Source organism: Papaver somniferum, chromosome 2 (assembly GCF_003573695.1).
Source record: "Papaver somniferum cultivar HN1 chromosome 2, ASM357369v1, whole genome shotgun sequence".
Taxonomy (NCBI): domain Eukaryota; kingdom Viridiplantae; phylum Streptophyta; class Magnoliopsida; order Ranunculales; family Papaveraceae; genus Papaver; species Papaver somniferum.
In genome coordinates this window covers 126,133,310-126,204,900 of record NC_039359.1, presented here as the reverse complement: position 1 = coordinate 126,204,900, position 71,591 = coordinate 126,133,310, and the positions used below count along the sequence as shown (strand labels likewise).

The 71,591-nt window shown below is 36.3% G+C and overlaps 8 protein-coding genes, 1 long non-coding RNA gene and 1 pseudogene across 9 annotated transcripts; 7 read left to right on the top strand and 3 right to left on the bottom strand.

Moving 5' to 3' along the window:
- Positions 1 to 10,597: 10,597 nt before the first annotated feature.
- On the top strand, positions 10,598 to 12,372 carry LOC113349060 (60S ribosomal protein L37-3-like). The gene is made up of 4 exons (XM_026592982.1): positions 10,598 to 10,672; positions 10,786 to 10,921; positions 11,015 to 11,116; positions 11,999 to 12,372. Exons 1-4 carry the CDS (start codon positions 10,670 to 10,672, stop codon positions 12,043 to 12,045), a joined length of 288 nt encoding a protein of 95 aa, XP_026448767.1. The 5' UTR covers positions 10,598 to 10,669; the 3' UTR covers positions 12,046 to 12,372.
- An 873-nt stretch (positions 12,373 to 13,245) lies between these two features.
- On the bottom strand, positions 13,246 to 17,659 carry LOC113349059 (GTP-binding protein At2g22870-like). Its single transcript, XM_026592981.1, has 4 exons — positions 16,914 to 17,659; positions 14,323 to 14,392; positions 13,909 to 14,071; positions 13,246 to 13,795 (listed from the first exon to the last, which is right to left on the bottom strand). Exons 1-4 carry the CDS (start codon positions 17,404 to 17,406, stop codon positions 13,625 to 13,627), a joined length of 897 nt encoding a protein of 298 aa, XP_026448766.1. The 5' UTR covers positions 17,407 to 17,659; the 3' UTR covers positions 13,246 to 13,624.
- A 198-nt stretch (positions 17,660 to 17,857) lies between these two features.
- Positions 17,858 to 23,599, bottom strand: LOC113349058 (annotated as a pseudogene).
- Positions 23,600 to 29,269: 5,670 nt separating this feature from the next.
- LOC113351905 (F-box protein At3g07870-like) lies at positions 29,270 to 30,501 on the top strand. Its single transcript, XM_026595812.1, has 2 exons — positions 29,270 to 30,127; positions 30,229 to 30,501. Exons 1-2 carry the CDS (start codon positions 29,270 to 29,272, stop codon positions 30,499 to 30,501), a joined length of 1,131 nt encoding a protein of 376 aa, XP_026451597.1.
- Positions 30,502 to 37,451: 6,950 nt separating this feature from the next.
- LOC113351904 (putative F-box protein At3g16210) lies at positions 37,452 to 38,006 on the top strand. Its single transcript, XM_026595811.1, has one exon. It carries the CDS (start codon positions 37,452 to 37,454, stop codon positions 38,004 to 38,006), a length of 555 nt encoding a protein of 184 aa, XP_026451596.1.
- Positions 38,007 to 45,011: 7,005 nt separating this feature from the next.
- On the top strand, positions 45,012 to 46,259 carry LOC113351903 (F-box protein At3g07870-like). Its single transcript, XM_026595810.1, has one exon. The coding sequence runs from the start codon at positions 45,012 to 45,014 to the stop codon at positions 46,257 to 46,259; it is 1,248 nt and encodes a 415-aa protein (XP_026451595.1).
- A 2,888-nt stretch (positions 46,260 to 49,147) lies between these two features.
- Positions 49,148 to 49,927, bottom strand: LOC113351902 (uncharacterized mitochondrial protein AtMg00310-like). Its single transcript, XM_026595809.1, has one exon. It carries the CDS (start codon positions 49,925 to 49,927, stop codon positions 49,148 to 49,150), a length of 780 nt encoding a protein of 259 aa, XP_026451594.1.
- An 11,332-nt stretch (positions 49,928 to 61,259) lies between these two features.
- LOC113351901 (uncharacterized mitochondrial protein AtMg00310-like) lies at positions 61,260 to 61,847 on the top strand. Its single transcript, XM_026595808.1, has one exon. It carries the CDS (start codon positions 61,260 to 61,262, stop codon positions 61,845 to 61,847), a length of 588 nt encoding a protein of 195 aa, XP_026451593.1.
- A 2,381-nt stretch (positions 61,848 to 64,228) lies between these two features.
- On the top strand, positions 64,229 to 64,981 carry LOC113351900 (F-box protein At3g07870-like). The gene has a single exon (XM_026595807.1). It carries the CDS (start codon positions 64,229 to 64,231, stop codon positions 64,979 to 64,981), a length of 753 nt encoding a protein of 250 aa, XP_026451592.1.
- Positions 64,982 to 65,239: 258 nt separating this feature from the next.
- Positions 65,240 to 67,278, top strand: LOC113349057. The gene is made up of 3 exons (XR_003359916.1): positions 65,240 to 65,361; positions 65,545 to 65,636; positions 66,607 to 67,278. It is a non-coding gene; the product is annotated as an uncharacterized LOC113349057 (long non-coding RNA).
- Positions 67,279 to 71,591: the final 4,313 nt, after the last annotated feature.

Here is a 71,591-nt window from a genome sequence, read left to right as displayed (position 1 = left end):
AGTGTCTTATGATGAGCATTAAACAACCAAGTTGATTATTTTTGATTAGCTATGTTTTTGTTCCGTGAGGTACTTTATGTCGAGCATTTTCAACTAATTTAATCATCTTGTTTGGTTATTTAGTTATGACTCCATAATTCTTCTTATGTTTGAGCGTTCATGACTGGGTTGTTTGTTTAACTTAGTCATTGCTCCATAGACTCTCTTATGTGAATATGACCAATTAAATTGATTACTTTGTGATTAGTTTTATTGTGTATTTCGATTAGATTAATTATGGGTTTTCTTGTGATTAATCTAATTGAGCGCTCTTAAGTCTCCATAAGTTTACTTGTGTTGAGCATTTTTGGTTAAATCAATCATGAACTTCTTGTGGTTAATTTAATATTTTGGATTCAAATTGATACTTGTATGTGATTTGTTATGTCCAAAGAAATCCTTCCTTTCTCTTTCAAAATTAAGGTCGCTCTTGTTGTTCCCTTGGGAATGACATATTATGGGGGAGAGTACTTTTTGAACTTGCGCTTAATTGCCAAATCTTTGTGGGGAGTGCAGCTGTGGAATATTATAGGGGTTATTTTGTATCTTTATAAACTCCTTGATGAATGCATTTAGATTCGGATTTATGATTGCATCTAAATAAGATGATGTGTGTTATTTCTTTTGATCAAGAAATGTCTCTTTCGGAAATTTCATTAGGATCCCGTTCTTGTACCTTTACCAATTTTATTGACAAAAACGGGGAGAATTATTATGTAGTTCACACTACAAATACATATGGTCTTCGAGTCATTATGTAAGGGGGAGTGGTTTCCATGTGAGATGGATTATTGACTAAGGGGAAGTTATACATATCACCATAGTATTGTTGTTGAAGTTGTGATACAATTGAACTTTGACGCTGTATAATGATACTATGACACTGTATAACAATGATTGAGAACTATTGTTTTCTTGTTGTTATAGCTACGGATTTTCAACAACGATGATGCTAAACTTACAACCTTTGGGATCATTGGAGTACTTGGAAGTGACGAAGATTTTGAGTAATGTTGAAGATTAGGCATGTGGAATAGGAGATACAAAAGTTAATTTATTTATTTTTTGTACTCCATATGCATTAATAGTTTTGCCACTAAAATTGACAAAGGGGGAGATTGTTAGAGCATTGCTCGGTCGAACTCGCATGCGGTTGCTATCTCAAGCATGTTTGTCAATATTAGTGATCAAAACTATAAGTCTTCATTTCTAGCCTACATAGCTAAAGGTCTCGGACTAGGATAGAAAGTGTAGTTGAGCTCAAGACTCCATGGAAATAATCATACAAGATGAAGGACTACTCAAGGAACTGGTGGATCTTCATCGGCTAAAAGGTATGTGGAGACTTGAACTTATCTGTCACTCAAAAGTCTATCTATTCTATCTCATACTCTTGAGACAAAGTCGTTTTGATATATAGACTTTCATTATGCACATTTTCTATTTCGAGCCGAGTTTAGCTTTCGCTTTAGCCGAATTCATCTTTACCTAGTGACGAAAGTCATGTTATGTTTCAATCACTTTGAAAATTTCTATGACGAAATGTGTTCTGTGAATAACGGCTATATCCGTCCTCTGAGAATTTTTCAATGATTGAAATGAGAGTTTAGATTACATAACCATTGGTAGGATATAAGCATTGTTGTGGGAACACATATATGTATAAGTCCTTATTCCTTGAACCAAAGTTTGCGAACTTTGTTGATCAAGAGAAATGGAAGTGGCGTGAGCCAAGTCCGCGAACTGGCGGAAGTTCTCGACCCGAGAATTTCTGCTGGAGTTTGTGAACTCCTTCCATGAGCTTAAGTCCGCGAACCCATCCCGCAAACTTGAGCAGGTTATATCTAAAACCGGTTGTTCTTTGAACTCATGTTTATTTAAACTAAGGAATGCTTTTGCAAACCGTGGATATAAAGTTCATGAATCGATTCGAGTGAATCAAATCGTTTTTGCTTCGATTGTGTCTTGTGTAGTTACATAAGATCTAAGCAATTGAACAACTCTCTAACTAGTTAATTTGAGTCATTTGAACTAGTTATGGTGAAGAAGAATATGGTTGATATGAAAGTAATCATATGGATAACCATTTGGTTGACTTGTTGAACCAACAAATGTTAATGTTTGGGTACGATTCGTAAACCAAAAATTGGACATTTCATTTGTGTGTGACAAGCTAAGTTTTCGATCTAATGGTTGAGAAATATTAGCTTGAATCAAATCAGGTTTTCATCTAAAGGTGAATATTGAATGCTTTGTTACTAAGCTAACATTGATTGCAAACCCTGATTTGAAAGTGTATATAAGGGAGAGCTCTAGCAACTGGGAAACCTAATCCCCACACATTCTGTGTGATACTGGTTGTGCTAAGCTAGAGTCGATTCTCCTTTAACCTTTGGTTTATTCTTCTAAACCGGGTTAACCACTTAAAGACTTCATTGGGATTGTGAAGACAGACCGATACTACTTTTATCGTAGTTGTGCGATCTGATCTTGTTGTTTCTATCGTTATGAGTACAGTTGAAATAATTAGCTCGATATTTTGTATCTACGATAGGCAAGATAGAAAAAAAAGTCACAAACAAACTTCGTCTCAACGTTTGTGATTAGGAAATATCTTTTTTCGCTGCGTCGATTAAGATTATTGTGAGGTGATTGATAATACTAAGCTGTTCTTCGGGAATATAAGTATGGTATTATTGATTGGTTCCTGTTCACCTTGATTTATCAAAAGATGGAACAAAACTCGTAGGTATATTTGTGGGAGACGGACTTATCTATTATCGTAGACTTTTCTGTGTGATACATATTTTTTTATTAAAGTCTCCGACTTTGGGTCGTAGCAACTCTCAGTTGTGGGTGAGATCAGCTAAGGGAATCAAGTGTGCAGTATCCTGCTGGGATCAGAGGCGTAGGAGCATAACTGTACCTTGGATCAGTGTGAGATTGATTGGGGTTCAACTACAGTCCAGACCGAAGTTAATGTGGAGTAGGCTAGTGTCTGTAGCGGCTTAATACAGTGTGTGTTCAATCTGGACTAGGTCCCGGGGTTATTCCGCATTTGCGGTTTCCTCGTTAACAAAATTTCTGGTGTCTGTGTTATTTCAATTTCCGCATTATATTGTTTTATCTTTATAATTGAAATAATATAGGTTGTGCGTTAGATCATCAATTAGAGTAATCCAACCTTTGGTTGTTGATTGTCATTGATCGATCCTCGGATATTGGTCTTTGGTACCATCCGAGTTATTCCTTGTATTTGATTAGAACTCGCAGTTCCTGCTTGAGTAAATCAAATCAAGAGAGAGATATAAATTCGTTGATATACTTTTAATTGATTGAGTCTTGTTGATTCTCTTAAAAGTATTTTCGAGTTTGTCCATACAGATTGCTAAGTGAAATATTGGGTGGTGTTGTTAGACCCCCGCTTTTTCACTTAGTATATTTCACAAGATGAAAAACGAGTATTTTAATATCTTATATATCATTAGAAATATTTTTAAATGACTTGCACAACAAGTATAAAGATGATTATCGATTTCTTTACATTTTTTAGAATTGTTTAAAAAATTTAACAACACTATTTATTATAACAATATAAATATTCATATAAAAAAATAAAAAATATCAAGTATTTTGGGACAAAAGTAAAAAGAAAAGTATCAATCGTGTAGTAATAGAGGGAGTATAAGCGTGGGAAACATATGTGTACCATTAATCATCTCGTATATATATGTATATATTGATCTAGGAGTGTCTGAAAATTTGCTCATGTAACTAGTCATGTGAGACCGACTAGATAGGCCTGTGTGTTCCCACATTTAAACTTAATAGCAAATGTTGAAAATTTGTTTGTTAACAAAGTAGAGTGGGAATGACTTGACAACTCTTCCTGGGTTTTTAATCCCGGGTTTCCTTCTCAATTTTTTCTAGCATTTTTGGTTGCATTACTCTGTAATCTTTTACTTTCTTTTCATTTTTTCCTTATCGACTTTGGTGACTTCGACATGGCACATGGGTTATATCTATAGTTTTGTGACGGAGTTTGATTAATTCATGCTTGACAGTTGTTCGATAGATGAGGTTTTGGAGAGTAGTATCTTTAAGTTTGTAGTACAACTATTCCTATTCACATATGTTGAATGTGCGTATGGTTGGTTTCAGCTTTTGATGTTAGTAAAAAAATGATGTAATCAATAATGTCTGAGAAAGGACTTAACATGCATGTATTACCAAGGGTTTTTTGATGCATCAATCCTTCATCATGCATGATAGAACTCCCTTGAAACTCCATATAAGGGGATTTTAGTTTACATGATCTGTTTTTTTTTGCTTATGACTTTGCTTTAGACTGGTTTATGCTTCAGTATGTTGCATAGGTTATTACCTGAAATTCGACGTCGTTTATTTCGAGCTATATGTTGCATGTTTTGTTTGATTTGTATGTCATTGATTGACTGATTCAGTATGTTATGTATGATTAACATAAATGAGACGACGAGGAGAACCTAGTTTGGACAATTTAGTAGACTACCAAATTGTCAGCACAATACCGCGTTCATAGTCATTGATCTTGAAAATCCAGCAACTTTTAAGTTGGCAAACGATGATATACCCCTACTTGTATGATGGGATCCTCCTAAACATAGTACTCAAACTGTTATCAACACCGACGCAAGTGGGCGTGATAATCCCAAATATGGTATGGGAGTCGTAGATAGAACGAGTTCAGGTAAACTTATTATTAATATTTCAGGTTATGGTTGCGTGTTGTATCAGTTAGTGGATGACCCTGAGTTTACCGGAGCTAGAAGAGCGTATCTCACGATTCTCTGTATAGAGTTGTTTGGTGTCAAACTGATTTTGGCAAAAATTAATGGAGACGGGTTTCCATATCTCGTGATAAGATCTGATAGCCGAGTGGCAATAACCTACCTTATATGCTTATATTAATAACTGTGTTTTTAGTATCTCTGAAAGTCATTTACTGTAATGTATTATTCTATGTTTTATTTTGGATTTTATAATTCAAATCATAAGATTCAAATCCTGGCCTATTTTTTTTTTTCAAACCTTAGATATATTATGTTATTCTTTTGTAAATGTGAACATTTGGATTCTGATCCAATGTGATGCTTTCATGTATACAAAGACATAACTAAGGTATTGATATCCTTACTAAACATGGAACAAATCTTTTCGATGGATCATTTCAGGATAAGGTCAAGTAGTCCAGTTTTATATATTGATTTATCAATGCATCTAATTCATTTTGTATGTTAATTTGCTAACCTTTTCAGCTCATAACAATTCACACTCATGGCTACCAGAATTGAAATAATGACAAAGAGGCATGTATCTTAAAGTCTCATGAAATAAATGAACTAAGAGTAAAAATAATGGTTATTTTCCTAGGAAAAATTGAAAATATGTGACGAGTGCGTCTCTTCAGAAAAATCTTTCTCATATAGAATTGGTATTGTTTTTTTTTTCTTTTTTCTTCTGCATATTTCTATAAGTTAACCATATATTTATTTGATATGTTATATGTACCAATTATAAAAGTCGCACAAGAATAATGAAATTTCCCTGAGTTACCTCCACTAGAGCTCTTTAAATTCCATATTTGTCATACTTGCTTTGTTTCCGATAGATTGGCTAATTTTGGTTATTATTTCGTTTTTTCTTTTGATATTTTTTTTATTTGTTTGCTATTAAAAGCTCTACTCTTATTACTATGTCCAATCTTGAAATAACAGTACAATTGGATTTGTTCTTGGCGTTCATTATCTAGGTTGACAACTCTGGCCTTTCATTTTGGCCCATTTGGTGGGAACGATGCTTGTGAGCTTCGAGAAAAATCCCATGGATGCTCCATTTTCTTGAGTGATAAAAATGTCATCTAAGTTCCAATATAAAACATAAGTCAATCCCAAAAGACAGAAACAAGATTAATCCCAAAATTCAGAAACAAAATTAATTTGTTGCACAAAAATACTTTTTTGTTCCTAAAAATTATTGTGAAATTGTGTTTCTAAACTGAATCTCGTGTTTTCCAGTTAATAAAGTCGGAAAATATCTTTTGAAATGGCATGGAAAACTTGTAACCTGTTTGGACACACACCCACAAATAACTTTGCGACTTCTGGATGTCAAAAAGTAAGAAGTTAGTTTGGGTATAAACTTTCAGAACGAAATCTAGGAAAAAAAGTCTACTTTTTGCAAAATCCTTTTTTTCTTTTTCTTTTATAATATCCAAACGCGCTGTTAATTAACTAAAAAAGGGTGTTTGGTTGCATTTTTAGAAGTTGCTTTTCAACTTTTAGAAGAGAAAAAATCATAAGTCAGATTGGCAACAAAATTGAGATTGACTTCTAGAAACAATAAAGCAAATTTTTTGTGAAGCAGCAAATTTTTCCGCCAGAAGCAAAAGTCAATCCTATAAGTCGTTTGGATGCACATCCAAAAGTTACTTTTTGACTTATAGAAGTCAAAAATAAAGAAATTAGGCACGAAAAGACTTACCAAAGTAAAAAAAAGTTTAACTTTTTATAAAGCAAAACAGTTTTGCTTCTTTTGACTTCTGCTTCTGATATCAAACGCGCTAAGAAGACAAAAAAATTTCTTCCAAAAATCATTTTGGAACTGTGTTCCCAAACGAACTTATAATTTAAACAAGTCTAAATGTAACTTTAATAGCGCGTTTTGATATACAGTCATAAGTTAATTTTTGACTTGTTAGTTTGAATATAGAATTTTAAAATGATTTCTATAAACAAAAAAGTTAACTTTTTGTGAAGCAAAATGGTTTTGCTCCTGACTTCCGAAGTAGAATTATATCCAAGCGCGCTATAAGTTATCCAGAGATCCCAAACGTCCATGGATTTTGATAACCACTTCCACTAGAACCGATTTAATTTTTCTAAACCTATCCCATTCCGGGCCCCTTCTTTCCAACCAGGCTGATACACAATATAAATTCACAACTTAACTTGAGAAAACCCTAATACAGCCTCTGCGCCCCAAAACAAAGAGCTTCAAGTTTCTAGGAATGGTGGATATCTTATCTCTATTTTTTTTTGTAAATTTTTATGTCAGCCGACCGGGTGCAATCCCGTAGACTTTTGTGAATTTGTATGTCAGCTGACCGGCCTCCGGGGACCATATCTCATAGCTAGCCTGGTGCCCGGAACACGTTACTAGAATCTTTGTTGTACAACCGATCATGATATTCAAGACAAAATGATATTATACTTTGTGAAGTTAATAAAGTGACAACCTACACATGCGACTAGGTGAAATGCATATTTCAAGGCACAAATATTTATACTATAAATTTAATTAAGATGCTTGATGCTTTTTCAATCTTACGTGTATACAAAAGGCAAAGAGAAAGATGTTATAAAGCAACATGTGAAGTCCATCAACATAAAATATATTTGCGATTTACAAAAGACAAACTATTAGCATAAACAAACGGGCATACAAGTTAGATGATATATGCGTGTCTCATGAAAGTCAAATATCAATACACAAATAGGCGCCCTCTCGGACACTTCTTTGTTTAATATCAATACATGGGATGGGCGCGTGTACTCAAAATGGCGAAAATAGTCTTTCATGATAGTAAACATATAAATATAAGATAACACGATCATCCCTGACGGCTACATGTTCCTATTATCCTTAACTAAGGTCAAAACAAATGCGATTACGTATACACATAAACATTTGAAAAATGTTGGATAACACATTATGGCGCATTATTCTAACTCCATGCAGAAGGTAGTATGTTTGGCTATCTACTAGATGTTTATGGGGATTAATTTTAAACAAAAATTTCGTACCCATTTAAAAACATTTTTTTTGTATGTACCTATTTAGGCTAACATGATGGATGATTTACCGAAATATCTATCATGTAGGATCAAAAAGGTAAAGGAAGTGGTATTAAACAATTGAAGAGATCTATGTAAAAAATATTTATGCTTCTCATCTTATCCAAAACAAGCGAGTGGGTATATCATGATTTTAACTGACTTGTGTTATTCATGGCAGCATACAAGTAGGCTAACTAATTTTAAGTTATAAAGTAAAACTATCTAAGCATGTTGAATCCATGTATACTAGTAGATCTCATAAAATTTGTCCGAGATCCAAGGAGTTACAGTCACCCAGACATATTCATGAATAGTTAAAACATCACAAATCAGTTGATAGCGGGTAAAGATATTTGTTTAGTTGAGAAGTACCATAAGGTTCATTCCATGAGAGTCGATTCAGTGATTTAACGTACCAACAACTTATTTTAAACGAAAAAGCCTTTGTCAAACCTCGAAATTTTTTTTTCTAAAAGATTATTGGGGTAGTTACTATACAACTTTGTTCTTTTACTGTTTGGAAGAAGATCAAAAGGTGCTTAAGACTTTACATCGGTAAAATAACTCAAGATAGTGATTTTCCGACTTAGAATTCACGTGCATTGGCCAGACGGTTGTAGGCACAGGGATACTGAGGGAACTAAGTAACAAGGGGTAGATTACTTGGTCTCAAATATACGAAGTTGGTTTTTGTTCTTTGTATAACGGCTTAATTTTGAGAGTATTCAAAACTGGACTAGGTCCCGACGTTTTTCTGCATTATCGGTTTCCTCGTTAACAAAATTTTGTTGTGTCATTTACTTACTTCCACATTATAACTATTTTATTATAATAAAACAAATAACACTTGTACGTTAAATCCTAATCACTTGGCATTAACCCTATAGTCAATCGGTCTTGTACAGTAACTATTGTCAAGTGACTACCTAGTTGTTGTATTGTCTCTACTTTGTCCATAGACGATAACACTTGGTATCAGACTTATAGATTGAAATAAAAAATGTTGATATATTTGAGTACCCTCGTAATTTCATATGAAAAATCTCATATTGTCCGCATGGTTGGAATAAATATGTGGAGTCACTATGAAAATACGTCATTTTGTTTTAATACCAACGCGTCGACTATGTTTGGTCGGCATGTTTTGTTTCAATCCAGCATACCGAATTTTCGTCATTTGAATTTTAAAAGTGTTAATTCATTAATTTGAAGAATTAAACTAAGAAACACTGTCCAAACCCATTTTCCGAAGTGTTTTACTATCTTTATAAAATTCTCAAAACAATTCCTTTTAGAAACAACAAAATTCATAAGTTAAATCTAACCAAAACTAGATTCCATAACTTATAAGTCAAACTAACTAATCTAACTATATTAATTAAACTAAAACATGTTGATTAATGCTAATTGAACAAGGGTAATTTAGTTATTAACTACTTCCAAATGATCTTATTTTGTTTTTTCCTATATTCCCAATTAGTTTTCCTATACGCTTTTAGAATCTAAAATAAAAGACAATTCCATAAATCAGAAACAAAAATAATTTGCTTCATAAAAAGACTTTTTTGTTTCCAGAAATTTGAAATTGTGTTTCTAAACTAAATTCTGGTTTTTCAACTTAATTAAATTAAAAAATAATTTCTGAAATGACACCCAAAAATTAATCAAGTAAAAAGGGTGTTTGGATGCATTTTTAGAAATCGCTTTTCAACTTCTAGAAGCAATAAAAGTTGAGATTGACTTCTAGAAACAAAAAACTAATTTCTTTATGAAATAAAATTTTCTGCTAGAAATAAAAGTCAGTCCCAACCATTATTAGTTAAACTCGTGTTCCCAAACTAAATTCTAATTTTCGACTTAAACAAGTATAAAAGTAACTTCGCACGATGTAACCAGAGATTAGGGGTGAGCAAAAATAACCCCGCGGGTTTTACCCAAACCAGTCCGCATTTTGGTGGGTCAACTTCCAATCTGTTGAGAAGCGGATTGGACGTGGGTATATTTTTAACACTGGTCGTTTTCACAGGTTGGATGCGGCTGGAATATCACTCACCCGTTGGATACCCGACCATAAGGATAATGTTAGTATGATACATATGTTAAGGTTATTATAGAGATTGGTAAATAATATATAGTTTCTTATTGAGAAGCATTGAAGATCCTCACTGAATTGCAAATGTATCAATTTTGGATTGATCGTAGGCTTTCACATCAATAAATATTATTAGTTTGGGTGTTGGAATGACAATGTGTTACTCTTGTTATGTAAATTACTTATACTTTAGTAATCTAAGTTTTAAAACTAAATTATAATACTCATATTAGGCATTTATCCGTTTTCATTTATAATTTTTTAAGATCTGCAGATCCGTCCACATCCAATCCGCTCATCCATTCACCCATAAATATTACATCTATCATATAATGAATTGGACACGGATGAAAATCTCAAATAAAACATTTATATGAATTCGATTCTGATAATACCAAATCCGCATCCGCTCATCGGGTGCTTGTCCTCAACAGAGATCCCCTAGTACCCTCGAAAACAAGTAGGCTTTTGCCTTTTGATAACATTTTTTTTTTGTTTTTTTGGATCATGCGATACATGGGCCCAGGCCTTACTCATACCACCTAGTCGGGGTGGCCAGACCCAACCTGGAACCGATTTAGGTTTTTCATCGCAATATAAATTTACGGACTTCCTTTGCTTCGAAAACCCTAATACTACTGCGCCCAAAAAACAAGAAGAAATGGTGATTCGTTTTCTCGATTATCTCTATTCCTAACACTTACGAGTTTATAGATCGATCTTCAGATAACCCTAGTTCTTGTTTTCTAATTTGATTTGATCTGTTGATTTTGATAGGGAAAAGGAACAGGAAGTTTTGGTAAGAGGAGAAACAAGACTCACACACTCTGTGTGAGATGTGGTCGTCGCAGTTATCATCTTCAGAAGAGTAGATGTGCTGCTTGTGGTTACCCAGCTGCTCGCCTTAGAAAGTGTAAGAATCGGTTCTCAATTTCTTTGATTTTGAGTTTTTTCTGGCGTTTTTTCCTTCTTTCTGCTGATTTATTGTTTGGATGATTTTGTTTAGTTAACTGGAGTGAGAAAGCTCTACGTAGAAAGACTACTGGAAGTGGAAGGATGAGGCACCTTCGTAATGTTCCTCGTAGGTTCAAGAGTGGTTTCAGAGAAGGTAATTTTCATTTCATCTCTTGTTTGATTTTTGTGTTATTATTTTAGGGTTTGTTTGGAATACTACACATAATCCATGACTTGTTTAGTATCTGTATAAATGAAATTAGGCATTTCTTTTGCTTCCAATATGTGAAACCTTGCCAAAGACTGGTACATGTTTGTACCTTTATTAGCCACTGAGGTTTGTACCATTGTTAGCCACTGAGATTTGAGCTTCAAATGCAGAAAATCATAAGAGTTTGCTGCTTTGAGTAGCTTAGTGTTTGCAGAGTTAAATTCATGTCTCATGTGGTTGAATTTTGTGCTATCTTACCAAACAATTGGTTCATCTCCCTGTCATTTTGAACATACCATGATGCAAAGAGGTTAAATTTGTGGTAGATCAGTAGATGAAAGAAATATAAATATAAATCTTCTACTGATAGTTGATATGATAGAGAAAGAGATGATCGCTGTCTTCATCCAGATGAAGACAGCGATTCAGTATGAAATTATTAAAACTGCACTAATTTTCTTATCGGAAATGCTATCTCAACCGAGAGATTTTCTCCCGATATATATCTCGACAGAGAGAGAGACAGTGGTACACAATTTCCGTTGCACATATCCCAATGTTTAGCAGCAGATCTAGTCCATTGGCTCCCCTGTCGGGATTTTTCTCGGGAGAAAGTGCGGTGGGTCTAGCACTTCCCTTTTTTTATTGCAATCATGGGACACTATCTTAACCTCCAATATGACTGATATTGAGCTGTGGAAATGAGTAGCGAACGCAGTGATAGTTTGTAATGAAAAGGGCTCTAGTTCATATGTGTGGTTTAAGAAACTATTTTTGGCTGTTTATGTGTTGTATTGATATATATTATCCTATTGATTGATTCAGGAACTGAAGCAGCTCCAAGAAAGAAGGGTAGTTCAGCATCTGCTTAAGGTGTAGAAGAATCATGTTGTGGGCTCATTTTTGTAGTTTTTCTTTTAGTTGATTCTCAGCATCTACAATGGTTCCAAATCGGACGGTAAGGCGAGCTAAGAAATACTTCTCTTTTGAGTGTCGCTCTAGACAGTTTTCTTCATTTTGGAGGAGGAAATATACATCTTCCGTTTTTGTTACTGACAGGATCCAATTTTAATACCTTGGGATAATTTTTACGTTCAGTATGTGTTGCTCATATATTTCTTTAAGGTCTCAACTTTGTCAACCTTTTAAGCATTCACACTACCTTTATGCGGTATTGTCATATCTTGAACTTGGTTCCATTCTGTGTGTTTTTAGCTTCTGCAAAACTTATGATGCTCTGTTTTTCTTAGCTCGCCTTACCGTCCGATTTGGAACCATTGGAGACTTTTGTGCTTACAAGTAAGCTTTTGTGCTTACAAGTAAGCTTTTGTGCTTACAAATAGGATTTAAGGTAGTTCAGAGTGTGTGAATGAAAGATAATTTGGAAACTGGGAAACTGGTGATTCAAAGTGTCAGAAAGATAATTTGGAACTTTTTAGATCTCCTGAGTTTATTACATCTTTGGCTCTTATGTTATTTTGATCTAATCTGTTGGAGTAGAAATTGTGTAAAATCATTTCAAGTGTAGATTCACATTGGAGCTCAGCTTCCATATAATAATAATAATCCTGTATACAGACAGCAATGTTGAAAAATGCCTGCACAGTTTGCATCACGTGCAAGATTGCAGTTGCAGCCAATTGATAATCGAGTTTTGTGCTGTTAACGGATCAAGAGAACAAGGATTCTATTAACAGCAATGGAATACAGTGCAAACTTTTCTTTTTCTTTCTCTCTTAGGTTAGATAGAAGTAGTTCTTTAAATCTGAGAGATAAATCTGTTAGGTTAGATAGAAGTAGTTCTCATATTTCAGGCAATATGGCCGGACTAAGAACAACCGACAGCGGTTTGGATTCTTTTTGGTTTTAATATGTGCAACTTGAACACACGATTTTTTTTTTCCTCGAACTTGCGCAATAACAAGTGAAAAGAAAATGAAATTTTATTTCGCACATAGGGTGGGTTGAATTATAGAAATTTAGATCCTCAACGAGTAATTTGGAGAACAGCTTGCTGCTTCCTTTGGGTAACAGAAAATGCTTGTTAGCTGTAATTCTGGTGGCGCACTTAATTGAAAATGTAAATTCAGCAGCGCTGGTCTAAAAAATTCAATAGATGCAAAACAGATTAATTACATGACCAAGGTAAAGAAAAACGTAGACAAAATTGAGTTTGCTTACAGTTTCATATAATGTTTAAGGCAAAAAAAGGACTGAGACTTAGGATCTTGTGTTCTATTAAGGTACACTCGCATGGTTTCGTTCAAGCTGAGCCAAAGACACGGGAGTGCGCTTTTGAATTTTCGTGCAATTTTTGGTGCAATTATTTTTGTTAAACTAGAGACATAACAAGAACAAGCTGAGATTAGGTAGAGCACTCGAATCCAAATGCCACAGTTAGTTTTAGTGCTTGAGCCAGTAATTCCGAAGCTGAGCCATGTGAAGGAGCATTTAGTCTCGACCTTGGTTTGTAACACTACTAGTCATAATCCAAGGCGGTGCTGATTGGAAGTATTCACGTATCAAATCCTGAAAATCTTCAACATTTTCCTCGGCTCTCTTCCCGCCGTGCCTTTTCTTTTTTCGCTTGTCACACTTTGTGAAGATCAACGTCATTGGAATCTGAAAATGATTAAAACATTTCATGTCAGTTTAACTTAGGCACTAGATTTACAAGGAATAGGTAAGTGATAAATAGAACTGCAACACGAGGGGGAAAAAAGAAAAGAAGTTACCTGATTTTGACCTAGCCAACTAGCATATTCGAGATCAATCTTTTTTGCTGGAATGCTAGCGTCAATAAGAAGGAAAACAGATACTAGTGTTGAGCGGTTGAGGAAATAATCTTTAGTAAACTTGCTCCAATCTGTTCGAACTTCATGGGGTGCATTTGCAAATCTGTTATTAAATACGCAAATCACTGGTTATTAGAAACCATGGAAATAGTTCTTGGACAAGCACATTATAAAATAGTGAATGACCATGCGGTCTAAGAAACCACAAACCAAAGTCTGGAAATAATAATTATTATGAGATACTATCTGTCTGCAAACACATAAGTCAAGAAGTACTGTTGGCTTTCCACAATGAGATACAAGAAAAAGAAATTCTACGGCATAGGTATAGACTGTTGAGTTTCTTTTATTTACCCGTATCCAGGCAAATCCACTAAGAACCAACTGTCATTTATCCTGAAATGGTTGATGCACTGTGTCTTTCCTGCAAACAGAAAAATAGAAACCTTCACGACATGATATAACCAACTTTTTTACAGCGGAAACACATGCATCATTACAATGGTTTACTGCACTGGATGGAACATATAGGAAAAATTATCCTCTTTATTCGCAGAATGAAATGGCAAGCATCAATATCAAGTTTTTTTAGTGTTTGGTAATCGCCTTATCACACGAAATAATACAAAAGCAAGTATATTGAGGCTTTCAAATTCACAGATTATATTCTGTGGTATCAGAGCTCAATTTGATTTCGTAACAAAATCTTGACATCGGAAAGGTTTTGTTCTTTCTTTTACTTCCCCATTTATTATGATTTCCAACTAATTTTTTGAAGTTTTAATCAAAATCCTATTAGACATCCTGTTGATGTCCTTTTAAACTCTATTTGTTTCTGCGTTCAGGTTCATCTTGCATATCATTGCAAGCTCAGAAACACGATAGTTTTCTTTGTGGTACATTGTCTCTCTGGTTCAGAACACTAGCTACTTGAATAACTACGAGAAAAAATATCGAAGATAAAACCTGCCAAGCATAATCAGGACATCTAGGATGACAGAAATACAATAGCTAGAATGTAACACCACTTCAGGTGTCCACCTGGTGTTTCAGAACCCGGAAAATAGAAATCACTAGGCAAGTCCTTACCCTAAAACACGGAGAATAGCAACTCAAGGGGGAGGTAGTGTGGTTACAACGACCTCAAATTACATTCTCTATTTGGTCATCTTTTAGTAAAAAAGAAAAAAATGGTGCCCAAGAAAGAGGCCAAACAAAGAAAGAAAACAAAAACCCCAAAAAGGCAAAACGAAAAACAAGCCAATCCAATAGTCAAGGCACAAGTCCTTTTGCAGTAGTGATTGATGAGTTAAATGAGGACAATGGCTTTTGAGGTGGAGTGGAGAATTGGATCAAATTACATACGAGGACAGTGATTGGACTCGTCAAACCATCATACATTCATTTATCCCATTGTTCTAGGTGCTATAAAGACCTGGGTTGCACCAATACGCCCATTGGGTCGCCGTATCGTGTGTCCGGCCGTATGGACACAGCCACATACGGCAATACTCCAAAAATACGGCAGGATCTATTTGTTGTAACGATCACCTACTTTCAAGGGAGGTAAAACTTGGTAAAACGTGTATGTTAGCCCATATTACAGCTGTGTGGTTGTCATCGTCGGCACATATTAGCAATCGATGGTTCCAAAGATAATAAATATCTTTGACTGAGATGAAATCTGAAAAACCAGATCTATTTGTTGTGTTCCATAAAAAATCAATCTCTATTCTTCTTCTTCTTCTTCTTCACCATATTCCATCACTCAGGTTTTTTTGTATGACTTTTTTGTAAGTACCACTGCCACTGGTATACATGATCACTTCATGCTTTTTTTATAAGCTTTTTGCAAGTATAAGATCAAAACTGAAAATCTAATTGAACTTTTGTTATATATTTTGAATCGACATTGAAATTATGCCCTGTTTATATGTTTACATATCTTTAAAAATTAACGATATTTATGCCTACCGGTGTGGCGCCGTATCATGGTTTTTTAAATTTGCCGTATTGGACACACGGAAACACGGGTGTGGCGGACACCCGTGGCGGTATTGGTGCAACCCAGATAAAGACTAACTAGACTTTGAAATAGTAGGTACTGCAAAAGCCACGCGTAATAAATTTTTACTTTTTTCTTCCTAGTAGTAACTTGTTTTACTGTCAAAAGGACTGACCCTCATACTCAGCACGCCAACTGATGGAAGAACAAAAAAACCAACAATCTAGGAGAACCTAAAGTAAGTGTCATAAGGCCATTCTAACCTCTGCAACAATCAATAGGTCGAGAATGTAATGCCTAATCTGACCCCTACTAAGATGAGTGCCCTTCTTTGCAAAAGAATCTGCAAAAAAATTGACTTCTCCATAAGCATGACAGAAATGCAGGACGAGTGATCCTTCTTGTCCATTTGCCATCCATACATGGCAAAAAACTGATCCAAAATATGGTACTGAGACTAATTACAGAACTAGCTATCTTTACGAATTCTCGGTAGTCGGTACTGAACCAGGGTCCTTCACTGATAATTTAAATTTTACGGTGATCCATAAGCTCTTGGATTCTGATCCAGTAACTTTGTGCTAGCAAGAGCAGGAAGAATAAACTTCACACCCACTATTTTAAAATGATGATGGACAGGCGTAGGACATTTATCGAGGCAGGGAAATCAGATCTTAGCAACTTCCGTTACCAGAGCACAACTAAAGGAAAACACACTGAACTACAGGTAGAACTATGACTAAACATGTATAGTTTCACCAGTGAATTTGTGCACTCCCTTACGAGCTGCTTGCTTGCATATCTATTATGTTATTCATATATCCATCATAGATTACGTATAAGATGAGCTAACCTAGTGTAAGAGTTTCCAAAAATACTACTGCATTTCATCTACATATCTAATAAACAACCGAATTCTTAAAAACACATTAATACTAACCAGGTTTCTTGGATGTAAGCGCGAGCTTTTTCCGCCGCACAATCGAATTAACTAGAGATGATTTCCCAACATTTGATCTGCCAACAAGTGCAAATTCAGGAAGTCCATCAGAAGGACAATCTTCAGTTGTAACACTGCTCTTCACAAACTCAGCTTGTGATACCTGAGCATCTCTTGCATACTTACTAAGAACTATATTTGAACCTCTTAAAACCCTTTTACTCAATGACCCAGATGAAATATCAGTTTCAGGAGGAATAAAAAGCTTTTCGATAGGAATTTCAATCTGGGTTTCTTCTGGATAGACTAAATCATCAGGAATTATTATCTGGGTATCTTCTGAAATTTCTGTAGAGAAGTTAGGAATTGAGACAGATTCTGAGAAGGATAGAGAAGATTTGGATGTGCAGAAAAGAGTAAAAGTATTGGGTAGTCTTGTTCTAGAGAGGTTTAATGGAGAAATTAATCTTGTGAAGTGATTAAGAAGCATCATTTCATCAGTGAAAACGAAGTCTGTTTATCCGAATTCACTCTGTAATTGGAAATTTGGAAGTTAAGTCTAAACCCTATAGGCTGTACCAAATAAAGATGGTCGCTTTAAAAGGTTCTACCTTGAAATTTGATTCAGAAACCAACTTTTGATACAAACTTGATTTTGGGTCATTCTGCTTTACACTTTCAGAAGTAGAACCCTAAACTACACGGCGTTTCTTGATATTTTTCTGTATCACTATCCTCGGTTTTAAGAAGAAAAGGATAAAATGCCAGGACTGGACTCCCCTTTGTGTAGTCCCCAGCTTGGGGGTGAGGGATACTACTTCGAACCCCAGCAGACCTTTTATTTTTCTTTATATTTTTGTGCATAATTTGTTGCTGTAAGCGTACACTACATTGCAAGAATTGTTTGCTAGAAGGACAATCTAATAGTGAAGGATGCAACAACATGAATAACATGATTGGAATCGATTGCATTTTTTCGATTGATTATTAATGTCAATATTGATGTAGATGAAATGTACTTGTATGCTGAGTGAAATTTGCTGTATGGCTATTTCCTCTTGCAAATGCTATCAAAAATAATCTGGAAATAGCTTCGAGAATCTTTCTCATCTGGCAACTTCAGTAGCTTTGCAACTCTTTCAAATCCGTCGTCGTGGCTGCTGCTATTGAAAAGGACTCGATGATCTCTTTTTGCTGGGTCTTCGGTGTTCTCTGCCTTTTCGAACAGTTTTGGCCGGGATAATGCCCACTGCATTGCCCATACTGCTAAAGGGCGCATGTAAGTCAGTGATCTGTACTTGTCGTCAGTTGTCCATGCTTCCGGAGTTTGAAATGACCACCTATTGGTAAAACAGCAAACAAATTAGCAAGCCAGTAAATTAAGAGCATATGTAGAAGGAAGAGTTTTATATCTTACCCAAGCCCTTCTTGTGACCAAGAAGCTTCGTAAACTCCACTTGCAGTCTTAAATGCCATTTCATCAAGGCCTTCGTGAATCATAGATGCAGCTACAGCATATGTTACCCCAATCCATATTTCTTTTGACTGGATCGCTGTCATGTCAACTGTCCCATCTGGTCGCATACCATTCACGGCTCCGCGTTCCCCATCCTTGACCTTTGAAACATTGAAATCATAAACCTTCCTAAGGGCACTTTTGGCTTTGTCTTCATCAACAATTGGTGAAAGTTGGCAAGCTCGAGCGTACCTGTATAGGAAATATGGTCATTAACTTAAATCATTGAAGAAGAATGTACAAGTAAAATAACACTGAGCGTAGGCAAATTATTAGAACATAGATTTGGCAGTATCAGTATTTCCACTCTATTCCTTGGATTATTCTGGCATGAAAATTTTCCGAGACTTGATCTGGCAAGACACAAAAAGATCCCCCATAGGAAAAGTACTGGATGCTGTAAAATCTTACCATTGTCCAGCCAACTGCTCAGCTTGAATGGAAGAACTTGAGCGACCTCCACTATTGTCATAATTGAAATAAGAACCGTTCCACAATTGGTCATACACGCCTTTTGCTTTCTGAAATTTGAGCCAGAAATGTTCCTCTGAAGCCTTGTCACCAACTTCATGTGCCATGGCTGAAGCAGCTTGCAATGCCGCAACCCACAGCCCTCCAGTGTAAGCACTCACACCTTTAACTGACCATAAGTCATAAGTCTGATCAGGAAATCCCTCATTCTCAATCATTCCATCTCTATCCTTATCGAACTGGTCCATATACGCCATTGCCATATACACTGCAGGCCAAACAGCTCGTGCAAACGACTTATCACCTGTTGCAATCACATCCCTGTAGACTTGGAGAACAAATTTAGGATTTAAATCTTTCCATCTATCTGTATTGTAGATGTTGTAGCCATTTACTTCAAACCATGGATCATTCAGCCCAATATCATGTGGAACAGCACCAAGAACCTTTCTCTGTACCCACTGTCCGTGATCCATGATTTTCATTCTACCAGGATCATGCATCATAACAGCTGCAGCGAAGTCTCTTTGTATGCTGAGTTCAAGCTTGGGAAAGAGCGTGAGTAATGCAAATGACGAGTAGAAATGGACATCGTAAGTGTTCCACATGTGGTATTCTATCCCTTCAAGATAAAGGAATTGACCAATATTTTCTTCTCCTTCTTGAAGCAAAGACGGAAAGCAGAATTTGATGCAACTGGTGATTGCAGTTCCCCATATATTGATTTCATCCTTTCAAGGATATCACCTGCAATATTGTCTTGAGAATTGATGATTGGGCTATTAGCATCTGATCTAGAGCCATCAAAGGGAAACTTTCTTTCTCCATTAGTTGCTAAATTCCGCGTGGGGAGTGACCCATCTGCAATAGGAGATTAGATATCAACCTTAAAATATTCATTTTGCTCAACAAAATTTAAACACATAGGTTATAGGATCCCTGCATACCTGTCCAAATTGTTCCACCGGCGTTCAGGTAGTAAAGCTCATTGAAAAGAGTGGCAGGGTACCTGTATATCCTTGAAATGTGTAATCTTTTCGTAGACAATGAAGCTAGTATGTGAGGGGAGGGGAGTTGAGGAACTCACCATTCAGGAAGCCGCTTATCTTCAAGAATGGGTCTCTGCCATTTTTCTATCTGTGATTCCCAATGGCCATGTTCTATTCTCAAAAGATTACAAATGTAATCACGGAGTTGAAAACTTATTCCTTTGACCAAAAACAAGAATTAGGTGTAACCATTACCGAGAATAGCATCATGTGCAATATTTGATGCTGCATTCCCATGGGTGCCATAGTACTTTGTGTATCGTCTGTTCATAAGAACTTTTGTTAGCAAACAAAACTTAGCATTGTAGTGTTACTTTTACTTCTTAAAGGGGGTTTGGACACACCTGTGATACGTACTCCCACTTGGAAATTTTACTTCAGGGCATGCCCATGCTAGTGAAAATGTCACTGTACGGGTACTCTTAGATGGAACGGTCAAAGAAACTGCTAATGCAGCTCCAATAGAAGACCCTAGTTCTGAAGGCATTGATGTTTCATCCAAAGCGAGATGCTCAAAAGACCCATGCTGATACAAGTACAGAACAACAGATGTCAAACCTTAAAGATTGTAAAATGGAAGCTGAAGAAGATGGACATTTTAAGGCAATGTTTATAGGTTGCTAGCTACAAATATGTCAGGAACAACGGCATAAATGTGCTCAAAAACATTTATGCATTTTGGTGAAAGTAATAGGGTAGGACATGCAATCACTATGGCATTCACAATATGATTTGATAAAATACCTGCCAGATTTAAGTGTCTATTATGTATAACGAAGATATAACGACATATTAATTTGCAGCCAACCTCTTTAACTGCATTCCACATATCGTTCGCTGAGAGTCCCTTAGAATTCCCAGATATCACGAAGCAAGGACACTCTGAAACCTTGACATCAGCTGTTTCTTGTGCTGCTATGTCAAATGTAACAGGAGGGTGACCATTTTCAGTCCTGAAATGTACACATACCATTAGACTGTTTAATAGGTTCAAGACACTCTGATTGTTGATATGATTATGTAAGTGGTGAAGAGGTTGTCTTTACAATAATCAGAAAAATCTCCTTGTAGGCCCAAATAAATGAAAGTTACAACAAATGGGACTATGGGAGTAAAAAATAAGGAGCTTACTTGTGATGTAGAAGTACTCCACGCACTCCATTTCTCGTCCTGTTAAAAGTAATTAGCTTATTATGTTATAATCTTACGAAATCCAGTAATCCCATGTCAAAAACTGAAACAGAAAATTACAGACAATAGATGTTGAATAGTAAAATAGTCGAGAAGCATGGTTGTACGGCATCTTTGAATTGGAATGACCACCAGAAAACCCAGAGTCTCCACCCACAGAGTTCTGCATGTGTACAAAAACAGTTAGAGTAAATTGCAACTCTTCCAATGGTAAACATTCAGGCCTGTATAGCTGGCTTTAGGAAAATAGGTTTTCTGGAAGAGACACTTACAGCCCATGTAAACAGCAAACTAGTACCTGCAGCTGTGTCTCCAGAATTAAATACCTAGACGAAATGTTGAGAAATTGCTCCAGTTATTTTGAGTTAAAAAATTAGTTATCAGAAAGAGAAAATCGAGTCTCATACTCTCATACCGTGAATGTGAATGCTGCAACAGGTAAGCTACTCTCTTTGTAATTGTGAGGAATAAATGGTGAAATCTGGCGAGAAACTATCTTAAGCTCTGAATCAGGTTCGCCTATATGGAGAAAGGAAATGATAAAATGTTTCATGAACTAAAGAGAAAAAAAAATGCATATCTACGATAAATTGATTAGATTCTGTAAGTATCTGCTGAAATATGGAGAATACCATTATATACAGTCCATGCCCTTGGAAACAAAGCATGATATGTAGAATTCTTTCCATTTAAGTTCCAATCCCAAGATCCGATGCCAGAATTGGTACCATCTCTGCAATCCTTGTTATTTCGGTAAGATAAAGCTTGTTTCTATTGCATTAAAATACCAATGTAATTGAATGCTCACATTCATTCCTAACGATACAAATTATATCTTCTATTTTTGTTCAGGATCCAAGGAAAATGATGAAATAGAAAAGAGGGCTTACTTAAGCAATTCTGGGCTCCTTGGGGATAATACAGTAGAATATTTTTTACCGTTTGTACGAGATACGAAAACCTGCATTGGAAAATTGAAAATGGCAGACAACTAAGGAACTACCACACAACTTGGAAGAGCACAAGTGACAGGTACTGATTAAGTATCATCTATTCAGCTATAACAGCATACATACCATTTCTAAGTTCAACCACTCAAGAACTACACATTTTCTTAATAAGTTGTAGCGGAGTTCATTTGTATGCAGTATAGGGAATTTGTTCATACTTACAGAGAATTGGTTTGCCAAAACAGGTTTATCTACACATTTCATAGGGAACATTTGGAAGCGTTGAAACTCCCCCTTGTAACTTCTTCCAATGCTTCCTGCACTGAAGGAATGTTGATTCAGCCACACCGAAAAGAATGATCAAGCTGAAAACAATATACAGTATTTAAAAATGTTGTAGTTGATACAGACCACATCACATTTTGTCACCAAAAAGTGGTCGATTGTCAAAAGATTTGGAGGACCCAAAAAACGTGCCTCCTCAATGATGATGGTAGTAGAAGAAAATGAAAAATTGCCAATATGGAGATTGATACCTACCCAATACCACCTAGTGGAACACCGTGACAAGATGTAACAAGGCGCTTATGGCCAAAATCCATTATGGCTGACTAAACAGTTGGCACAAAAACAAGAAATTGTATTCAATACTAGTAATTTACTAGGGCGATTAAGTTACAATCAGATGAAACATCTGAGTGAAATGATTAGAGTCAAGCAAAACAAAAACATCCGAGGGATACAAGAAAAGAATCACCCGTCCTCTAGCAGATTCTTGTTTGGCATAGCGTATGAACCGAAACATGGCTGGACCCTTATGAAAACCATATACCAAATTTAGAGATAGAGATAAAAACTCATTTCCGAAAAGAACACAAATTATCATTCAAGATCGAGAGCAGACCTTCTGAATGATCTCATCAATTGTTAGCGCAAACGAGGTTAGAACATTTCCCTCACTGTCTAATTTTCGCTGCCAAGTCGTAGAGGCAGGTTGTGCAGGATCAACTTTAACCTGGAAAGAGTAAAAGTGCATCGAAGTTAATTTACTTTAAAGTATGGAGACTAAACGCAAAGAAGTTAATATAAGTGTATTCCGCAAAGCATGACGAGTAAAAAATGTTAGTAGCTTTTAAGAAATTTCTTATAAAGCTGCTTCTTATGAAGAGTAACACGATGAATTGAAATACGAGCTTTCATGAAACTACTTAATCTCAGTATGCTTAGGGAAGGAATGAACTGGCCATTTGAAATTTACCTCGTCAACATTAAAGCCAGATGAATGATATGCTTCTGCTTCATAAACAACATTCATCTCTCTTCTAGCAACCTTGTTAACTGAAACATTAGAAAACATAATGTTACTTATGTAACTAATTCATGGTTAGGAAACATATGTTTGAGTTGTTTAATTAACATCAAGCAAACCATCTCTATTTTTATAAAACAGTCTACCTTCTCTTAGTTTGATTGGAACTTGAATGCACATTTGTAAGTTGGGCTCATAGTTATTTATACCCACCTTTCACGCATAATAACTACTACTATTAGATTCCCATACCCACGAGACTATTTCCTCTGAATAGAACAAGAGCATGCCTTTAAAACGCAAATTGATCGGGATAACAAGTACTGCAGATTGTTTAAAGACATTTTAGTTTCCCCATTTTCTACTATTCCTGAACAAATCTTTCCAGATTGTCCCTTCCACGAGATGAAGCATCGAATGTGTTACTGTATTTACTGGTATTACTATATAGTGTATCCACCAACAGTTATATTCAAATTCTTTATATATCTTCTGAAATTTACTATTCTCTTGGAACACAGCATATTCCACGTTTCCAACTTGTAGATGTTCATTTTCTGAGTTAAAATTCCACTTGATTGAGTCTGAGCTGAAGAATGTGACTCATGTGAGGGAACTGACTATTGAGTTGACTGATGTCTTTGACTATATTGGACCTTATTTCATCTAAAATACTATCAATTATTAATCTTTCTAAAAACAGAAATTCAATAATTGACTTCCAGATATGACCTGAACTCAAAATATCTTATCTTATTATACCTAGAAAAATACATCTGTGATACAGAAGTAACAGAACACAGTCATTTTCTGAAGGAAATTAAAACATGTAATCATAGCACAACTAACTTCCTAATCCATAACAACTAACAAGAATTAGAGCATAACTACATATAAATGCAAAAACTTTGCCAGATGACAAGTTAAGTTGATTTGATAGCAGGATGCAAAAAATCAATACAAGAATCAACGAAAAAAGGAAGAAAGATTTGCAGAACCCTGACCTGTAGCACAAATACACTCTCCCAATATGCAAAAAGAACTTCAAATTATTGAGTTCTATCCTTCCTCCTCCTCCATGGATTTGATTTTAAATAGACTTGGAAGCTTGAAAGGTTGGACTGTTGGAGTCATGCGCCTCTTTCATCATTTATTAAATGTTTCCACTTGAGAATGATTCCTATGGTTTTTATTGAAGCAGAAAAATTATTACTTATTTAATTAGTTTGGCAGCAAAAAAAATATTATATATATTCTTTTTTTATTTTTTGTTGTCTTTATCTTCACAAGTTTTTCTTTTTTCCTTCTTTTGGCCATGGGATACAAAGGAGCAAGTGTCAAATATGAGTCAATACACTGTACACACTATCAAAAATAAGAAAGATAAAATGAAATTCACAATACTGTTTGCCATTTTGATGATGTATATTTGGTCATGGATATTTTGTATCCTTGCCTTTTACATTAACTTATTTAATTAAAATATGCATGAGCATTTTATTAATAATTTTGGCACTGGGCCATGAGGCCCATGACCATTTTCTTTCAAAAAAAAACTACTTTCTAGTGTTTATTATCCTGGCGGGATTGGGATACACTCGAACTAATTGGGGTATATCCAAATTTAAATGGACATATGCCCTTACTAAGGTGAGGTCAAAATAGAATGAAGTTACTTTAGTACCGCTGCACTAATTAACCTAACATCAAACCCTAAACTTAAAAACTAAAAACTGATTAATCTTCCTCTAATCTATCTTCTCTAATCCCTCTCCTCTTCTCCTTCCTTCATCTTATTCCATCAACCAAAATCAACCAAGATTTTCAATTTTGATATTCTACCAAAAATGGTTCGATCCAGTAGCAAGAGAGATTCAACAGGTAACATGAGAAGATCCAAATCAGAGGGTAAAGGTAAGGAAAAAGTTGGAACTAGCAAACTCGAAAATCCAATCCCTGAAAATGTTGAAAAAAACCCTCCACCGGTGAAAAGAAGACTGTAAGTGATATCTAAACTCAAACCCATGATTGTTTAGTGTTTTTTGATTGTTATATTAGGTTAGAAATGCAAAATTATGATTTTCAGGGTTTTTGGCCGGCGAGGTCGATAGTTTAAAACCATGCCGACGGTTGTTGTTTTGTAATAGCCGACATGGTATTAGGATGAATAACCTGCCGAATTTTCATAGTAGCCATGGCGACTGTTAGACAATAACCAGGGCCGACAGGGTATATTAACAAACCCTGTCGGCTTACATCTAGCCGACATTGTCTTATACTTGTACCTCGCCGACTTCAGGTCACATAAACTTGATTTTCATTAGTTGTAGCCGGCATATTTATTGAATAAGACCCTACCGGCTGTGTTTTGGTCGGCTTAGTGTATGGTTATTACCATGCCGGCTACGTATTGGTCGACAATGTATATATTCTCTACCTTGCCGCCTGTATTACCAGAACCATGTTTCAATGTCTAGAATTTTCATATCTCTTATTTGTGTATTGTTTAGGTTCCCAGAGGCAAAAATAGAAGATACCCATTGTCTTGTTAACAATGCAGAAGAGTTATTACAATTTATTGACGCAATTTATCCCAATTTAGAAGATCCTAAAGATGAAACCGAAAAGAATTGCCCTGTAAGAAAGTTACTTCTAAGGGGTAAGGAAGATCCTGAAGAATTTTTAAGGTTTATGGATAGTCCTAGCAATCCCGTCAACTATCAAGAATGCACATCATCAGAGGAGGAAGAAGAGGAGGTCGATCCAAGGACTTTTTTCAGGGCATGTGACTTTTCTGGAGTGAACCCCTATTACAATGAGGACGGTGACTACATAGATCCAGATAAGGGAAAAGCAAAAGCTGATGCTGCTGAAAAAGCTAGTGATGGTGAAGAAGCTACTGATGTGGAGGAAGATAACAACAACAAGAAGGATCCATGAAATTCTTAAACTTTATTATGTTTCACTTGGTTTAGAAACTTGGATTGTGATTTGAACTATTACCTTATGTTTTGAACTGTTAGGTTTTGGTTTTAGACTTGTTAAACTTATGTTAATTTTCAGTTTCAGTTACTTTAGAACTTAATCTTTTTTTGTGCAGTTTTAGATAGCATTAGAGTTGCAGTAAGTCGACATGGTTTGTAAGCTCGACCCTGCCGGCCATACCAGGCTTTATATGCCACAATGCTGTCAGGGAGTGGTAGTCGGCATGGTTTGAAATCTAGACCTTGCCGACGTAAATGTTAGTTGTACTTTTTAGGTACAAAGTACAAGCCATTGAATGCTCAACGACTATAAATTTCAAAATCAAGATATTAGGTGTGTTGTTATTATAAAAGCATTCTCAACTTCATCTTCAACCTTGCATAAAGAATGAAAGTTTCAAGTGCAACACAACCAAATATTTGTAGTCTTTGTACACTGAGTGGTCATTTTGCAAACAATTGTCCCTTTGAAGGAAGCAAATGCACTATTAAAGGTTGTAAGGGATTCTTATTTCTTATTTATCATATACATAACCCTTTCTCTTGTGACTTTCGTCCGACGATCCATAACACTCGCATACCATTTCAAACCGCGTAGATTTTTGTTGGGTGTTTTTCATTAGAACGCACATCTTCTCTTTCGCTTTCTCAACAATCCAATTTACCGCGTCGTCTTTTTCCTTCCATTCCAAATCATTAGCATAATGTTCGGAAGTATCGGGACCCCTAATTTTCTAGAGCTTGAGGATGATCCGTCATCGATACCAATGCAACAATATACAAAACATCAAAAGTTAGTTGATATGTATTACCAAGGTCGACATATAAAACCCTACCGATTACAAACAACCGACACGTAAGAAAGATTTAACAATGCCGACCAGACTAGAGTCGGCAAGGTTTGAAAACTTGAAAATGCCGACTTAAGCATTTTCAAGTTAGTTGATATGTATCACTCATCTCATTGTATTACCAAGGTCGTCAAGGTTGACATATCAAACCCTGCCGACTACAAACTGCCGGCACGCAAGAAAAATTTAACAGTGCCGACCAGAGTAGAGCCGGAAAGGTTTGAAAACTTGAAAATGCCGGCTTAAGCATTTTCAAGTAACTGCTCATGTGTTGTAAAACTGAAAGTCGACATGGTGTAAATTTTCTACCCTGCCGGCATGATACTGCTCATGAAAAGTCGGCACATTGTTCAAATACAAACCACGCCGGCCTTTAAGGTCGGCATGATCGACAAGCGTCGACCTTGCCGACCCTGGGAAGCAAAAGTGAAAAAAAAAATCGATCATTTGCATGGAAAAATCACAATCTTCACCACGTGGGTTGTCTACCTGATTACTTGCAGCTCCATTCTCTTCTTCTTGGTCACTGGATTCTTCGTTTGGCTCAATACATTCATCACTTCCATACCCATCATGAGTTTGAGGAAAATAAAAGTGAGAGTCATGCATGTAATCCATTTGATCATGGTCTGGTAGATCATCATACAAGTACTCATCTGTAGGAGGAAAGTTAGAAGACTCCCTCACTTCTAAATCAGGATTTGAATCACTCATATCACTCGTATCACAAATTTCTCAAAAACCCTAACTTTCCCCCCCAAAACTTCCACTACTACTTCATTCTACTTCTTTCTCTAAATTATTTCTAAAACCCAACTTATAAATCAACTAACTAATCTAGCTAATTTAACTAATCTAATCATTTTAATTAAATTAGTGCTAATCATTGTGGAGGCATTTTAACCATTTAGAAAAAACAAGGTTAAGGGGTGGCTTGGTTTTACTTCATAGTGACCACATTTTGTCTTATTGGATATACCCCAATTAGTTTGAGTATACCCCAATCAAGCCAGGTTTATTATATGGATGATGTACCAGACTTTCAAGTTGTTGCTAAAGAAGTAAAATGCAACATAGATAAACGGTGAGGTAAGGCACTATGAGAGATACCCGATGGTTCACATCACACCATTCCGAACAGTAAACACAAGAATACAATTCGATACCGACAATTTGGTGTCAGTTTGAGAATGTAATTGCAAGACATATTATGCTAGCAGTTCATCAATCACCTGTAATATAATTTACAACCGGGGTTAGGTGTGTCTTATTGTTCGCAGCATTGAACATCCGGTACCAGCAGATATATGGTGATATATATGGGATCAATATCAGGCGACACCCACCATGTCTCAAAATGATGCCAACAAACGGATGATGTTACCATGGGTGGTGTTTTGTCTACTCAAACTGTAAGAAAAATGAAAAATAAAGGTGGTATTTGACCTCACTATTGGCGTTGACTGTTATCTTGCGAATACTTGTTTTCTAGACAATGTAACTTGTGGCTGAGTGTAAAAGTTGAAAGTCTAAAGGCAACCAATTCGTAATTACTCTACCAGATTGGAATACGAAATGGTGGTTACTGGGAGGAAGTGTTTAGTCAGAGAAGGATAGAAAAATGGGGTCAATGAAATGGAATTAATGCCGAAGAATGTAGAAGAGTTTTTGTTTTTTGAGATTGGAGAACCCATTAAATTTCTCCCAAGTTCCCATACCCTCTATTGAAGACTTAAAGACCACCAACACCGTATAAGTACTTCTCTCCCGTTTAAGCTAAAAACAATCAAAGGGTTTGGGATTCTAAGGAACTAGTTGAAGTACTGGTACACAGGATGCTGTAAGCTCAATATATAGCCATTACTGTATCTTCGTTGGTACGTGCACCATTCTTCTTTTTCTTATTCGTTTCTTTGAATTATTTTTTTGTGTGATCTTAATCCATTATGTTTTTTCTTTCTTTTTTGTGTTAGCCCATCTCGGTTCGGTTTCTTGGCTTCGTCATTGAATTGGAAGTTGAAAGTTTTGGTGCAATATGGGTATGGACGATCTTCCATCAGATATTTCATTGAATATATTTTCTCGTTTAGATGTTGATTCAGTTTTAGATTGCAAACTTGTTTGCAGAACATGGCGAAATCTAGTTAAGAATCCATCCTTTGCTCGAAGTCGCCTTGCTTGCCGCAAGTTATTGTTGCAAAATTTTGACGAGAATGACACTCATCAAGATCTTTCATCTGATACATGTGAGACTTTTCAGTCGGGGTTCCTTTCGTTGGAAGAACTTGGCAACAAATCTGATGACTGCAGACTTCACTACGTTGAATATGATGTGAATTTTAAGAAGAAGTTTTACGAAATTAAAAATAAAACGATCAACATTCCTCCCATTAAGAAGACATATCTCACCATGATTGGTTCATGCAATGGGTTGATTTGTTCTACTGTGCGCCACCATCGACTGAATGACCCTATACACATATGTAACCCCGTCACCCTAGAATATGTTTATCTTCCTAGATACGTAAGTGGAGTTGGTACACATAAAATGGCGAGTGGATTTGGTTACAGTCCTTCGACTGATGAGTATAAAGTTGTTAGAATCTACAAAAAATCTGTTCATACTGCATGGTGCTTTCAGGTGTATATTCTTGGTAATGAGAGTCGTAAATGGACAGACGAAAAAGAAATCCCGAACCGGTTTGAGAATTGTTTTCGATATTCAACAGGTATTCTTGTAAATGGAGAGAGATATTGGCTGGAGCAGGCATCAAAGATTGTTGCCTTCAGCTTAGCCGATGAGGAATTCCGCGATGTAGCTTCACCACCTTTTGTAGAACGTAGTGGATATGATGATAAGAGACTTTGTGCGTTTGGAGACTGGTTATGTCTTGTTAATCGTATACCAGCCACAAGGGAGAAAAATGAACATGTCGACATATGGTTGTTAAAAAATAACAATGACATGAATGTGCAACAAAGTGGAACTTGTAGTTGGACAAGGAGTTTACTGTGTACGCCGAGACTAGAAGTCTTATTCCACTCGCTTTCACCAAGAAAGGCAAAGTTTTATTTTGGCAGGATCATAGATTTGTCTCTTGTTACGACCCAGAAACTGCCATACTTGAGAAACTTAGTAAGGATGAAAATAATGATAAAGCCGATTTGGAATCTTATCACGAAGCTCATCACATTAACAGCTTTGTTTCCCTGAAAGCACTTGGTGTCCAAAACTGTAGGAGAAGACTGAAATATATGGCGAAGTAAACTGATTGATGGCTGAAAAATGTTCTTGCTTATTTAATTATGATTTTTTTTCCTTCTTTTCTTAATGTATGTAATCGTTTCGTTTTGCTTAGTATTTCCAGTATTCTATAAAATATTTGGATGACCTAAAAAATGTGCCTCAATGATGGTAGTAAAAGAAAATGAAACATTGTTGATAAGAGCAAGTCCTACGGTGGAATTCAACCTATTCCAAGTGTGGAAAAATCATGGAATGTCAAGTCTAATGGCTTCCAAGTTGGGGTTTTCCATAAAAAATCCAAGCAAGGTTCCACCGTTTTGTGGAAGGGTTTGTGGAATCCATCTGAACGCCAATAAGAATAGTGTTAAAAAAACGCTATTAAGAATAACGTTTTTTTTTGTCCGTAGATTTAGGATGAGTTGTTGAAATATAACGGCTGAGAAAAAAACGCTATTCTTAATAACGTTTTTTAGCGCTATTAAGAATAGCGTTTTTTTAGCGCTATTAAAAATAGCGTTTTCACGATTTCAACACTACACTTGCATTTCCATCCACGGTTCCAAATGCTGAGGTGGCGTGGAAGATGGAACTCTTCCACCGTAAGACTTGCTCTAATAAGTCGCTTATGGCTAAAATCCACTATAGCTGCCTAAAAAGTTGACACAAAAATAAGAAGTAGTATTCAATGCTAGTAAATGTATTAGCATAACAAGAACATCTGAGTGATACAAGAAAAGAATCACCCGTCCTCCAACAGCTTCTTGTTTGGCATAGCGTATGAACCGAAACATAACCAAATAGATGGGCGATATTGGTAGATGGATCATCAAATGAAGAAGGAAATGGAGTTGGAATTGTTTTAATTTAGCCAAAAGGAATAAAGATGGCTTTTTCATTCATATTGGAATTTGCATCCACTAATAATGAAACAGAATATGAAGCTGATACATGCCTTCAAATTCGCAATAGAAATGAAACTAGAAAATTCCAGGATCACTAGTGTTTCGCAACTAGTTATTCGCCAAATAAAGGGAGAGTATACTGCAAATGAACCATCCTTGAAGAAATACAAGAAGCTGGTTGAAGAATTGTCAGCGAGAATCCCAAAAATAAAATGGAGGCACATTTCAAGAAAGAATAACAGACTCGCAAACGCATTTGCTTTCATCTCAAGCATGATGACAGATCCAACTGCGAGATGCATAAAAATAAAAACACTTCTGTCACCATCAATCAATAAAGAAGAAGAAGACGTGGATGTGATGATAATAGACAATGAAGAAGAAGAACAAATGAATAATATCGCAGACTGGAGAATGGAACTTCATGCATATTTGGCGAAAGGAGAAACACCAAGAAATAGATTGGAAACACACAAGTAAAAAAACCGTGCAACGAATTATGAATTAAGAGATGGGTTGCTATACCGAAAATCCTTTAACGCACCATCACTCAGATGTTTGACACGAGAGGAAGGAGAAAAAGTGCTAAAAATGTTATATAGTGGGGATGCTGGCAATCATAGCGGAGGAAGATCTTTGGCACATAGAGCAAAAATGCAAGGTTATTACTGGCCATACATGCACGAAGATGCAAAACGAATATCAAGACGTTGCGAAGATTGTCAGCGACATGGAAAGAAAATACATGCACCTGGAGGACCACTATCATCTTCAACTAGTGTGTGGCCTTTTGAAAAGTGGGGCTTAGATATTGTGGGACCATTTTTACCAGGTTATGGACAAAGAAGATATTTAATAGTCGCAACCGATTATTTCACAAAATGGACAGAAGTGAAGGCAGTACAACATATTCGCGACAAAGATATCTTTACATTCATATTCGAAAATATCATTTGCAGATTCGGAATTCCTGCACAGTTGGTATCTGATAATGGGAAACAATTTGAAGGACAAAATATAGAAATGCTGCTTAATGCATTCAAGATAAAATGTGGAAATTCTACTCCTTTGTATCCACAAGCTAATGGGCAGGTAGAAGCAACAAACAAAACAATTGCAGATATATTAAAGAAGAAATTGGAAGGACATCACAGAGCATGGTGCGAACAAGTACATAATGCAGTATGGGCTTATAGTACAACTAGAAGAGAAGCCACTGGAATGTCACCTTTTTGTTTAACATACGGAGTTGAAGCGGTGTTACCAACAGAAGTTGTTATTCCGACAACAAAAAGTGAAGCTTGGGAGAAAAATCTTAGTGCGGGCTTGATTTTAAATAAACTTGATGAATTAGAAGAAAAAAGAGAAAAAGATTTACAACATATGGAGAATTATCAGCAAAGATTAGCGCGAGAATATAATAAACGTGTCAAAATACGCGAATTTCAACCATGATATTTAGTTCTGCGAGAGACACCAATATATCAGCGAGAAAATGGTGGAAAATTAGCGAAAAAATGGGATGGACCTTACATCATTAAAGAGATAGTTGGAACAGGAGCTTATAGATTAATGGATCCAGAAGGTAGAGATGTTGGTGATAGACTAGACAGACCATGGAACAAGTTGTACTTAAAAAGATATTATCTGTAAGAAGCTTTGAGAAGTTATGGATTCTCAAAGAATAATTGCAAGACTACTCATATCAAAACAAGATCATGATGTGCGAAATTTTCGCAGAGATAATCATAAAATAATGACATAAAAGAAAGGGGCGAACCTTTATGGCGTACACCCTAGTTCGCGAATAAAATTTCGCAAGAGGAAAATGTAAGACCTAAAGTACGTCATATTAGGGGGTACCTGTTGGATGGCTCAGGGAAAGTCTACACCGCCACCGGAACCTAAGTCATGGAGATTTGGGGTCAATAAAGCCCATCCGGGAGAGGCACCTTGGATTCTCAGCTTAAGCATATGACTTGGGTTGGGCGACTAAGGTAATAAGGACTCTCCCAAGGAGTGCAGATCTGATCAAGACGCCGAGGTACACGGTTGAATCAAGAGTGTCAGGGACGTTTGAATCGTACCTTGCCATTCTTGACAAGTCTTGGATTATACTGCACTCGACGCGAAGAAAACCCCACTTAGGGTGCAGTCTCGTAACCATAAACCCTATATGTAAAAGGGATAAGAGGCTGCGAAAACAACTGGTTGTTGTTAAGACTGGATGGGAGGAGCTAACCTTGTATGGTAGAAGTACGCCTCATTGAAGGGGAAACCAGGGGGAAGATAAGGGCGGGAACCTCCATTAGGGAGCTGATAAGTGTCTTAAGACGCAAATGTCATGAGGCTTTCTATTCGCAAGAATATTAAGGCTTGTCATATTTGTGCAACAATCCTGAAGAGGCAATAACACAAAAGAAAAAGATAAGACGAGATCAATGGGTTTTCGCATGAAAGTGCGAAGACGTCCTGCAATTTTGTCGCAAGACGGCAATGTCATGGGGATTTATTTTCGCAAGAATATTTAGGCCTGTCATATTGTCGCAACATTCCTGAAGAGGTCATAATACAAAAGAAAAATTTAAGGCAAGATCAATGGGTTTTTGCATGAAAGTGCAAGGACGTCCTGCGATTTTGTCGCAATGACAAGAGGTGGCATAATAAGACCTTTAATTAGGAAGGAAAAATAAGACCACATGATAAAACAAAATATTTATAAGTATTCGTAACAGATTATTTTTTGCAAGAAAGATAATGAGAGGCAAGTATGAGAATCAATACACAAGAAGCATTATCTTTCTCATCAACAAAATATTAAAAGGAAAAGTTGATTCCAAAGTTGGTTGAAAAATATAACTCGCAAAAGTGATAAAAATAAGACAGTTCAAGAAGACAAAGCTAGATAAGAAGCTCAAGCTTCAGTATTAATTCTAGTAGAAGGAGATAACAGAAAATTTTCGCCAATATTCTCATTATCGCAAGCTTCTCCTTCATTTCGGTTCTGATATTCGCCTTGACTAGCATCTTGATTATCGCTAGCAATTACTTCTTCAGGAGAAATTTCTTTTTCATTTTGATTAACACCAGCAGGTGCTTCTTTAGAAGGAATTTCTTCTTCATCTTCCAAGAAATTATCCTCTGCACCGCTTTCGTAATCATAATCACTATCAGCACGACGAGGAAATTCATCATCATCTACTTCTAAAGGTTCAATTGATGTAGGAGGAAGAGATTTGAACAATAAAATGTCATTTACAAGGACTTCAGCCCGAAGATGAACTTGACGAAGAAGTGCTCTCTGATGATTCCTATCTTGAATATCCTTAAAATAAGCAAGATAATCAAGTCTTCTTTCTGCTCGGTCGCGAGAACCAGTAAGGGGAGAGACGAGCAATGCATTTTCTTTGTGAATTTTGGCATATTTAGCCTCCAAAACAGAAATGGAAGAATGAAGATTCTTCTCAGACTCTGTGAAAGATAGAATACAAAATTTCATTAAGATGAAGAACTCAGAAATATATGACAAGGAAAAGATAATTAAGGCGGTCAAACTATTATGACTACCTTCCTTTTGGGAAATAAGGTGTTGAATCAAGGACAGACAACTATTCTCCCAACGGTCCATTGCGTCATCAAATTTATCTCCAACTAAACCTCTAAGTCGAGATTGAAGATTTTTCTCTTTAGAAATAAGAAAGGCATTTTTCTTCGCAAGAGAAGAATAAGATTCTTCTAATTTGGAATATTGTTCTTTAAGCTGATTCACTTTACAATTAAAGCTATTCTACCTTGAATGAGTGTATCTCTTTCAGTGATAGATGACTCTGTTAATTCTTTAAGTTCATTTCTCAAAGAGCGAAGAGATTGCTCTTGGTCATCACATACTTTTTGAAGAATACTAAGTTGTTGCGAAGATATCGCCATCTTGTTTAAATAAGTTCGCTTCTCCTGAGTTAAGGTTTTATTCTCATCTGATAAAGTTTCCATCCCTAAATTAGCTTTAGTTAAAGAATAAGAAAGGCGAGATACTACATTACTTAATAAATCTTGTCTTTGAACTAATTGGGTATTTTCATTGGTAAGATTATTTATATGATCAAGAGAATATGAATAGAGGTTATCTAATTGGTTATATTGATCCATCAAGATTTCTTTATCAACACGGGCTTCTTCAACAACAGATTCAAATTGATATCTCTCCATTATTCGTTTCTGGTTTAAAGCTTAACATGCGAAAGAGGGATTTCAAGGATAATTAAATATGGGAAGGATAAAACCATTAAAAAGGCAAATTAAAGACACAGATAAGAAAATCATACCTCTCAATTCATCATTCTTCTTGCGAAGATTGTCACGATCCAGCAAAACATTCCGAAACTTTTGATTTTCGAGACGAAGAGCATTACATTCTTTTTCCAAAGCTGTCTGCGAAGCAGCTCTGTCAGAACCTAAATGCTTGCTCAGAATTTCGCAAACATTAGACTTGATAGGATCAATAGAAGACTTCTTGACATCATTCAGGACTTCAGATAAAACTTTGAATGCAATATCTATCCCTTCCACGGTTTCTTTCGAAAGAGGAAGAGACTTAGGTAGAGAACTGGTAGTGATAGAAGGTTGAGAAACATTCTCAATGGGAAGAGAAGAGGTTTCGTTCACAGAAGGATCAACAAGGGGGGTTTCAATCATTGAAAGGCCAGCTGAAGAAATGAAGTCTGAGGCATCTTTTGCGCGAATTGGAGATAAAGGTTTATCTTGCGAAGATGTCGCAGGAGATTTAGAAGAGATGAGTAAGTGGAAGGGAACAAAAGTTGGAACAGTTTTAAGGTGGCGAGATTTCTTGAGAGGTTTATTGACATCTTTATCACCCTGCGAATTATAATCCAGATAAGAAATAGAGGCAACAATATTGTTATTAGAAAAGGATAATGTTTCTTACTACCTTCTCATTCGGAGACTTTCTTTTATGCGCAACAACCTTATGCTGCAATTTGGGAATGTTAGGGTTCTGAACTGTAGATCTAGTGTTGGAGGCACTTTTGCTGAAGTAACAAGAGTATGTGAATCACATAAACAACATCAAATAAGGTAATAAACAAGATCAATTTCAACAAAACCCATAAAGAAGAAAAAATAAAACTAACCTTGATGAATCCATGGAAAACAATAGCAGGGAGATTGTTTCGAAGAAAATTACGAACGATGAAGATATGCATAAGAAATAGTATGAAGATGAAAAAGAACTTAAAAAGATTGAAAAAGAAAGAAGAAAAGTTGCAATAATGGAATTTGCAGAAGTACGACGAAGTTGCAGAGAAAATAAAAAGAAAGAAAAAGAGAGTGAGAAGGAATATATATAGAGGGAATTTCTCCTCGAGAAAATAAACACGATTAATACGGAAAGATATAAGCGGTTAAAAAGCAACAATTACAAAAGACGTGTCAAGAAATAGATGGAAGAAAGAATACGTGTGATAAATGCAGAATATGAAGAGGAGAACAGCCGCGACATTTCTCACATCATTCTCTACTTCGCAGAAAAGATATGAGAAGAGCCAAGATGTAGGATCAGAATCTCGCAACGACAATATTTCAGCGAAATTATCAACAACACAATACAACAGCGTCGCAGAACAATTTCAGGAAGAATATAATAAATGACGTCAGCTAAGATCACGAGAAAGATGTGATAGTCCTGCGAAAATTAGAGAGCTTGCGAAATTAATATTTGTAAGGTTCCAAGAATGTCGCAGATCATACCCGAAAATAAAGGACAGATTAGCTATCATCCACTATGTATTTCCCTATAAATAGTCGTTTAAGTTGTAAAGAAAGGGGAGAGATATATTTTGAGTAAAAAACAAGTAAATAGGAGAGAGAAAATCTAGAGCAGAGATCATTCTTGATTTCTTTATCTTTTCTTGTAAGAACATTCAAAGATTGATCAATAAAATTAAAAGTGTAAACCTAAAAATGAGTTGATTAATAATGAAATTATATGAGGGGTGTAGTGTAGGATTTCCTGCAACTACACCGTTGAAGAGAAAATTGGTGCACGTGATATGATGAGTGGGTTCGGTTACAGTCCATCAACTGATGAATACAAAGTTGTTAGAATCTACCACAAAGGTAATACATGTTGTTTTCAGGTGTTCATACTTGTCAATGAGAGTAATAAATGGACGGAGGAAAAAGAAATCCCCTACCCGTTTTTTCATAATGAATGTCAGTATTCGAAAGGTGTTCTTGTAAACGGAGAAATACGTTGGCTGGATTATGCATCAAAGACCGTTGCCTTCAACTTAGCCAATGAGGAATTCCACCAGATAGCTTCACCACCTCTTGTAGAAGGCAGTTCGTATTCTGATTATATGAAACTTTTTGTACTTGGAGACTGCTTATGTCTTGTTCATTATAGATACTCGGCAAGAGAGAGAACACATGTTGACATATGGTTATTAAAAAAGAACAATGACATAAGCGTGCAACAAAATGGATATTGTTCTTGGAAAAAGGAGTGTACTGTGCAAGTTGAAAGAGGAATTGATCTTATTCCACTCGCTTTTACCAAGAAAGGAAAGATCTTATTTTTCCAGGTGAAAGATTTTAGAGATGAATAAGAGGTAAATCTTTTATTAAAGTTTTTGATAAAGATTTACAGAAGGAAGAGAAAGCCTTATAAGGCTGTTACAGAGAGACTCTGTGACACTGTAGGAAACAAACCATACAGGCTGTCAAAACATTTATTAACTAAACATAAAAAGTGTGTAAACCACACACTTACAGTCAGACCATTAAGACTCAGACACAGTAAGCTTCACACAATCTGAATCTTGACATCCCCCCTCAAGCTGATACTTATGTAAGCAAAGCAGCTTGCCAGCCAAAGATAGAAACACACAATGAACTAATCCCTTTGTAAAAAGATCAGCTAACTGATTTGCAGAAGAAACATAGCTGACCTCCAGAAAACCAGAACTGACTAATTCTCTAATGAAATGGTAGTCAATCTCAATGTGTTTTGTTCTGGCATGAAACACTGGATTGGTAGCTAAACTATTTGTAAACACATTATCACAGAACAAGGTAAATGGCATATTGATAGAGACATCCATCTCAGTTAAGAGAAAAGAAAGCCATACTACCTCAGCTGCAGCAAGAGCTAGAAACTTGTATTCTGCTTCTGCTGAAGATTTGGATATAGTAGGTTGTTTCTTTGAAGACCATTACACTAAAGATGATCCTAAGAAGACACACATTCCAGAAGTAGATCTTCTTGTATCTGGACACCCTGCCCAATCTGAATCAGAGTATGCAGAGATATAACTAATATCACCAGCTGAGAGCAAAACTCCAGTCCCAATAGTACCCTTCAAGTACCTAAGTATTCTTTTCACCAGCAGTAAATGTTTATCAGCTGGAGACTGCATGAACTGTGCAACATAATTCACACTGTAACAGATGTCAGGTCTTGTCATTGTAGAGCCCCTACCATTCTTATATATTCAGTAGCATCTGACAAGAGAACACACCAGTAAATATAGACAATCTTGGACCCTTTGTAACTGGTGTTTTTGAGGGTTTACAATTCAGAAGATCATATTTCTGTAATAATTCCAGTGTGTATTTTTTTTTTTGTGTCAGCATCAGTTGTTGAGAGTTGTTCTGAAAGGTGGCTTTTATTCCCAAGAAATAATGTAAAGGGCCCAAATCTTTTACTAGGTAGATATTCATGAGAAAAGAAATTATCTGATCACCCAGTGTTGAAGAAGAACTTGTCAGAATAATATCATCAACATATAGTAAGATCACATCCATTTTTGTTACAATTTGATAAAGAAACATACAATGATCACATTCTGATTTGGAGAAACCAAATTCTATCAAGGAGCCACAAAGTCTCTCAAACCAGGCTCTAGGTGCCTGTTTGAGTCCATATAAAATTTTCTTAAGATTGCATACATAGTCTGGATGTTGAGCATCTTCAAAACCTTTAGGCTGTATCATGTAGACATCTTCATCAAGAAAACCATGTAAAAAAGCATTGCTGATGTCTAATTGCCTAATAGACCACTTTCTTGAGATTTCCAATGTAAGAATAACCCTGACAGTAGTTGCTTTCACCACAAGACTAAATGTCTCAAAAAAGTCTACTCCATCAAGCTGATTATAGCCTTTTGCTACAAGTCTAGCCTTAAACCTTTCAATACTACCATCTTCTCTCAACTTAATCTTATAGACCCATTTATTTCCAAGTACATTATAAGATGGATCATATGGTACTAAAATCCAAGTACCATTCTCAAGCAAAGCTAAGTACTCATCCTGCATTGCTTTTAACCATTCAGGATGTTTAACTGCAGTCTTGAAAGTTTTTGGTTCCACTAAATCTGATATAGAAGCTTGAAAAGCAGCATGAATATGATACTTGATCATACAATGTGAAACAAAATCAGAAGGTAGTGGTTTTGACTTTGAAATCCCAGCTTTGGATCTAGTATGAATAGTAGAAAATGGAGCAGTAGAAGGTATAAAAGTATCATTTGAAGAAGTAATAGTGTCAGAAGTAGATGATGTTGTAGAAGTTTCATTTGAAGAAGTAATAGTGTCTGAAATAGGTGATGTTGTAGAAGTATCAGCAAATGGAAAGTGATCTTCATCAAAATTAACATGAAAAGAAATATATGTCTTCTTGCTAGTCATATCATAACATTTATATCCTTTATGAATGGGACTGTAACCCAAAAACACACACTTGGCAGACTTAGGACTCAACTTATCAGCTCTATAAGGTTCTAAATTTGGGTAGCAACAACACCCAAAGACTCTAAAGAAAGAGTAATATGGTAATGTGTTGAATAAGACTTCATATGGAGATTGAAAGTGTAAAACTTTAGTAGGAAGTCTATTGATAATGTAAGTTGCAGTCAAAAAGGAGTCATACCATAAATGCTTTGGGAGAGAAGCTTGAAAGGATAAAGTATTACCCATTTCTGTAATATGTTTGTGCTTCCTTTCTGCCAAGCCATTTTGCTGATGAATATGAGGACAAGAAGCTCTTAAGACTATCCCACTTTGATCCAGAAAATCCTTGAACTGACCTTTTACTAACTCCAGAGCATTATCACATTGAAAGAATTTTATAGAAGAAGATAAAATATTCTCTGAAGTAGCTTTAAAATGTTGAAAACATGACAGACTATCAACTCTACTTTTCAAAGGATAAATCCAGTGATATCTTGAATAGTCTCCACAAACAAGATATAATACTTAAATCCTAAAGATGACACAACTGGAGCTGGACCCCAAATATCACAATGCACCAAATGTAGTGGAGAAGAAGTAGTTCTTTTGGAATCATAAAATGGTAGTTTATTATTTTTACCTTGTTGACAGGCTTCACACAAACAACCAGTGGCAGTCAGAGCTGGAAGAGAAGCAATACTTGCAATCTTTTTGAGAACCAAATCAGATGTATGACCCAATCTATTGTGCTAGATAGAAGTAGTTGATGATATTGTACTTGCAGTTAAAGCAAAAGAAGTAAGACCCTCCATAGGATACAAATTATTCTTAATTTTTCCTTCAGCCAGAATTTTTCTTGTCTTCACACATTTGATTTCATAACTCCAATCAAAAAACTCCACCGAGACCTTGTTATCCTTGGTAAACTTGGCAACTGACAACAAATTTTGCTTGATAGTAGGCACATACAAAACATCATCAAGATGAAATTGACTTGAATTGGTGTCAAGAATAACATTGCCTGTTTTCTCAATGGGAAACAATGTACCATCTCCTACCATCACTTTATCTGTACCATCATATAATTTTGTATTTCCCAATAGATGTAGATCTTTAGTCAAATGACTAGTGGCACCAGAATCAGGTAACCAGACTGAAGCAACATTTTGATCTGAGCTAGACACTGAAACATAATTAACTTGAATTGAGGAAAAAGCCTATTGAAGTGTATTGGAAGAACCCCCAAAAGCAGACTTGTCCTTTTTGGTATTATTTGAGGCTTTATTAGGGATATACCTAAAATGACATCTGTTTGTTGTGTGTCCCGTCTTCTTACAGATTTGACATTCTAGTTCACTAAAATCATGTACAATAGTCTTATCTTGATGATTCTCAGGTTGAGACTTTGAAGTAGATACACACTTAGAATTAGACTGAGACTTTGAAGTAGATGCACCATGAGAATTATGATGCTTAGTATAGTAAGCAGAACTCTGAGAATGAAGAAGTGAAGAAGACTCAATATTCTCTGCTTGGAGCCATTGCTCATGATGTAGTAATCTTGAGACAAGTTCTTGCAAAGAAAATTCAGTCTCTCTATTATGAGCAGAAATAACAAACTGTCTATACTCTTTCCCTAATCCCATGAGAGCATACATGACAATATCAGACTCATCAACAATTTCTCCTATTGCAGCAAGTGAATCAGTAATGACCTTCAAATTATCAAAATAAACTGAAATGCTATTAGTACCTTTCTTGATCAAATGGAGTTGACTTCCCAGAAGAGATTTCTTTGCTGAGAATTTCTGAATGAATTTGCGCTCCAAATAAACCCAAATCTCTCCTGCAGAAGAAAAGCCAATAATCCAACGAGAAATCGTTTCATCAAATGTTGCATTCAAACATGACATTATAAATCGATTCATCTTACGCCAATTAAGAAACATCGGATTCGAAAAAATATCTCCATCAAGATCTATTGTTTCATGTGGTTTAGCTATTGTTCCATCAACAAACTCATATAAATCTGTGGTGATGAGAATTGATTCAAATTGATTTTTCCAGATGAGGTAGTTTGAACCATCTTCTCTGAGTTTTACAGAAACAAAATTGGTGATATTCTGAAAAGGTAATGAAGAAGATGTAGAAGACATCATTATTAAGAGAAGTATAAGAATTAAATCAAATCTTGGAAAAGAATGTAGATCTAGAAATCATATGATAATGATATAAATTTTTTTTTCAGAGTTTGATGCCAGAATTTTTAAGCCGTAGTAGAATTTGCAGCGGAAAGTTTAGAAATCTTGGATCAAAAGATAAAAGAATCAAGATCTTCCTTAGAAGACTGATACCATGAAAGATTTTAGAGATGAATAAGAGGTAAATCTTTTATTAAAGTTTTTGATAAAGATTTACAGAAGGAAGAGAAAGCCTTATAAGGCTGTTACAGACAGACTCTGTGGCACTGTAGGAAACAAACAATACAGGCTGTCAAAACAGTTATTAACTAAACAGAAAAAATGTGTAAACCACACACTTACAGTCAGACCATTAAGACTCAGACATTCACTCAGACACAGTAAGCTTCACACAATCTGAATCTTGACAACATGATTATAGATTTGTTTTTTCTTACGATCCAAGAACTGCGATACTTGAAAAGCTTAGCAAGGATGAAAATGATGATAAAGCCGATCTGAGATCTTTTCAAGCAGCTCATCACATTAACAACTTTGTTTCACTGAGAGCTCTTGGTGTCAAAAACTGTAAAAGAAGACTACAATATATGGGTAAGTTACGTAAGTAAAACGATTGCTGAGAATTAGATCATGAGTTTTGGTGTTTTGGAAATGCTCTTACTTATCTAATGATGTACGGGTTTTCTAATTGTTATGTTTGAATGTTTAAAGAAAAATCTGGACTCAAAGCTTATTGTTTAGCATTTTTGTCATCTATTTATTATGTTCTGTATTTGGCATAGTATATCGATATGTGCCGTACATTTTATGCATTTGGATACTGGTTCACTGTTTGTGTGGAATCGGTTCCGTGACTTGTAAATATTGGTATTTGTTATTTAGTCTTGTTTTCTGTTGTTTATTTGACACCACTGACCTTAATCCAATTATAAAGAAATATGACAGTGCTCTGGATCAGGAAACCAGTAGATCCCAAAACTCTTAAGATTCCAGTTTCTGGCAATGTGCGTGTCTATCGATATCAATACATACTCCATGCATATATTTTCTCGGCATGCAGTATATATTCCGTTCATGCACATTTCCGGATATCATATCGCATTGTTAGTCGTTGGTTGCCAAACGGGGGCATATGAGTATTAATTTTCTCTAACGGCACGTAATATGTACTCCAAGTATAATGTGATGATCTGCTTGAATGGATCTCATATCATCGTTGTCGTCATTCTCATCCTTATGTATCAGTATATGGAACCCTGCTTATGTATCTGCTCTTTGTTAAACTAAATCTGGAAAAGAATAATAGCTGTCATTTGTTCCTTCAAAATTAAATTTGTGCTTCAGAGCATACTATGACCTCTTTTTAAACACCGTTTTTGTTTCTTTTTATGCTTATAAAACACGGTGGGCGGTGGCTGATGAGATTAGATAAGTTTTTACTCTCTGCCATATTGGAACACGAAACGGTACGGTTGCTCGGAGAAAGTACTTCATTAAAAGAATGATAAAGACAAATTCAGAAAGAAGTTTGTTTTTGGGTCTTGTTAACTTATATACCTGTATACATGTTAAGGTTTGTTAAAACAACTATTTTTTGCATTGGAAACAAGATTTGTTTGTTTTATTACATTGAAAACAATAATTATTTGCATTGAGAAAAAGTTTGTTGTTTTTCATGCAAGAAAAACCAATTTTTAGTAAAATAAGACAAAAATATACAATTTTTAGTGAAATAAAATAATTCTTTACTAAACCTTAACATGTATACAGGTATACAAGTTAACAAAAACCTTGTTTTTGAGACTATAGAACCTTGGAGAATTGAGAACCCAAGTTCCCATATTCTCTAATGAAGAGGGCAGAGAAGATGATGTACTATTTTTAGTCTTGTTTTTTTTTTATTTTTTTGGATATTTTATTATTAATTTGGATGGTATTTTGCCAAAAAAAAAAGAAAAAGAAAAGAAAAAAAAAGTGGTATTAGCCCACCATCCATGTGTTCGATGTTATTTTTGTGTTTGACATCTTTCTCGTTCATTGCATGCACCATGTTTTCGAGACAAATGATCATCTCTATAGTCTATTCATGGGAGTGAAACATGCTGTATTGAGGAATCCGAGACAAGTGTCAAAGATTAACATCAAAATCACATGCTGTACAGATAAAGGCGTGTAGATGTCACGTTAACTGAAAGTGCTTAGAGGGTATTTTGGCTGTTGGAATTTTCGTCAAAGTATAGCTCATTCATATTCTTTTAGGTCTCATTTTTAAGGAGTCTCGCACAAAAAATTAAGCTTCGATAATTACGAAGGAAAAGAATAGTCAGATGAAGATAGAAAAAGGAGTCAGAGAAATGGAATAAAAATAATTAATGCAGAAGAATGTAGAAGAGTTTTGTTTTTGAGATTGGAGAACCCATTAAATTTCTCCCAAAAGGTTTGTGATTCTAAGCTGTAAGTGATAACTGAGTAGGAGGTAACTAGGTCAGTTGTTTCTTTTCTTTTTTTCTTTTATATTTATTCTTTTTTATGTGATCTTAATCCCTTTTTGACGTAATCATTTATGCATATTTTGTCCCTGACATCTTATTCTCATTTCGTGTTTTGTCCATCCAGGTTCGGATTCTTGGCTCCCTCACTGAATCTGAAATTCAAAGTTGGAAGTTTTGGTGCAATATGATGGGTATGAACGATCTTCCATCCGATATTTCATGGAATGTATTTTCTCGTTTAGATGTTGATTCAGTTTTAGATTGCAAACTGTTCTGCAAACCATGGCGCAATCTCATTAAGAATCCATCCTTTGCTCGAATGCATCTTGCTCGCCGTAAGTTAATGCTGCAGAAACCTGACGAGGATGACATTCAGGATCTTTCAACTAATGCATGTGATACTGCTCAATTGGGGTTTCTTTGCTTACAACGAATCGACTATGAATCGCATGACGCTAGACTTCACTTTGTTGAATGCAATATGGATACTGAGAAGAAGGCGTATGCAGTTAAATGTAAAACGATCAACATTCCTCCCATTAATAACTTTAATGGGGATGCCTCCACGATTAATTCGTGCAATGGTTTGATTTGTTCTACCATTCGTCACCATCGATTGAATGACCCTATTCACATATATAACCCTGTCACCAGAGAATATGTTTATCTTCCTAGATACACGAGTGAAGACAAAGGTGGTGCATCTCGGATGAAGTGTGGGTTTGGTTACAGTCCTTCAACCGATGAGTACAAAGTTGTTAGAATATTCTACAAACATTTAGGTGATCGCAGATGGTGGTTTCAGGTCTATACTCTTGGGAGTGAGAGTAATAAATGGACGGCGGAAAAAGAAACCCCCTACCCGTTGTTTCATAATGGCTGTCGGTATTCAAAAGGTGTTCTTGTAAATGGAGATATACATTGGCTGGATAATGCGTCAAAGATTGTTGCCTTCAACTTAGCTGATGACGAATTCCATTATATACCTTCACCACCTCTTGTAGAAGGCAGTACTTGTGGTAAGAGTCTTTCCGTGCTTGGAAACTGGTTATGTTTTGTTCATCACAAATCAGACAAAATGAATAAAAATACACATGTCGACATATGGTTACTCAAAAAGAACAATGACATAAACGTGCAACAAAATGGAACTTGTAATTGGAACAAGGAATTTACTGTGCAAGCTGAAACTAGCATCAGTCTTACTCCACTTGCTTTTACCACGAAAGGCAAGGTTTTATTTTGGCAGGATCGTGAATTTGTCTCTTGTTACGATCCAAAAACTGCAGTACTTGAAAAACTTAGTAAGGGTGAAGATGATTATAAAGTCTCTTTGAATTCTTATGAAGCAACTCCTCACATTAACAGTTTCATTTCACTGAAAGCTCTTGGTGTCAAAAAATGCAGGAGAAGACTACAATATAAGGGTAAGTAAAATGAATGATGATGGCTAAGGATTTAAATCTTGAGATTTTGTGTGTGTTTGAGAATATTTTTGCTTATCTAATGACGTACTATTTTTTTTCGTTATTATGTTTTGAATGTTGAACAAATTCTAGACACACAACTTTTCTTTTATAATCGTTCATGTTTAGCGTTATTGGGAATGAGGGGAGAGGCCCTAAGGTCTCAGGATCTTAGATTGTCCAACAATGTGGGACTAATAATCTCAACATTATGTTTTCAATGTTCAAGAAATTCTAGACACGCAATTGTTGTCTGTATAATGTTCTCCATTGTACATAGTATTTCAATATCTACCGTCCTTCATATGCATCTGGTGTGCTACTTCGCGCTGATTGTGTTTGATTAGTCCTGTGACTTGTAAATATATATATATTTTTTTGAAATGGAATTTGGTGTTAAAGAGTTTCAAACAAGGTCACTAGCATCGTCACCCAATGACTATCATTTTACTACAGTACCTGACAGCAGCTTACTCAAAAGAAAGTTTGTGATGGTGTTTGGCAACCAGAAATTCTAGTTTGGAAAATGGGGATATACTAGTTTGGCAACTGTCCATTCATACTTAGGTTTTTTGGTTCAGCTTATTCTATCAATAGTCTTTTGGGGAGGTAATGCCCAAATTGTCCTTAAAAATAGGCTAGGTTGATGAGAATCAACTTAGGCAAATTACATACAGTGAGAAGTTTGATTTTCTTTTTTTTTTCTAACATTTGCAGTAGGAACTTAGCTTCTGATGCTTTAATCAGAAATGAGGAACACCATTCATAATTGGCTAGGTCGATCAAAGTGGACCTCTCCGATCTTGTATTTGTGTTTCAAAATTACACGCAATTTTTAGGGAAGTATTTTGCTCTAGCAGTATGATCTAGCAGCATGAATGTCTAACATTTGGCATCTAATGATGTCACTAAACTACTGTCTAAACCATAGTTATCGATTCCACCTTTTGTCACCGTATTTCTAGAGGAAGTCAAATTTCTTTCCGCTATTACGACTATTTTCAAGGGAAATCCAAAGCTTCTGACTGCCATATTTATTTGCTGTATTGGCTCACTTATCGACCACTATGACCTCCATTTTTAATACAATGATGCATTAATGGGAGAAAAATATTAAGGATGAGGAAAACTTCAACGTGTCTACTAATTAAGAATACAAGTGGTATTAGGTTAGAAGCATGAGAAGTATTCTTGGTGCTTTTTTAGGTTAGAGTATGTGGATTTGCAGCTAAATATTGTTTAACGATTCCTTGAATCTTATTTCAGGGAACAAGTACTTTGAATCATTCTTTGAAGATGAATCTGTAATTTCGTATATCATGAATGGTTTAGCTAACTATACTGGCTGAGTCTGTGAAACCAAACTGTATATGAGTATGTAATGAGAGCACAAGCCCCAGCAAAGTAATGTTTGTTACCAATCAATTTGACTTTCAATTAGCTGTCGATCTAATGCTGGTACAGTGTAGAATGTAGCGTGGTCCAGTAAGAATTCTTATAAAGGTTCGTGTGATTTCTTTGGTGCTTGACTTCCATTTATGTTTTCGTCACTTGTATGCAACTGTAATATGATACTAAAGTATCTCGTTTTTGTTTTCATGGTATGGTAAATGATAGTATTACTTCCTGCTCTTCAACTTCAGGATTGATGGCATTTTGCCGGCAAAATGATAAAGATAGATTTATACGCCGTAAACATAATAGATTTTGGATTTCTCTTTAACCGGGGGAGTTAACTGTGGTTTTTCTTGTTGATAAAAATGAATTGTTGGATTAAATAGGAGGGTTGTTTAGGTCCCTCTCCAGAAAGCTACAAATTTGTTCATCAAAAAAACTGGTGGAGAAAACAGGCGTAGCTGTTTCTCTCACAGATTTCGCAATATAATCTACGACTTGATTATCATCTCTACTGATATAATTGAAAAGACAAGAATTAAAACTTAAACTTAAGCGTTTAATTGCTTTAAGAATGTTTCTGTTTTCCCACCGGATGAGAAGTTTATTCTCTTTAATTGATTGAATGACCAACATCGCGTCAGCTTCAATGATAATGTTGTTGATCTGCATATCCGTTGCCCACTGTAGTGCTTCTAGGATGGACGAACATTCTGCAGATTCGGGACTTAGAACTCCATTTGAGTAGCTCCCTTTGATCCCTGAGCATGCACCTGTAGAATCACGGATTACAATACCCGTGCCAGATTGGTTAGTATCATATTGGAATGAGGCATCAACATTAAACTTAAAATAGTTAACATCAGGTGGCTTCCAGTGTGAAGGCTTAAATGCATAAAGTTCAGAGATAGACATGATATTGTCAGGAGAGCAGGAATGCAAATGAAATGGATTTTATGCACATAATTAGCTGAGTTAAGAGTGATTCCCTGAAATACTGCTTCACATCGGTCTTTCCATATAACCCAAGCTGCTATCATTAAAGTATAGAGCTTATTTTTGTTGTTGAAGATTAAGGGAGATGAAAACCAGCTCTCGACCCATTTAGAGATACTTATACTGTGATCCGCAGACAAATCAACGTTAATATTAAGATCTCTCCAGATAGCTTTAGAGTGCTCACAGTCAAGTAGCAAGTGCTCAATGGTTTCATCAGCATTACCACAAATACCACAATGTGTATCGATATCTCTGTTGTAGTTTGCCAGTTTAATTCTGGTAGAATGAATTCCATGAAGGCATTTCCATGCAAACAATTTGACTCTGTGGGCAACTTTACTTTTCCACAAACTCTTCCAGATCGTCGGTTGAATAATTCTGTCATTGATTTGTGGAGCTGTATTGTTCTTGAAAGCATGTTGTAAGTACTCTTGACAGAGAAAACCCCATCTTTAGCAGGCATCTATAGCATCACATCTTCTTTAGTGACATCCAGAACTATACTTTGTATTTTTAATGAAACATCTGGAGCAAACAGTGTGCTCAGAAGATCAATATTCCAAAAGCCAGTGTTAGGAATGAGAAGTTCTTCAATAGTCTGATAAAATATGAAGTAGTCATTAATTGGAGAAGGTGGTACAAGGAGTCCTGGTATCCATTTATCTTGCCAAATTTTTGTTCTTCTGCCATTGTTGACTCCCATGAAAATTTTTTGTTGAACAATCTTCATACCTTTAATGATGCCATTCCATGTATAAGAACAATTTTTAGCTTCCAGTCTTTGATGTAGGATATCACCACTTATGAAGTACTTACTTTCCATGATTTGTCCCCATAAGGTATCTTGATTATTGCAGAGCCTCCAAGCTAACTTAGTAAGGAGTGCTAGATTTAGAGTTTCCAAATCTCGAAAATCTAGACCACCAGCTTCTTTAGTTTTACAAACTTTTTGCCAACCAATTGGATTAGAGCCTCTATTAGAGTTATGCCCCCAGAAGAACCTTCTCTGAATTGCTATGAGTTTATCCAGAAGTTGTGTAGGTAACTTGAAGGTGCCCATTTGATAGATGGGAATAATATTTAATACATGCTTAATCATAGTTGCTTTTCCAACTTGAGTGAGAGAAGTTGAAGACCATGAAGTATACCTGTTCTTGAAGTTTTCCTCAATTACTTTGAAATCTTCTTGTTTAGAATGCCCAAGAATCAGAGGAGAGCCAAGGTATCTTTCTTTAGAAGACATTCTTTTAACACCAAGTAAGTTGGTGAGAAAATCAGCTGTGTCAGGACTTGTGTATTTACTGTAGTGGACTGAAGATTTCTCAAAGTTGATGAATTGCCCAGATTGAGAACTGAATTCTTGCAATAATTAAAGTATACTGTTGACAGAGGAGAGATTTGCTTGAGTGAATATCAAGAAATCATCTGCAAAAAACAAATGATTAATGGCTGGAGAATGTGCAGCCACTTTAATACCTTTGATGAAGTTGTTTTGTTGAGCAGCAATGAGATGTCTTGAGAGAAATTCCATAGCCAAAATGAACAGATAAGGAGATAAGGGATCTCCTTGTCTAATACCTCTTGTTGGATGTAACTCTTCACATGGAGAACCATTGAGCATCACAGAAAAGGAAGTTGTGCTTATACACTGATAGATGGGATCACATAAATCTTCATTGAAACCAAAATATATGAGAACCTTGATGAGAAAATTCCATTCAATCCTATCAAAGGCTTTGGACATGTCCAGTTTAAGAGCTAACCAACCAGTATGTCCTTTTTTCCTTTTCATAGAGTGAATTATCTCTTGTGCAATCACAGTGTTATCACTTATAAGCCTACCTGAAACATAAGATGCTTGATAAGGGGATATGATCTTGCTCATAAGAGGCTTCATCCTATTAACCAAATTTTTTGATATGATCTTGTAAGAAGTATTACAAAGACCAATTGGTCTATAGTCAGCTGCACAAATTGCTTTTTTCTTTTTTGGAATAAGAGCAATGTAAGTTTTGTTTATTTGCTTGAACATATGCTTTGTCTGGAAAAATCTTGTAACCATTAAGCATACATATTCTCCCACAATGTTCCACTGACTCTTATAAAAGCCTGCTTGGAATCCTTCAGGACCTGGTGAACTCCAGGTTTCCATACTCTTTAAAGTATTAAAGATATCTTGATGTGAAGGAATACTGTTGAGAAGTATATTGTCTGCATCTGAAACAAGAGCTGGTAGTAAATGAAAAAGATTCTCATCTAATTGAGGACTGGAGGAAGTACTTATGTCCTTAAAATGATTGGTAAGATGCTGAGATATTTCTTGTCTTGAATGCAACCAGTTGTTGTTGTAATCTTGTATGGAATCAATGTTATTTCTTGACTTCTTTCTGTTTGTCTTAGTATGGAAGTATTTACTATTAACATCCATGTCTTTGATGAAATGATCCCTTGATTTTTGATGATATAATTCATTTTTTCCTTGTGGCATTGGTTCAGTTTCTTGTTGATGTGGAAGATCTTGTTATGAATATCATCATTACCAGTTTGTTCTTGAAGAATATCAAGTTCTTGTTGTAGAGCATCCACTTTATGATTTATGTTACCAAAATGTTCTCTATTCCAAATACCAAGTTTTCTTCTTGTTGAGTGAAGCTTCTTAGTAAACTGAAAACCAGGTGAGCCAGATATACTAATATTCCAAGCATCATCAATAACATCAGAACAAGAGTTATCATTTAACCAAGTAAAGAAGAATTTAAATGGTTTCCAGCAATTAGGAACAGTGGAGTCAGAAACAAGCATAATGGGACAATGGTAACTGCCTACTTGAGTTAAATGATAATGCTTAAAATGTGGAAAGTGTAAATGCCAGTCACCATTCCCTAAGGCCATAGCTATTCTAGACTTTTTAACACCAGTTTCTAGATTATTACTAGACCAAGTATAGTCCTTTCCTTCAAACCCTATGTCCTCAAGTCCACAGTCATGAACTAAACCATTAACCCAACCATCTAAAGAGGAGAAGGTACTAGTGTGTTCACCTAAGATGTGAAAGTTCAGATCTCCTAAGAGAATCCAAGGGGCTGTATTAGCTCTACTAATTTGATGGAAAAATTCCCATTGTTCCTTTTTTTTGTTGTTGTTGTGATTAGTATAACCATACATGCAGGTGAGTAAAAACTCAGGCTTACTGGGATCAGACTGTATGACCACATTGAACATGTTCATGGAAGAATCAATTATATCACAAGTAAACCCATTTTTCCAAAGCAAGACAAGTCCACCTGATAAGCCTTCAGGTTCAATGTAAGAATGGTTGGGATTTTGAAATGGTTTTAATAGGGGCTTGCATTTATCATAACTGATTTTAGTTTCACACAGGAATATCTGGGTTTTGGTTTCTATAAGATCACTCAAATGATTTCTAGTATTAGCCTTCTTGAATCCTTGGATATTCCAAGAAACAACTTTTATATTGTGAATGGGAGTGAAAACAATACCAGCGTATCCACAAGAAAAATTGGATAGGAAACAACGTAGATAGTAAGATAACGACAATAATGAAAATTGGCAGAGATTTTATCATACAGAATAAAATAAGAAAGCTTAGCAAGCAAGAAATAGAAAATAGTAAAACTAAGTATTGCAGGATATTTGAAGTAGATAAAATGAATAAAATTGAAGGGTAAAACTGAAAGACTGAAGTTGTTTACCTGTTTTTCCAAATCCGTAGTCCCAATATGCGAGTCTCTGGTTGCAATCTTTAGAGTTTGTGTAGCGACTGTGTTGCTATCAGCATTGACAGAGTTGCAGTCATTTTCAGAATCCAAAAGTTGAGGGGAGGACTCTCTAGAGGTTCTAATTCTTTTCCCTAGTCTAACAGACTCATCAACATCTTCGCTCTTATCCTTGAGAAGGAAATCCATATTAATCGCAACCCCATCTTTGGGAGGCACAAAAACAGTGGTTTTCTTAAATTTTTTAGGATTCTTTTTAGAAACTGGAGCAGAGGACGAGGAAAGATTCGTAATATTCTTACGGAGATTGTTGACATTACCAAAGAAGTAAGGTTTTTCATGGGCTTTAGAAAGAAAAGCAGCAACATCTGTGCAGGAAACATTGCAATGCTTGATAACATAGCAGTTTGAGCAGATTCCTTTTGTTTGTCGTTCAAAGTAGAATTTTATCCATTTAGTGATTCCAGCATTAGTAATTGCCTTCAAAATTCTTCTTAATGGATCAGTAAGATTAACATTAACACAAACTTTTACAGGGTCACTACCATTAGGGATAGCGTCTTTTGGTTCAATGGCAACAACCTTTCCCATGATTTCTCCCATTTTGGTAACTGCAACAACATTCATGTGTTCAGGTAAGAGATACTTCAGCTAGATCCAGAAAATTTGAAATCCCCAATGCGATTCCGTGTAGACTAGTTCAGGAATGAAGTCATGAACCACCAGAATCTTTCTATTAATGTTCCAAGGATGTTCTTCAATGACTTTATTCAGATATTCCCACTTGATGAACTTGAAGATAAAGAGGTTTGGTTCAATCTCCACAATCTTGAGTTCTTCAGGCTTGATGAAAGGCCAAGTGAATTGTATGAATTTTTCAACCAGTTCATAAGTCATTCTTCCTTCAATAATAACCTTACCAATAGCGCATGCCTCCCATTTCTTTTCATCTTCTTCAGTAGTTGGATTATCATCTGTTTTGTAGGTGATTACTTCAGATGTGTTACCAAGGTCAAGTGTAGCTTGTTTGAATTTGTTAACCAAAGTACCAACTTGAGTTCCTTCATTAGCCTCCATGACTAGATCTAGATAATCAGTTGTGAAAAAAGTTTTTGGTTTAATGAGAATGAGGGTTGGAACAATATTGATATTAGGGTTATAAATAAGATAATTATTGACCAAAATATTGTTACCAAACTCGAAGGGATCCTTATTAATTAGGTTGGGTATGGAATTGGTTTTTATATAGAAACTACAGATGTAGAGATACCAACTAAATATGGTGTAGAAGACGCAGTTCCAGCTAAGACTGTTACGAACGTTTTTGAATTTTGAACTGAGGGAAAGGCGGGCAATATTCAATGACCGATTCACTGAGTGTGGTTTTATCCACCCTCTATCAATGGAAGCAACACGAGTCTTCAAACGATTATCAACAAACTCTGCAAACTCATAGATTACAACATAACAAAAGACAAACGCCATTAGAGCAAACGCATACTGTGAATACATCATGGAAAAACCAGGAGAAATTAGTTAAACATGAGTAGAACAATGAAAACCAGATATAATTTTTTTTATAAAAGAGCAATAAATTGACAGGAAAGATTCAAGAATTAATCAAAAATACATAGATGAATGAAGTAGGGAATATAGTAAATTGAAACAAAACCTGGCTGAAGATTGTCACTTAACAGTAGTAAAGATGGAGTAAAAAGAATTCATGAAAATTTTTTACTAGTTAGAAAACCATAATCGCCCGATTCACAGAGAGGAGAGAGGAGAGAGTCGTCAAAAATGTTTTTACGACTGTATTGATCGGAGTTAACTGTGGTTTAAACTATAGTTTTTTGACCTAATAAAATTCCACATGTGAAGCATTCGAGCTGCTAGATCAATTTTGCTCTAGCACTGCTAGAACAAAATATTTTCCCAACTTTTAGACAACCGAATTTTATCAATCAAAACTCGAAAACAATAAACAACAAATTTTGTATAATGGTAGAACTACAGAATTAATAGAGTAATTTTGAAACGCAAAGGACAGTCATTCAAAGCCTCTAAAATTATATTTTTTTGTTTCCACTATCCCACGCTTCACCCTGGATGGCATCCCCAAAGAAAATATAAAGGAGCAGCTCCAAAAATAAGCTTCTTTATTTACCAAAAAAAGAAAAGAACCTTTCTTTATTAAAGAAGGTACGTAGTCCACTTTTTATGTCGCACAAAAAGGGAAACCCTTTCTCCCGGGCTCCCAAACTTTATTGAAGACTAGAACACCTCCACCTTATCAGTTTTTCCACCACCTTATCTATAGGTATTCTTTTTGGAGTCGTGTGATGTGAAGAGATCACCCTCGTGATAGCCTTTATAAGGGTGCACCTTTTAACCCTTAGATATATCATCATAGATATTTACCTATCTCGAGGAAGGGATAGGATCTGTTGACATGGTTATATTGACATAATCCGTTGACATGGTTATAGTTCTTTTTACTGAACCCAAACGGTAAGGAATTTGAAGCTAATTTTTTGGTGACATGTTCTTCTTATAAGTCTCTATATTCCAACCAAAAATGAGAGCATTCCGAGATGTATAAAACCGCCATCTACGATTTTGAATATTAACCGTTGAAGATTGACAGTTGAAATTAAAATTTGTGGATGATGAATTTCCGTATTTTGGAATACTCTCATTTTTGGTAGGAATGTAGAGTTTTATATGAGGAACATGTCACCAGAAAATTAACTTCAAATTCATTGCCGGTTGGGCTCAGTAGAAAAGATGGCGCTAAAATGTGAAGGTTATGTCAATATAAACATGTCAACGGATCCCAACCCCTCGAGGAAATATTGGTTTTTCTTTATTTTTAAATTCTATTATTAATTTTAGTCCCTTAAGCAAATTAAATTCGTTTTTACCCGTGAGAATGTATATGAAATTAGAAGACCTTCGTTACTAACATCTGATTAGAAGATCAATAACAACATTGGGATTCAACAACTTATCATATTGTGAAGAAGAGCATTTCATCAAAAGCAAAGTCCAAGATAACAACGGGTGACCACTTATCTAATCAGAAAGAGTATAACAAAGTGAAGCAACATATTCCTGTGTGATTATTACTTAGAATTGTTTCATCTTTCCATTAAAAATCTACCATAATCAAGTAATCTGATTGGGATCGTTTTACGGGTTTTATCGATAAGCTATTTTAGTAAAATTCTCTCCATCTATCTCGGTGGAAACGGTAGGTTTGAATCAAGATTCCGTTGATATTCATGGGCTCTGATGGTAAATTTTAGATGGATTCATAAGCTGTTGTTAAGAGATGAGATCTGATTTTTAAATTCGTTACCGATAGATAAAATTAGTGGGCGTTTCAATCGAAGATGAAGAAAAAGAATAAAAAGAAATCAAGATTAAAAGTTGCAGGAAAGGGTTTGTTTTTATATAGTTTCTCTGATTCAATACACCTCGAGGTTTCTTCTGATTTTGGTTTTTGCAGTCAGATAATGATTTGGTTTTCAAGTTGCACCGACTTAAAAGTTGGGTTTCTACTCTCTGATTTGAAGATTGATTATTAAACTAAGAACAAAATTAACATTTTCTATGGGTGATTTTTACGAAGAAGATGGAAAAGAAGAAAAAGAAGAGATTACGATTTTCAAGTTGCAGAAAAGTTGGATTTAGCCAGATTTGTTCTCTGATTCAACCCAAAATCACACGGTTTCCTTTAATCCATTCTTCGGCGGTCAGGTAATGATTTGATTTTGTCTTTTCAAGTTGAAGTTTTGTGAATAACAAGTTAGTGGATCATCAAAGAACTGATTTATTTACAAATTAATGGAGTAATTTTATTATTAATCCTTGACATCTGTAAAAACCTCCTCAGAACCTCCTCAAAATTTCTTACACCTGGTGAATTATCCCCTTCTCTCTAAATTATACCCTTAATTTCTCCTATGATACACGCTGGTTAGGGTTCCAACTTGTAGTTTTTTTTTTTATCATAAATCTTGTTTTTCATCCCCCACAGTCGATTTCTTTTGCTATATAAACTCTTGATGAAGATGTTGTTCTACACCGCAACATAGTGCATAGCTCTAATGTTTAGATACCTCTTCAACACAGTAATTTATCTTACTAGACATATCTTCTTTCAATACCCTGTAGCTTCTGCTGTGTTTTTGTGTATCACCATGTATGCAGTCTGGCATGGTGATGTCTCACAACTTACTACCCACCTTCAACAGTCCCTGAGTCTGAGAAATGGAAGGCAATTTAACCTCAATGAAATCATTCCTTCTAGATTTCAAAATACTCACCTCCTATGGACCAATTGCTTGATAGGAACCTTTGCTGAACCAGTAGATAGAAACTGCTGGGATGTCAAAAATGTACTGTTATATCAATGGGTGATTCATGGGGGACTTTCTGTCAGAAAAGCTAGTGAGTGGATTTATATTATAAGGTTTCGACATGATTATGAGATGCAGAGAGTCTTAAACTTGGAAACTAGAAGAGTTTTTGGAGATTTATTTTGTATCAAGAAATGGGAAGCTACAGGTAACCTACAAGATTGGTACCCAACTATGGAGATGTTCTTCATAACTATTAGTAACTTATCACCAGCTCAGGTTACAAGTGAGAATCTCAGAAGGTATCTGTATTGTATGGGGGAGATTCTATCTTTATCATATCCTGTGAGAAGAAATAATGAGAGTTTCTCAATCACAGTCATGGCAAACATAAGGTTCAGGCAGAGACTTAGGTTTACTGTCAATGCAGAGAATGAATTGGGCCACATAAACCCAATCTATTTTCAATTCCATAACTTTCCATGTAACTTTTGTGAATACTGTGACTTTATTGGACACAAGATGAGGAATTGCTTGCAAGCCGAATTGGCACAACACCAAGCTGAAGTTAACCAAGTACATGCTGATGCAGTACTGTTAGAAATGCAGCAAGAGGTGGTTTTGCAACAGGAGCAGATGCATCCAGTGATGGTGCAAGATAATATGTAGCTTTCTGAGGACAGTTTGTCAGACTCTTCTGTTGAACAAGCTGCAACTGAAGTTACTTGCAATGACTATATCTCTCAACTTGAAGATGACAAGGAAAATCAGGGTGGTACAAGTCAACTGGCAAATCATGCTTCTAATATGAGTGAGGATCAGGTAGTCCCTAATTCACCTGTTCTTAGTGATGATGTTGTTGGTCCAAAACTTGATGCATATATGTGGAAGGTCATCCAAAAGCATGATCGACCTGGAAATCCTTTCACTTCAGCTTTTAGACCTTGGGATGAAGGATCTTCATCTCAGCAGCAGAACAACTCAGGGTGCACAACTTATTTTAAAAATTGGATCTTGATGCAGAGTTATTTCCACTGGGATAATCCCATACCTGTACCAAAAAGTCCAAAATATGACAACTTGGAATTGACTCTTGCACCTCCTAACTCAAGACATGTGGAAATCAGAGAAATGGAAGAATATGATCCTATGAACTCCATGAAGATCTTTCCTCATCAGTGGTTCAGTGGTGGTTCTTCTAGTGGAAATTCCCAAGAGAAGGAAAATGAAGAGTAGTCTATCTGCATAATGATCTCAACATAACAGCAGAAAAAATGAATCCAAAGTCTCAACGCCATCAGAGCCCATGAGCTCTTTTTATCTGCTTTTTGCTTAGTTTGTTTTCTGTCCAGTTTTGTTGTTGCTTAAGTTGCTTTTAATTCTGTATTTCCTTCTGTTTGTAGCCTTGCTTAGTTAGTTCTTTCTAGTTATCTTCAAGTTATAGTTGTTATTCTATTTCCAGCTTTACTTTCTATTAAGCTTAAATTTAGGCCTCAATTTCTCTGAATCTATCTATGCTCTCTGTTAACCTGTCTATCTCTGCACATTTAACCACTCTAAGATACCTTGTTTTAATTTCTCTTCTTGCATTTTCTTTAGCATTGGGCAGCTTAGTGAGTTAACACACTATAATCTCTTAAATTATTGTATCTTTGGGCAGCAGAATTCTATCCCCCTCTCTTTAATTTTGGGTTGAACTTTGAATGAGTTGGCAATTTTTTTTCAGGGTGTTGATTTCTCTGAAATATCTTAGACTGTTTAGTTCCTATATTTATATTTTTTGCAATAGCCTGCTCCATACTTGCTGTTGTTGATTTTTTTCTCTCATCTTTCTGTGTGTGCCCTGCCCATATTTTAAGCTGTCATTTGATTCTGGTGTAATCCTCCTTCTTTTTTTTTGTTCTGTCTTGCAATACCTGGTTGTTTTTTTTTTTTGAGAATTCCTAACTGTCTATTTCACTCCGTCTGTGGATCAGTCTCTAACCCTGATTTTGGTGGTCAGTGTTTTTTCTTTCGCCTGGTTTCCTCTCTTTTCTGGTAATAAAATAGTGTCCCCTTCTATTTTTAGTCCTAGCTGACTCTTTATCTGGTTTTCATAATGAAACTTCTTTCATGGAATGTCCAAGGAATTAGAACTCCATTGACTGGAGATCACCTAAATCAGCTATGCCAGGATTATAAGCCAGACATAATTTTTCTTTCTGAAACGAAATCACAAATAGACAAAATGGTTTGTTTTTTAAAGAAATCCAATTTTCAAAACTGGTTCATTGTTCCTTCTGTGGGAAAAGCTAAGGGGTTAGTCATTTCTTGGTATAATAACTTGGAAATGAAATTATAATTTGAAAATATCAATGTTTGCCATTTAGAATCAAAAATAGGAGAAACAAAAATAGAATTGGTTTGTGTATATGGCGCAGTGGAAGCTGATGAAAAATTCTCCCAATGGTCTTACATTTCAGAATTAGCTAAAGTAATCAAAAACCCGTGGTTTTTAATTGGAGATCTGAATATCATTCTAGACCCGGGCGAAAAGCAAGGTGGAAACAACACAAGCTCAAGCAGAAAAGCTTTTGTTAAAAACTTAATATACTCAATGGGTTTATAAGATTCGGGATATGAAGGTGCACCATTCACTTGGTCGAACAATAGAAGTGGAGAAGCAAACATTTGCGAAAGAATAGACAGAGCCCTTGAATCGTTTCAGTGGATTCAAAATTTCCCGGATACAAAGGTAAGCCATCTATCCAGAGTAGGGTCAGATCACACTCCGACTTTATTTGTCTCTAATCCGGAACTGAAGAAATTACAAAAGCCTTTTAGATGTATTAGATCCTGGTTAAACCACGCTACGTTAACATCTGTCGTTGAGGCTTCTTGGAAGCTAAAATCCAGTTCCTCCCCAAGCTTAGCACAACACCTAAAAGCATTATCCGCAGATCTAGCTCATTGGAATTATGAAGTTTTTGGTAATATCCACAGAAATATAAAAAGATTAACTAAAAAGATAGAGAATATTCATAATTCCGGTAATATTTCTACCAAACTAACAATTCTCAAGGATTTACAATCGGAGATGGGGAAATGGTATAAAATCAAAAACGATTATTACCATCAGCTCTCTCGGGATAAACTTTTCAAGGAATACGATCAAAATACTGAATATTTCCATGCTTCAGCCTCCAGTCGGAAAAAAATCAATGCAATCCACACCCTCAGAGAACCCTCAGGTCTTTGGATATCAAATAGAGAACAATTAAATTCCCTCCTGATAAACCATTTCACCCAGATTGGAACCTCAAATAGGAGTAATTATTACGTCGATCTTTCGGAAATAATTACACCTTGTATATCCATAGACGAAAACATTGCCTTAACTCAAATCCCATCTCGAGAAGAAATATGGTCTACCCTATCCAACATGAATCCCTGGGGTGCTCCTGGCCCAGATGGTTTTCAACCAGAATTCTTAAAAGCAAATTGGGGAACTTTACGGTCTGATATCACCCTCACAATACAGGAATTTTTTAAAACATGATTTCTGGATCAGGAATTAACCACTTTTTCCTTACTCTAATCCCAAAAAACAACACTCCTCAAACCCCGGGTGATTTTAGACCCATCAGCCCAAGTAATTCTGTTTACAAAATAATCTCAAAGATTCTCGCAAATAGGCTAAAACCCTTTCTAAATAAAATCATTTCCCCAAACCAATCCACGTTTCTACCAGGGAGACAAATAACTGATAACATCATCATTGCTCATGAACTAATCCTTAGCCTTAAAATTAGATCTTTCAAAAGCTTTTGATAGGGTTGAGTGGTCGTTTATCAAAAAGGCCTTATCCTCCTTCAGGTTTAGTGATAATTGGGTCCATTTAATCTCCCAATGCATCTCAACTACATCTTTCTCAATCCTCCTAAATGGCTCCCCAGGTCCAACTTTCAATACTTCCAGAGGTCTTAGACAAGGAGACCCTCTATCCCCCTATCTTTTCCTCATCTGCATGGAGATCCTTTCCAGACTCCTAGAAAAATCTATCTTACAGAAGAAAATTTCGGGTATAAAGATAAACAAAAACGCTCCAACCATTTTCCACCTTTTCTTTGCCAATGATTTTTTTTTATTCACAAAGGCCGACCTGGGAGAAGCAAAAAATCTTCTAGATATCTTATCCTCTTTCGGGGAGATCACTGGGCAAATGGTAAACCTCCAAAAATCCGGAATTTATTTCAGCCCAAAAGTTCATCCTAAACATGGGAAAATAATAGCAAAATTTATAAAAGTTCCCCTGATGACGAAGAAAGATAGGTATCTTGGAACACCCCTTTTTTTCGACAAAAATAGAAAATAAAACTTTGAACCTTTATTACAAAGATATTACAACACCCTCCAGGGTTGGAAAGAAAAATTGCTATCTCAAGCGGGAAGAACATTTTTAATACAAGCTACGATTCAATCTTACCCCACTTATCAAATGCAAATATTAGCTCTTCCAAAAGAAACTTTGGATAAACTAGACAGAGTTCAGAGAGATTTTTGGTGGAAAAAAGATGATTCCAAGAAAAAAGGAGGATATATAAAGGCGTGGAATAATATGTATAGACCTAAATCGCAGGGAGGATTAGGCATCAAAAACCCACATAAATTCAATATAGCTCTGCTAACAAAGCTATCCAGTAGAGTAATAATTGAAAAGGAACAACTATGGGTAAAACTTCTAGAAGCCAAATATTTTGATAAAGGAAACCCAATGGAACCAACTAGAAACTATGAGCTATCTTGGATTTGGAAAAGCATTCAAAAGGGTCTGAACATCATAAAAGGAAACTACACTTGGCAGGTGAAAAATGGTAATCAGGTGAAGATTTGGGAAGACCATTGGATACCTAATGAAGACATTGTGAAACAACCAACGGATATAGAAGAACCCTTACCACAAAAAGTAAATGAGTTATTAAATACAAACGGAGAGTGGAATTATGATCTAGTTACTAGCTTATTCACTCCTGAAATAAAGGAAAAGATTCTGACTATTCAGCCTAGAGAGGAAGATTCAGATTAAATTAGATGGAAACACCATAATTCGGGAGTCTTCTCAGCGAAAAATATTTACAACTTTTTGATCAATCAAAACCAGGAAAATGAGAAAAATAATGAATTTCCCTGGAAATCTTTATGGAAAATTCAGATTATCCCAAGAATTAGACTATTCATATGGAAGCTAGTTCAAAAGGCCTTACCCACAAAAAATAGACTGGCAGCACACAACTCGGAAATATCGCCAAACTGCCCCATGTTCCATTCTCAAGAGGCGAAAACGGAAATACATCTGTTAAAAAATTGTCATTTCGCGAGAGCCATATGGTTTGGGTGCTCCCTAGATGCAGCAAACACACAAATTTTCACAGATTCAATAGAGGAGTGGGTAAAAACTTGGATTGAAGATCCAAATTTCGCATATTTCAAGGAAAAAATTGCTACCATTTCGTGGTTTATTTGGAAATACAGGTGTGAGGTAGTTTTCAACAAACAAACTCAAATCCCATAAGACTGATTGAACAAATCAACAGTTTCATGAAAGAGGCAAACACAAAGGACAATATTTTGACTAGAAAAGGAACTAAATCTATTAAGCCCTCTTGGTCAGACTTCAATTTGGATTGGATAATATTTGTTGATGTTGCTTTTAAAAAGGAAGACTCTTCAATGTGATACGCTTTCATCCTTTACTCGACGGACCAAGAAGCATTCATACATATTTCAGTGGGGTCGGAGTTGGCATTCACAGCAGTTCATGCAGAAGCTAAAGCGCTCCATAGAGCCTTGAATTGGTTAGAAGACAATCTTCTCTCAAGTGTCACAATAGCCACAGATTGCAAAATTTTAGTCGATTATATCAACAATGCTGGTGAGATCACCTCTTAGGTAACTGAGAACACTGTTGAAGACATTATGCAAAGTCTAAAAAGACTTCCCCAAGCAACAATTAGACACATAATTAGATATCACAATACAACGGCAGACTCAATAGCTAAAAAAGTAAGGAAATCAAGACTCCAACACAGGAATAGACACATCCACCAGAAGATCAAAAAGGAGAATATCATCTCCAATATTATTGAAAAAATGAGATTGTAAAGTTATTGTACAGTATTTCTTAGTCTTAATTTAATTTCGTCTTTCATCAAAAAAAAAAAATTTGCCAGAAAGGGCCGGGTCACGATCACAAACAAATAAAATTTAAAAATGATAATAATAGTAAAAAAATATTTTTACTTCTAAAATTTCTCATCGAGATGGTTACATATCTATGATGATATATCTAAGGGTTAGAAAGTGCATCCTTACAAAAGCTATCACGAGGGTGACCTCGTTACAGCACGACTCTTCTTTTGGTGTGAACTCGATACTTGACGAATTCTTTTTTTTTATGCATATTTTGTTTTTGACGTATTTTCATTATGTATTTTGCGATTGTCATGTTTTCAGATTCTTGGCTCCTTGACAGTTTGATTTTTGTTAAACGGAGAGCAAAATGTGATTCGAGGAGTGCAAAAATCGTTGTCGACTCGTTCACTAGGACCAACTCGATATATTTTTCCAGCTCAGACTGAAACACCCTTATGCACCACCTGTACTCCTCCCACACGTTCAAATAAAATAATGGTGCCATACCGAAAAAAATGAACTTCTCGTGAATCAAGTAATGCACCAGTTAAGGCAAGTGAAATTGTTGATTGATTTCCTTTAGTTAGATGTTAAGAATAGTCCAAAACCACAAAACAGAAGAAGCATAATCCAAAAAAAAAGATAAAAAAGAAATCAACATTGATGAAACCGTATCAATCAAATCAACCAAGAAAAGAATAAATCATTTACGCTCAGTGATTATACTTGGTTTGTTGTGATGAGAACAATACGACCATCATAATTATCAGATATATATCTTTCTGTTTGTATATTATTCCATTTAACGTTTCCCTGAAAACAATTGTTTAACAGGGAAATGGTATTGTATCCAGTTGCCATTGTCGACATTTAAGAGCAACAAAAATTGCTTGCTCTTAGAACAAAAGAGAATCACCAAATTTCGGATCCTTTGGAGATCTAGTTTTATGCGATTGAACCCAAAGATTGGGCGATAATCTGTATAGTTATTATAAGATGATGAAAAACATCATGGGTTTTGTTTTTTCCTCTCCTGTTTTGCAGCAAGGCAAGTTATCTAGGGTTCTTAAGTTTGTTTTTTTAAATCAAAAAGAAGATGATCGATGTTTTTGAACGTGTGCTGGGAGATATGGTAAGTAAGGGTATTTTAGTCTGAATTGGGGAAAATATATGAGTTGGTCAGTTATCGAGTCATCGCTCTGGTCGGATGAGGATTTGCTCCCCTTTAACAAAAATCGACAGTTTTTAATCTGAAAGTTAGAGTTTTAGTACAATATGGGGTGTATGGACGATCTCCCACTCGATATTTCATTGAATATATTTTCTCGTTTACATGTTGATTCAGTCTTAGAGTGCAAACTAGTTTGCAAACCATGGCGTGATCTCATTAGGAATCCATCCTTTGCTCAAGATCACCTTGCTGTCCGTAAACTATTGCTGCGAAAACTCGACGAGAATTATACCAAGGATTGTGCATGTGAGACTGGTCAGCCGGTGTTCCTTTTGTTAGCACAAATTAGCGATAAATATCATGATCAGACTTCCGAATTTAAAATTAAAACAGTCAAGATTCCTCTACTTACTCAGAGTGTTGACTTGGAAGATGCCTCGATACATTCAATCAATGGTTTGATTTGTTCTATTGTGTATCACCATAAGGTAAATGATCCTGTTCACATATGTAACCCTGTCACCAGAGAATTTATTTATCTTTTGAGGTATGAAGCGGAAGCATATAAGGTGTTGAGTGGGTTTGGTTACAGTCCTTCAACTGATGAGTATAGAGTTCTAAGAATCTACCGCAAAGGTGATGACGCATGGCGCCTTCAGGTGTATATTCTTGGTAAGAGTTGTAAGTGGACTGAGGAAAAAGAAATCCCTTACCAGATGTTTCGCAATGTTGGTTATTATTCAAAGGGTATTCATGCAAATGGTGAGATACATTGGCTGGATCAGGCATCAAAGATTATTGCCTTCAGCTTAGCGGATGAGAAGTTCCACTATATAGCTTCACCACTTCATGCGTAGGGAAGTCCATATAACGATCGGGAGAGACTTTCTGTACTTGGAGACCGGTTATGTCTTGTTCATCGTAAATCAGACACAACTGGCATATGGTTATTAAAAAAGAACAATGACATGCAACAAGATGGAACTTGTAATTGGAACAAGGAGTTTACTTTACGGGATAAACAGTAATTCTGTTCAGCCCACCGGTCAAACCTACTGCTTGTGTGGCAGTGCTTTGACTTGACTTTCTAGTTTTCTTCTTTCTCAAACAGGTTACTCGAACTCCCTATAACAGGGAAAAGAGCGTTGAGAAGGAGGAAGCCAGTTCATCAAAGCAATATCCAGGAGAGGGCGGAACAGATGGAAGAAATCAAAACCAAAGACTTGGTCTCTTTCAGGTTCATAAATAATAAACCCTAATCTCCTTTTTCAATTTGGGTATTTCTCTTATTTATTTATTTTTTTATTTTTCTGAATGGTATTCCTCATTCGTTTCGTCAATTTCATGCTCAAAAAGTAGATCAAAACAAAAAATCTTCAATTTATCATAGAAATTTTCAACAATTTGATCCATGAAACAGATTAGTGCTGCATAGGAGTTCAAGTTTTTAGCTTATAAAAATCAAATTTAACCCGGTGAAGCTAGGTATTATAAAGCTGCTCATCAATTCAGGTAATTTTATCTTTCTCTACACCCTGGTTGAAGTTCCCATCGGTTCATTTGAAATTATTATATGGGTTTGTGAGAATGTGTTACAATCTGTATACGGTGGTAGTGATAAGCTTAATTTCTCATTGGTGGGAAACTTTAGCTTGGTTAAACTTGATTATGGTTTTGTTTACCATTGTTTGTGTTTGTTCAAAATTTCGAAATTACTTACTTCGCTTACTGAATAGGAATTGTGTTGTTTCTCAAAAGTCTTTTTCGATCCAAGTATTCAATCCTTACTGCTAATATCAATCCTGGACCTGGAGGAAACATAAAACATGTCTAAATAGAGTTAGATTTGAGAAACACATATGAGGGAAGGATTGTCTGATTCCTAATTTTTACTTGACTTTAGTGGTGGTTTCACATTTCATTTTGAATCCATACTTGTTGCTGGGCATCAAATATTGTTACAACCCAGCGTTTTGAATTTAAAATGTTTTTTTCATCTTATGCTTGTTGGGATGGTTGCATGAACTGATTTGAGTACTAGGGAAATGTTCACCACTGTCAGCAGGTGAAGAATTTATTGTATTAATTTTTCGATAAAGTTCTCTCATTTTCTGATTTATCTGAGATTGTGTGTATGTGAGCTAGCTATCGATAATTATTCTTTGAATTGCGCTGAATTAGTATTTTGCATAAAAGAATATGAAATGTGTACTATACTGCTATGTATAACGAGATGGTCTTATACCCATATGGCCATGTCTTATATGTGTGATTTCCTCGTATAGAAAAATTACGTTTTTTTGTTCAGAAACAATAAGAAACCTATTTATTAGTATTTTAGAATTTGTGATCAAATGATGGCTGCTAAGAGTGTTAATCATCCACTTAGCCTTATTTTGGTTTACAGGTATAGTGGTTGGGGTGTGAATAAGAGTTTTCATCTTTAAATTTCACTCATTCATGATCTTGTCTCTGTTAGTAGTATGTACAAGGGTATTCCTCGTCCACGTGCTTACTACCGGTGCGCAATGGCTGTATGATGCCCAGTGCGGAAGCAGGTGCAGAGATGTTCGGGAGACAAGACTATATTACAGCTTATGAAGGAAATCACGATCATCCTTTACTGTCTTAAGACACAGCAATAGCTCACACAACCATTGCAGCTGCTACTGGGCACCTCTCAGGTTCCATGAGCAACAACAGATAAACAACCGGCGCAGCGAATGGTTTCTTCTCTTCACCATCAACAGCTCTTGTATTCCCTTACACTGCTAACATTGCTACGCTGTCAGCCTCTGCACCGTCAAACTGCACACCAGTTGGCTTGTAAAGTTAAAGTTTTAATCTTATCGTGGCTTAAAGTCCATCATCCTACAAGTGCAATACCCTTCAGCGACTGGATATTCACATGGGACATTCTTTTGGAGTGGCAGCCACCTTAGGTGTTTGGATTTTGATTTCATCTCTAGTCTGTAAAGCTTTTTGAATGGAGTTGGTTTTGTACTTGATGTTCTTTTGGTTTTTTTGATCATTAGAACTTGCCTGTATTGCTTGTACATTGTACAATTTTTATTTGTAAACTTCGAAAAACCACTATTGTAAGACATCATCTGTATAAAATGTTTAACCCCTAATAAAATAAACCAGATTTGATAATATAAATTACTTTGTGTGAAATTTCTTCTCCTCTTCTATAATCGTGAGAAAATATTACCAGAGATTGCCAACAAACTCAAGCCGATCGGGGAAGAAAGAGGAAGGTGAAAGTGATTCACCGCCGACCAAAAAAGGAGATAAGAAAAAACGGTTCGCCGAAAAAGGTGAAATTAGTAAAACTAGAAAGTCAAGTCAAATTACTGCCACATCAGCAGTGGGTTTTATTAGTGGGCTAGATAGAATTATTGCGGGACAAAATAAAAGCTCTTGTTCCACTCGGTTTTAGCAAGGAAGGCAAGGTTTTATTTTGGCAGGATCATACATTCGTCTCTTGTTATGATCCGAAAACTGCGGAACTTGAAAAATTGAGTAAGGATGTAAAAGGAAAGAAATCTGCCTTGATATCTCCTCAAGCAGCTCATCACATTAACAACTTTGTTTCACTGAGAACTCTTGGTATACAAAACTGTAAGAGAAGGCTAAAATATAAGGCGCGCGGACAGCTTTCTTTCACTAAGACCTCTTGGTATACAAAATTGTACATCACTGGGAGCTCTTGGTATACAAAACTGTAAGAGAAGGCTAAAATATAAGGCGCGCGGAGAGATGGCTTAGGATTTAAATCAAAAAAACATAAAAAATCATGTGAGGTTCCGTGTTTCGAAATGTTCCTTCTTAGCTTGTAGGTACACGAAATAGGATTGCCCCGTGTCATACCAAGTAAGGTAAGGAAATCCTAATCAAAGATCCGTGTCAGTGACCTGTCAAATCAGTCAACATCAGAAGGCGAAATACAAATCCCAAGCGCGAGATAACTCTCCACCCCGAATAAAGTAGAAGGACCATCAAGATACTAAGGCGAAGCCACGAAAAGATTACTTGGCGAAGAAGATAAACCGCGAAGTAGGAGCAGTAGGGCGCAAGAAAAAGGACAGGTGTCCCGACAAGACCACGTGAAGTCAGCGAAAGGTGGGGAAAAACTTTATGGAATATGCTCCGGGCGAAGCATAAAGTAACCTCGGCGAGATGATATGAGCTGTATACCACTAGGGTTGCTTAGGCCTATAAATAGAGACCTTTGGACAATGTAAATGGATAGATCTTTTGGAGAGGAAAAGGTCTAGCATAGGAGAGAGAGAGAAAGAGAGAGTCAGGATTTCCTTGTAATCCATAGGTTGGGAGAAGGGATTAGGGTTTCCTTGTAACCCACGAGTGTAACTTGTATTTCGCTTGAGATTAATAAATAAATTTAAGTTATAGTGTTTATTATGTCTTACATCTTGCATATTCTCCATTTGGGTGTGTTGCTGGATTTCCAGTAATCACATTTTGGCGCTAGAAACAGGGAAGGGGAGGTTGTCAAAATAGGAGATCTAGATAATTAGGGTTGGAAAAGTTCATTTGATATTGAAATAAGGATAGGTTGATGGCTAGAACATCAGATCGAGCAGCGCATGTGATAGCTGTAAGGAAAAGCAAACGATTGGCAGATAAGAGGGGAAGGATGGAACGGGCCGGAACATCAGCTGTAGGAGGCAGACGAGAAGAGAACCAGCGGCAGACGGAGGAAGATGGCCTCAGGTAAGGTTCAGTGCACACATCCGGTACAGACACCGTTGTCGAGGAGGAGATGACTCGCGAAGAGATGGAAGAGAATATCGGAGAAGAAAACATGACGTTGGACCAGCTAAGGGAGACGCTCCATCGTGAACGAGAACATGACCGGGACTTGGCGGAACAACAGGTGCAGTTGGAAAGGCATAATGCTAGGTTGAGGCAACCAAACCGGCAACTTAACGAAAACGTTGAGATGAATGCCATAGATTCGGAAGGAAACACTGTATCTTCGGAGGAAAATGAACTGCGGCGAAGGAGATATGACCACGAGGAAGATGAAGGAGGACGAAGAAGAAGACGACGAATGAATGAAGACGAAGAAAGAAACTTGAGAATAGCACTGGAGATCTCACAATGGGAAGATCAGAGGAGGAGACATGAGGAGGAACAGAGGCAGGAGGACGAACTGCAACGTCAGGCGAACCTTATCCGATACGAGGAGGAAACGCGACGACCAGGCGAAAGGATGCTTAGCGTGATGACAGGCCGTCACCATGAGGAGGATGGAGGAGAATTGAACCAAGAAGTCCTGAACGAGTTGAGAGACATGATGGCTTTAATTAATAACTCACGAAGAGGTGGAAGAGTACAGTTAACAGAAGCAATAGAGGAAGATGATAAATCGCCATTCACCTATGAGATTACGAACATCCCGTAAAAATGCGTATTACCAACGCTTGCAAGCATATTCAGTGGATCGAAAAGTGCAGTGCAACACTTGAAACAATATACCCTTTCGCTGATGCAATGAGGACGAAATGACGCAGTACTTTGTCGATATTTCCCCGCGAGCTTAACAGGGGAGGCATTATCCTGGTTCGATGGACTCCCGGAAAAGTCAATATCATCATTCAAAGATTTGCAGAGGATATTCTTGACGACGTACATAAGCAACAACTTGTTGATACCAGGGATAAAGACAATGTTCAACTTGAGGAGAAGGCCAACAGAAAGCTTGCAGGGGTTGGTCACGAGATGGAGAACAGTGTGCAGCGAGTTAGCCGGGAGAGTATTCATTATTCGAAACTCGATCTTAGCCTTCGTGAATGCTTTGATCCCAACGGACCTGCTGTACACACAAATATTCATTATTCGAAACTCGATAACGATGAATGAGCTGAGAGAGTACCAGGAGGAAGGGAATGAGCTGAGAGAGTACATAGGGTTGGAGGAAAAGCAGAGGCAGGTCAGCGAAATGACGTTGGCCCCAGCGAAAGAAGGGAATTTTAGGCTATTATCAAGGACGGTGCACGCAGTAGAAGATGAACTCGGGCGAGGAAAGGAAGAGCCAGCAGTTCCCGTCCCAACGAAGCTGGTGGTCGTCTCGAGTGAAGATCAAGAGTGGATTGATCAACAAAGGTATGAGGAGTCAAAACGAAGAAATTATGAGCCACGAAGCTACAATACGTGATATCAACCTAGGAATAATCAGGGACCCAGATACGGGGAAAGGAGGCCCAATGGACCAATCTTTGAAGATGTGAAACTCCCACGACTTAACACAACTGTGGAAAAAGTGTGGGAGGCAATAGTGCTGACGGAGGAAATCCCGCCCCCCGCCAAATTTCGGAAGAGAGCCCCCACCAGGGTCTCGAAGTCATGAATTTTGTAAGTATCATCGCTTCCATGGACACCAACAGGTGATTCCAGGAACGTTCGGCGAATTATACTTCGATTGTTAGACCAAGGGAAACTCGCACATTTGCTAGAGGGTTATGTGCCACCCCCGCCACCTCGTGAGAGTCAGCTACCGGATCGAGATAGACCGAGGAAAGCAACAATTAAACTATAATTCGATAATTCACGCGGCAAGAAATCTCCAAGACTTTCATGACAATGTGCTTAAAAGAGTACACAAGAGGGATTTCGAGGGAAACGAAATATTCAGCGTCATGACGAAAGAGCCACTAGAGGAATGACATAAGAGGGAGATAACCTTCTCGGCGAAGGATGCACCTGATGGGGAAATTTCGCACACAAATCCTCTGGTCGTGACCTTGGGATTCGGAAAATATTCCAGATGGGAGGAAGAGCAAGCTGAGGAAAGGAGAATTTGGGCAATAGACAGAATCTTAGTTGATACTGGGAGTTTAGTCGATATCCTCTTTTACCATACCTTTAGGACCATGGGATATAAGGACTCGGATCTTGTACCTTCTACATATAACATATATGGGTTCAATGGGGTAGCATCTAAGCCGAAGGGGGAACTGACCGTGAAGATTCTCGCTGGCGAACTAGAAACGAAGGTCACAGTCTGTGTCGTAGATGTCGATTCTCCCTACAATGCTCTCATATGGCGGACTTGGATACATGGAATTAAGGGAGTTGCGTCGACATATCACCAGGAAATCCGGTTCCCAATGCCAAGCGGAATCGGCGAGATAAGAGGAGATCTGAGAGACACAAAATAATGTATAACAAAAGACGTGCATAACTACGAGGAGAAGTTAAGAAACAAGATGGAACGAAGGAAGAAAGTAAGAGCCAAACAGCTGATGGTATTTACGATAAAGTCTAGAAAAGAATTGAGCGGAACGCAGGAGGATGAGGAGGAAACCAATGAAGCAAAAATTCATATCGAGGAAGATAATAACGTAATTCCAGAGGAAGGAGGATAGGTCAATCAAAAACAAGTTGGAAAGGCCAAGAAGGGGAAGGTTGATGAAGGAAATGAAATGACAAATAATAAAA

What these genes read in the sequence shown, in the direction of transcription:
- LOC113349060 (XM_026592982.1), top strand. An exon ending in AGCTGCTCGCCTTAGAAAGT is followed by an intron (nt 10,922 to 11,014) that starts GTAAGAATCGGT and finishes GATTTTGTTTAG; the next exon opens with TTAACTGGAGTGAGAAAGCT. An exon ending in CAAGAGTGGTTTCAGAGAAG is followed by an intron (nt 11,117 to 11,998) that starts GTAATTTTCATT and finishes TGATTGATTCAG; the next exon opens with GAACTGAAGCAGCTCCAAGA.
- LOC113349059 (XM_026592981.1), bottom strand. Translation starts at nt 17,406, where the DNA reads ATGATGCTTCTTAATCACTTCACAAGATTAATTTCTCCATTAAACCTC. An exon ending in GTGGATTTGCCTGGATACGG is followed by an intron (nt 14,072 to 14,322) that starts GTAAATAAAAGA and finishes ATTTAATAACAG; the next exon opens with ATTTGCAAATGCACCCCATG. An exon ending in GTTGGCTAGGTCAAAATCAG is followed by an intron (nt 13,796 to 13,908) that starts GTAACTTCTTTT and finishes AATCATTTTCAG; the next exon opens with ATTCCAATGACGTTGATCTT.
- LOC113351905 (XM_026595812.1), top strand. Translation starts at nt 29,270, where the DNA reads ATGGGTATGGACGATCTTCCATCAGATATTTCATTGAATATATTTTCT. An exon ending in TTGGAGACTGGTTATGTCTT is followed by an intron (nt 30,128 to 30,228) that starts GTTAATCGTATA and finishes TGGAACTTGTAG; the next exon opens with TTGGACAAGGAGTTTACTGT.
- LOC113351904 (XM_026595811.1), top strand. Translation starts at nt 37,452, where the DNA reads ATGAGTGGGTTCGGTTACAGTCCATCAACTGATGAATACAAAGTTGTT.
- LOC113351903 (XM_026595810.1), top strand. Translation starts at nt 45,012, where the DNA reads ATGGGTATGAACGATCTTCCATCCGATATTTCATGGAATGTATTTTCT.
- LOC113351902 (XM_026595809.1), bottom strand. Translation starts at nt 49,927, where the DNA reads ATGTCTTCTAAAGAAAGATACCTTGGCTCTCCTCTGATTCTTGGGCAT.
- LOC113351901 (XM_026595808.1), top strand. Translation starts at nt 61,260, where the DNA reads ATGCAAATATTAGCTCTTCCAAAAGAAACTTTGGATAAACTAGACAGA.
- LOC113351900 (XM_026595807.1), top strand. Translation starts at nt 64,229, where the DNA reads ATGGGGTGTATGGACGATCTCCCACTCGATATTTCATTGAATATATTT.